The 72,089-nt window shown below is 47.8% G+C and overlaps 2 protein-coding genes across 5 annotated transcripts in view; one reads left to right on the forward strand and one right to left on the reverse strand.

Annotated features, from left to right (window-relative positions):
• Nucleotides 1-15,981: 15,981 nt before the first annotated feature.
• Nucleotides 15,982-16,587, reverse strand: LOC122381034 (mucin-22-like). The gene has a single exon (XM_043364723.1). It carries the CDS (start codon nucleotides 16,585-16,587, stop codon nucleotides 15,982-15,984), a length of 606 nt encoding a protein of 201 aa, XP_043220658.1.
• Nucleotides 16,588-49,565: 32,978 nt separating this feature from the next.
• The window catches only part of LOC122381045 (DNA-directed RNA polymerase II subunit RPB7), a 23,269-nt gene continuing 745 nt past the window's right edge, over nucleotides 49,566-72,089 (forward strand). The window contains exons 1-4 of one of the 4 annotated variants that reach the window (XM_043364749.1): nucleotides 49,566-49,641; nucleotides 49,844-50,031; nucleotides 67,913-68,022; nucleotides 70,452-70,625. In XM_043364749.1, coding sequence (XP_043220684.1) covers nucleotides 67,924-68,022; nucleotides 70,452-70,625 — 273 coding nt within the window. In that variant the 5' untranslated portion in view covers nucleotides 49,566-49,641; nucleotides 49,844-50,031; nucleotides 67,913-67,923. Of the gene's footprint in view, nucleotides 50,032-53,833; nucleotides 53,853-53,918; nucleotides 54,004-67,912; nucleotides 68,023-70,451; nucleotides 70,626-72,089 lie in introns of those variants that run through there. The other 3 variants (XM_043364750.1, XM_043364751.1, XM_043364748.1) reach the window with 3 other exon arrangements.

Raw genomic sequence — 72,089 nt, forward strand, 5'->3', positions numbered from 1 at the left:
TTTCGGATAAGTTTAAGGCTTTAAAGGTAACAATACCAGAGAATCACTGGTACGTATACGTGTGAGCAGGTTATGTGACACAAACAAATTCGGTACGTATACGTGTGAGAAGGTCATGTGACACAAATAAATTCGGTATTTTGACACAAAAAGTTTGAGCTACCTGTTTTCTCGGCGTAGGATAACCCGTAAATGTAGTACCGATTTGGTACTCCAAAAATACCCGGATTTTGTGGCTAGTAATACCCTAGAATCACTGGTATTTGTACGTAATAATAGTTCATGCGAAACAATGAAGGGTATTGATACTCGTTTTCTGGAGGTAGGATAACCCGTAAAACTAGTACCGATTTGGTACTCGTGAAAAACCCGGATTTTTTAGGTAAAGATAGCTAAGAATAGCTGGTATGTATACAATAAAGCAGGTCATGTGATACAATCAGTTTAGGTAGTCTAACACTGACTGAGTAGATATAAACGTTTTCTCGGCGTTAAAGGACCCGTAAATATAGTACCGATTTGGTACTCGTGAAATACCCATATTTTTAGGGTAAATATTTCTCTGAGTGTGGGTGGGGGGGGGCGTTTCGGCCCCCCTAAGATCTCGGAAAGTTACCGGCCGATTTTCAAAATTCAAACAGTGTTGGATAGCCCTACCACGGAACTACCTTGTGACCAAATTTCATTGACCTCAGTCCAGCCGATAACGTCACAGGTCAGGTCAAAGGTCGAACTTTCACCGTTTGCAGGCATTTCAAGAAATGTGTTGTAAACTCGAGTAAACGGCATGTTATTGAAAATCAGCGATAGTGGAATGGTCCGTAGAACACATATTTTGCTATTTGAGATCATTTTTATCAGGTCAGGTCACAGAGGTCAGGTCACAGAGCCCAGAGGTCAGGTCACTGAAGATCACAATACGAAAGTGTCGTATAATGTATGTTTTATGGTCCATTTTACATGACAAATGAGATTATGAGGGTCAGGAAACCCAGCTGCCGGACATTGGTCACGTGACCACATTTTCCGTTTGACCTTGAGTTGGCACCAGATTTTGTCGACAGACGTGGCGCAGCTTATTTTACTGCATTATTTTAGATGCTAAATATTTAGACTGTGGTGGTAAATGATGCCGTGCAAATAATATTGAATCATCGGTGACATAGTCACCACTGATACTTGAATAGCATCAATAAAATGCAATTAATCTATTATTACTCTTCCATTGATTTTATTGTGTTTGCAGGCATAGGTAGAAACTGAAGAGCTGAGCCTGCAGCTTACAGTTGTTCTTTACAGTAGCGGCGGAACACCAGGGGGGGGGGGGGGCACTGCCGACTTTCGGTCCGATTCTTTCCATGCAACGCCCATAGGGCTTATGTTAAAATGCCAAAATTAAAGGGGGCACGGTGCCCCGGTGCCCTCCCCGTTCCGCCGCCTATGGTTCTATAACCCAATGCATAAATCAATGCTACTGAGGGCTGCAAATTTGTTTCACTTATCTTTAATAACTGATGCCCTACCTTCATCTACCATTATCTGTAAGAATCTTGCATCAATCATCACCAGACTTTTTAGCTTTTTTTACATACAGGGTCTTTCATAATGAATGTTACTTTTGAAAGAGCTATTTCTCAGGACATATATGTTCCTCATGTAATATGTAGGTACCATCACATGGAACAGAAACACATTAGCGTTTTTGCACACACAACTTTCATTTTAATGCTCCTCAGGAATTTTCCACTGTATCGCCCTTAATTAAGGCACAGGTTTCGGCCCTCTGACGAAGGTGTCGCACCCCGCGCCTCACAACGTCTGGGTCCAGGCTTCCAGCAAACCTCTCCACTGTGGTTCGCAGTGGATGGTTGCAGGAGGGTTTTGTCTCAGATCTGCCAATGCGACTTCCCAAAACCAGTAGTACAGCGGGGAGAGGTCAGGACTCCGTGGTGGCCATAGTCGCCCGGTGAGGCGGCTGATAACGCGCTCTTCGAAATTTTCGATCAGCCACTGCACTGGCGCAACAGCTGCCGTGGTGCGCACTGTGGCACCATCCTGCTGGAACCACAGGCCGTCTCTTTGAACCTTGTCTCTGACCTGAGGCAGAAGCATTCCTTGAGCAGCCTGAGGTAAGCCACTCCGCTCAGTGTTGACGCAGGGGAGAGCCAATGGATGAAGACTTGTCCGTCGACCGTAATCCGTAATGCGTTTTAGTGGTGTCGACATACTCTGCTTTTCCGTGAAGGAAAATTGGCGTTGTGAATTTTTTATTTTTTTTTTGGGACAAAACCCTAATCAATTTGCAACAATACGCATATAAAACTCACGCGAAAGTGATAAATTAAGAGCTCCTAACTAAATGTTCAAAAGTAACATTCATTATGAAAGACCCTGTACCTACGCTTCAGCCACGAGAGTGGGCGGGTACGACTCCCTCGCCCTAATTGAGCTAGCCTCGCGGGAAAAACAAGCATGTATGCCGTTACGGGACCGGGGACGCAGCGATTGATACACGGTTAAAAAGTATGAGGTCAACTGGTGGCCTCTGAGGGTCAGGTCAAGTGCCCCGAGGGCCAAAATACGATTTCGGGTTTTGAGAAATAACATTGCCAAAAAACGGCGCAGAGTCGCGATTTTAGTACCATCATGTTTGTCATGCTCCGCTGCGTCAAAATGGCTCACTTTTGTTTGGGTGGGGTCAACATAAGGTGTTCACATCGGGTCAAAGCCAGGTCAAAGGCACTCAGGTCACGAACTTGGTCGGAGGAGTTTATATCGTATATCATTCGATTCGGTAGGTCTTCCCGAGTCTATTGGCGACTTTTCCCACTTGCCAGTTCAATTTTATCAGGAGTTATTGACGAAAAAACTTGTGACCTTTGTGACGTCATAAATGACGTCACGCTAGGTTAAAGATGCAAAAGTGAAGCATTTGACATTGCAAGAATTGCATGAAATTGCGATTCCATGTGCTTGAGCTAGGTTTAGATCATTCTCGGCGTCAAAATTACAGTTTCCATATTTTCCCCATTGACTTGTAATGGTGACGTCACGCGATCGGCATGACCTCATGTGACCTCTAGGAGAAATCCGAGATATACAAGTTTTGAGACTCCTAGAGGATACTAGGTCCTGTAAGTATCATCTCGCTGTGACAGCTCCTCTGGCACCGAGGGCATTGCGAACTTTCGGTATTTTGGGACTGTTGCAGAGGTTCACGTGTGACGTCATAAGTCAGTGATCTGACCTGAGACGGAAATGCAATTGGTTTCCAAAGATGCGTATGGAAGCAAAGATAAGGCGTGCCAAATAGCAGCCCTCTAGCTGTAAGGTGTTTTGAGCTATCGCCAAAAGTCGTGAGTGGAGCGCTACTGACTCCTCCGGTGGTACTTTGCGAATTTTGCCGATAAAAATACGTTTCTTATGCCGACTTATAGCCAAAAGACTACTGAATCTCAAACCAGTCGTATCCTTGCACTAAATGGCTTGGTTTAGACACGATAGGTCTGAAAAGAAAAGGTCCCATGTATTCTCTATGGGCGCCGCGAGGCCGTTGGCACGGAAGTGCCCTCGCCACAACCGCACGTGCAGATTTGGTCACGTGACCAAGCGCATTTGCCGCCACTGTATTTATATACACTGTGAGGAAACCTTTGGGGCTTATGTCCTGGTAACGGTCAGGTCAAGGTCAGGTCAAATTAGGTCAGATTTCAAAGTTGATATTTTGGCATAAAAGGGTATCGATTCGATGCAGCTCGTCACGGGGAGTCTAATGGTGGTCTTTGTTTTGCGCTACGAGGTCTAGAATTGTTAAAAATTGAGTTTGAAAATTTGACGTCATCAATTTTGAACAGTGTTTTCGCTATAACTTGGCCAAAAATAAAGGTTTCAATCTCAAATTTGGTACTGGATACTAGGCGAGAGGGACTATCATATATATTCCGGTTTTTGAAAATTCGAAAAACTTTTGGGATTTTTTTGCTATTATATAAAAACTACTTTTTTGATTTTTGGGGTTCAGAATAAACAAATTTCAAACATTCGAGATAGCAATTTTATAGCCTTGCACATTATACACTTTTTACGTCTGAACATTTTTCTGTATCTTCAAAGTTATAGGCCTGACAGCTCTTCCCACGGTTCGTCGGAAGGTCATCTCAGGCTCAAAAGAAACGACATATACCATTCGAAAGCTGACGGTGAGCTGAATCCAAAAATGTATTTTTTATCAAAATCGATCGATGGCCTTTTTTGAAAATTGCGTTTTTGTAAAAACTTAATAATCTTTTATTCAACGGGCTGTCCCGGACATTCTTGAAAACATAAACATGTATTTTTGAGTTCCAGTGAAAGCTGAACGCCAAAAGAACAATATGTAGCGAAGCAACATTTCCAAACATTAATATGCGTCTCCCACAGCCGACAATAAGGCGCAATCACACAGTTCAGTGTCACGATAGACCAAAGTCAGCCACACAGAAGCGTGAAATGACCCTTATCGACTCGCAGACCCGGCGCTCTCGGCCCGCCTGACCGGCCACGGAAAGAACGTTCGGCTCTCGTTCTACTAAACAAATGTCATATTTGTCAGTTTAACTGTCCACATCGCTATTAAAGTTATTCAGGATACCTGTGAAGAAAATTCATTGTTCTCATCTTCACATCATGCATTAATTTGCATTTGTTCATGTCTACTTTGCTCAGTTGAGCTTGGTATCATGCCCATATAAGGAAAATTGGCCGCGCTGAAATGTCAGAGGTTGCACCGGCCTCAACTCGGGTGGAGTGGGGGTGGCGCCCGGCGGGGCAGGGTAACCTTTGACCGGTCGCACGACCGAGCAGCTGTCACCAGTACAGCCTCTGACAGTGAAACCCCGCTCACTTCCCCTGCGCGGGCACTGATCGCAGCTGGATGGAACAAAACATGTATAAGAAAAATGTAAATTAAAGCATGTTGTAAATCAAGCAGAACAATGAATTTTCTTCACAGGTATCCTGAATAACTTTAATAGCGATGTGGACAGTTAAAGTGACAAATATGACATTTGTTAAGTAGAACGAGAGCCGAACGTTCTTTCCGTGGCCGGTCAGGCGGGCCGAGAGCGCCGGGTCTGCGAGTCGATAAGGGTCATTTAACGCTTCTGTGTGGCTGACTTTGGTCCATCGTGACACTGAGCTGTGTGATTGCGCCTTATTGTCGGCTGTGGGAGACGCATATGCATGTTCGGAAATATTGCTTCGCTAAATATTGTTCTTTTGGCGTTCAGCTTTCACTGGAACTCAAAAATACGTGTTTATGTTTTCAAGAATGTCCGGGACAGCCCGTTGAATAAAAGATTATTAAGTTTTTTTTTTTTTACAAAAACGCAATTTTCAAAAAAGGCAATCGATCGATTTTGCTAAAAAATACATTTTTGGATTCAGCTCACCGTCAGCTTTCGAATCGTATATACCGTTTCTTTTGAGCCTGAGATGACCTTCCGACGAACCGTGTTCCCGTGAAACCTGGGCCGTTTCGCCCCCCTCCCCCCCCCCCCCCTACGGCGCACGGGATAAGGATCTGGACAGCTGTACTTCCGTGTGTCTGCTGATATGGTCCAGCCGCCGCCGGCCAGCCGCCCCAGTCTGGCCGTGGCCCACCGCGCCGGGGCTGGCTCGCACGCGTGCGTTCATGTCCTTGTCGGCCGCTTCCGCCGCCGGGGGCAGGACGGACGACCCTCCGTTAGTGGCGTTCGTAGGCGGGCCCGCCCGGCGCGGCGCGAGGACCACCCTCCGCCCGACGCCGCCGGACCGACCCGGCCGCACATGGCCACATGCTGTCCACTCCGACAGCGGTCTATAATACAATGGGAGTGCTGTCCGTCCATTGTGCAGGCAGTGGGGATTTTTACAATCTGGCGCTACTTTACTCGAGGGCAGTGCTTTTCGAGTAGCGCTGCGGCCTGAAGGTTGGGACTGAGTTATTTAAAAAAAACGCCCGTTCGCCTCCAAAACACCGCAAAAAAACTGCGCCTAATGCACGCCCGAAACACCAACGCAAACGTCGCAAAAAGAAACGAAAAACGACCGCCCTCTCAAATGCAAACACCGCAAAAAAAAACGCGAAAAATGCAGGGGAAAATGCCGCTTTTACGCGAGTTATTCGCGAAAAAACAGAGGGGTCCGTTAGACCCCCCCCCCCTATACGGACGAGGGTTAAGATTGGTACCAGCGGACGATGATCAGTCAGTACCTCCAAGTCCACACCCGGGAGTCCTCCAATGAACAGTCGGCACCTCTGCAGGGCCCAGCAGACGGCTAGTGCCTATAGCTCAATAGTGGCATAACGTGCTTCCGTGGCACTGATGAAGCGTGATCCAGCCTGGATCACATAACATCTGCCGTCCGGGTCAGCCTGTCGGTAATCCATGACAAAACCCAGTCCCTTCTTGCGGCTGGTGTCTGTCGCCAGTATTGTCGGTCTGGTAGGATCGAAGAAGCCTAGCGTTGGTACCGATGTCAGGCTTTCTTTCCCTTTCCGGAATGCTTGTAGATGGTGGTCTTCCCATCTGAAGACGTTCTTCGGACTTAGAAGAGGGCGAAGCGGTTCCATCAACTCAGCTACGTTGTCGACGAACGAGGCCAGCTGATTGACGAGTCCGAAGAAACTTCGCAGGTCAGATGCGCGGCGTCGGGAACTCAGACAGTGCGTGAGCTGTGGATTTGGCCTGTACCCCTCACTTGAGACGAAAAAACCTGCAAACTTCCCAGAGCGCTGAGCTAGCTGAAGTTTCTGCAGGTTGAGGGAGATTCCTCGCTCTTCGCACCGTGACAGGAACTCTCGAACATATTGGAAGTGCTCTTGACGAAAAACTGCGCGAAAAACGTGAGAAATAAAATTAGGAACTCGTCGAAATACTCAGCCTCTCTGACACTTTCACTTTGCGTACGGATACTAAACTTATATTTGAACTCAGACTACGTGCCAAAAACCATCGAGATATAAAACGAACTGGAAGTCAACGGGGGCGGAACTACACTGCCAAAAGTTAAAACACCTTTTTACATAATCAAAAACGAATCAAGTACCTATATGGAAACGGCGAAAAGTCAATCTAGAAATTACAACAAATTAAAGGAAGGGCAAATATTAAATACGGTTGAAAACTGTAAAACAGAAGTGACGATAATAAATCATTTACTTAATAATATAAAAGAGGAAAACAACCGTTCTTGATAAAATAGTAAACATGGCGCATATCGGCGATCGGCGGTGCAAAGGCAGGCTGGCCGGAGGACACGCCGCAGCTAAATTACCGGCGCTAGCGCGCCACACTGCTCCCTCTCTTAGACGCGGAGCGCGTCACATTTCATCACAATTCACAAAGAGGGCCTGCGCGGTGGTCACCAGTGACCCGGCCGCCGGGAGCGGCGCGACGGCGAGCGGATCGACGTCCGGTGGCGGCGGTCGCCAGCGACCCGGCGGTCGGGTGCAGCACGGCGGCGAGCGACTCGACGGCGAGCGGCTCGGCGTCCGGTGGCGGCGCGGTGACCAGCAGCTCGTCGGTCCGGGTCGGTGCGGGCAGCACCGAGTCCAGGTAGTGTCTTTCGCAGGTGTGAAGAGCTGGTACAGGCGGCAGTCATCTTGGGTTGGCACGTTGGAGGCGAGCTGCCGGTGTCTACACCTTTTTACGGCCAAATATAGAAATAGTGCACACTAGAGATGTCAATCGTATACCAACTTTTCCGTATACCGATACCAAACCGATACCAACTTGGTATTTGGTATTTCAATCGTAATGTGTTTGGTATTTTATTGGTATGATGAACCCTCATTAAAGGGACTATCCCACCTTCTAAAATGTTGTTAAAACCAGTTAAATTGTGCCCGACTTTATAGATTGGATGACCAGGAACACGGTTCTTGCATTTATTTTTCATTAAACATCTTAGGCTTCCCATATTCCAAACACAAACTTTCAAATATGTGACGTCACAGCCCAAAATTACCTCCTTCCCCAGGCCACATTACTGTCATAAAGCTGATTCTTTTTACTCTGTAGGCACCACAACAAAGTTCAGACCAAGTTTTAAGCGATTTTTCAACGAACAAACCCATTTAAATCAGAATGACTAAACGAGGTGACGTCACACTAACGGTCGCTCCATGTTGAAGATAGGGCCTTGCACAAGGCCCATTTTCAAATGAAGGGAACGAATTTCTTCAACACCAAGAGGCCGCGGGGGTTGCAACCTAGATAGATAGTGGTTTCTGAACCTCGCCGCAAACTTGGCTATCTCAACTCAAACCCCATGTTAAAGGTGGGATAGTCCCATTAAAGGTAGTGTGCCACCCAGGGGCGGTCGCAGACTTGGAGTTTGGGGAGGCCAACTTGTCAAAGGGGCCCCTGCGCTGACCCGGGGGGCCCGGTGCTAGCTTAAAGGGGCCCACGGACGTAGTGCACGGGTGCAGAAATCCAGGCCATGGCCGGTGAAGCGGAGGGGGGGGGGGGTAGTGAGCGGCACCCGAGAGGAGGCTCATTGCGAAATGCGAGCTTTGAGGGTGTACCATGTCGAAAAGGTACCGATAAGTGCATTTTGAAACATTGATATTGTCAATAATTCACGCAACTGTGAATGGACTACCGCAAAAGTAAAGGCGGCGCGGCTAACTTTGCCATTTTCTAAGATCATCGTGCTAAAACTTTTGACAGTGGGTCATCGGTATCTGTTCACTGTTCAATCAAATGTGTTCCGTTTCATCTTTTTTTGTTTTTACTTGAGCACAAATGTAAGTTTTGAAGGCCATTAGGTACAGTAGCCAATACTTCGGAAGATGGATAGTGGGCCAAATATCCTAAATTTGTCGTGCTGCATGGAAAGTAGTGTTGCTGAGAAAAGGGGGTTTTGTTCCAGATTACTGTGGATGCAGAATACATGGTCTGCACCCACTGCAGAATTATTGTTGGTGCAACTGCGCCCACTGCACCCATGGTTCCTACACTTATGGGCCCATCGATAGCGCTTCGGCGATACCTATCGCCTAGAGGCTGCAATGGGGCCCTTAGAGTACGGTGTCAGACCCCCCAGAGGCCGGCATTGGACCCAAGGGTCAGCGAAGGGCCTCAAAGGCCCCAGGTAGGGCCCCAGAGGCTGATGTGGGCCTTCAGAGGCAAGTGCGTGACGCCCAAAGGTAAGGCTTGAGCCCCCCCCAGAGAACATAATAGGGCCATCAAAGGCCGGTGTGGGACCTTTAGAGGCTGGTTTGGGCCCATAGGGGCCAGTTTAGGGCCATCAGAGACCAGTACAGGGCCTGCAAAGGGCAGTTTGAGACCATCAGAGACCGAATTGGGCACTCAAAGGCTAATGTGGGTCTTTACAGGCCAGCATGGAGCCCTCAGAGGTTACCGTGGGGCTCTAAAAGACCGACATGGGCCGGCGTTGGACCCCAGAGGCCAGTAGAGGGCCGTCAAAGGCCAAGATGGGCCCTCAGAGACCGATGCGGGCCCTTAGAGGCCGGCATCGGGTCTTCAGAATCCAGTGTGGGGGGCCCTCAGAGGCTAATGTGAGCCCTTACAGGCCAGCATGGGCCCTCAAAGGTCAGAATAGGACCCTAAAAGACCGGCATGGGCCGGTGTTGGACCCCAGAGGCCAGCGGAGGGTCCTCAAAGGCCAAGATGGGCCCTCAGACGCCGATGCGGGCCCTGAGCGGCCGGCATCGGGTCTTCAGAAGCCCGTGCGGGCCCTCAGAGACTAAGGTGGGTCCTTACAGGCCAGCACGGGCCCTCAGAGGTCAGCGTGGGGCCCTAAAAGACCGGCATGGGCCGGCGTTGGACCCCAGAGGCCAACAGAAGGCCCTCAAAGTCCAAGATTGGCCCTCATAAGCCGATGCTGACCCTTAGAGGCCGGCATCGGGTCTTATGAATCCAGGGGGCCTCAAAGGCTAATGTGAGCCCTTACAGGCCAGCATGGGGCCCTCAAAGGTCAGAATGGGACCCTAAAAGACTGGCATTGGCCGGTGTTGGACCCCAGAGGCCAGCAGAGGGCCCTCAAAAGCCAAGATGGGCCCTCAGAGGATGATGCGGGCCCTTAGATGCCGGCATCGGGTCTTCAGAATACAGTGCGGGGCCCACAAAGGCTAATGTGTGTCCTTACAGACCAGCATGGGGCCCTCAGAGGTCAGTGTGGGGCCCTAAAAGACCGGCATGGGCCGGCGTTGAACCCCAGAGGCCAGCGGAGGGCCCTCAAAGGCCAAGATGGGCCCTCAGACGCTGATGCGGGCCCTGAGCGGCCGGCATTGGGTCTTAAGAATCCAGTGCGGGGGCCCTCAGAGGCTAATGTGGGTCCTTACAGGCCAGCATGGGGCCCTCAGAGGTCAGTGTGGGGCCCTAAAAGGCCGGCATGGGCCGGCGTTTGACACCAGAGACCAGCGGCGGAGGGCCCTCAAAGGCCAAGATGGGCCCCCAGAGGCCGATGCAGGCTCTTAGAGGCCGGCATCGGGTCTTCAGAATCCAGTGCGGGGCCCTCAGAGGCTAATGTGGGTCCTTACAGGCCAGCCAGCATGGGGCCCTCAGAGGTCAGTGTGGGGCCCTAAAAGGCCGGCATGGGCCGGCGTTGGACACCAGAGACCAGCGGAGGGCCCTCAAAGGCCAAGATGGGCCCCCAGAGGCCGATGCGGGCTATTAGAGGCCGGCATCGGGTCTTCAGAATCCAGTGCGGGGCCCTCAGAGACACTTAAAGTCTAGTCTTGGGACTCGAGAGACAGAAATGAGGCCACCAGAGGCCGGTGTGAGGCTCTCAGACGCCGGTTGGGCCCTTGAGGCCGGTTTAGGGGCCCTCAAAGGCCAGTGGAGGGCCCTCAGAGGTCAATGTGGGTCCTCAGCGGTCAATGTGGACGCTTGACCGCCACTGAAGGGCCCTCAGAGGTCAGTGTAGGACCCTCAAAGACTGGTATGGGAGCTGTTAATAGCTGGCGTGGGTTTCTCGAGCCTCGTGACAATCGAATACGGGCCAGGGCCCCATACGGCCATGGGGGCCCATCGGTTGTTTGGGGGGGGGCCAAATGATATGATGGCCCCCCCTGATTTGGCTTTGGGGGGGGGGGGCATGGCCCTGATGGCCCCCCCTGCGACCGCCACTGGTGCCACCTTCCAATGATTTCCCATTTTATTTTTCCTAGGATAAGAAGCTTCTGTTTTTACCTAATATCGCAAAAAAATCAAAAATGGGCCTAAAATACTGCTTTTTTCGTCTAAAAGTTTGTCGGTTTTCGATATGTATAACAACTGTAGTGGGCTGACCTGCAAACAGGCGTCGGCAACAATCGCGAATGCGGCGCACATGTGACAATAAGCAAAGGTCATTATAGAGTTACGACGTACGGGAATGAGTTATCAGCTGTCTAATCGTAGACAACACAATGTCGAATTTAAACTGTAATCCTGTATTGGTATTGTTTCTTTAATTTTACTGTCGAACATTAATTTATGGTTTGAAATATGATTTTATGTAAAATAATTGATATGAAACAGCCGTCTCTTAAGTTATGACCCCATTTCACCACACGCAAGTGGCAGAAATGACAATGATCAGCTGACACATTTTTCTTGGCCGAAGTCAGAGCGCGCGGCCCGACGCACCACGCGTATTTGGAAATTCCGACCTCGACGAGCATCAGAAGCCACCTAACAGGCGTGTTCGAAACCGCAGGAGATGATGATGAACGGGTTTATCGAAACTTGATTGGATGAGCCTATCGGTAATAGCGATTTTAGTATTTGTATTTGTATATTTAAAATCGCCAACAGACAATAAGTCCACTTAAAAGGCGAAGTCAAAGAGACAGTAAAACAGCACACACCCACACACACAACACACACACACCTACATACACACACACACACTGAAGATAAAAACACGTAGGGTTATAAACACAGGAGATGTAAATGAATAAATAATAGCCTAAAAAGCCTAGTAAACAAGAAACACTAAAAGCACAGCGGATGCGATCACGCCGCTTTCAGCCCTTTCACATAGTTTAAAACGTGTCCTCTAAAAGTGTAGAAACTATCGCTAAAAACATCAGCGGGACTTCTAGTTAAAAACACGTTCATGGCCCTCGGTAGTCGGCGCAGAAAACCATCCCCGACGGTCCGTACGCGCCAGGGAAGCTCGGCGAAGAGCCGCTGTGAGCGGGTTGATCGCGGCGGCACATGGAGCGGAAATCTACCAAGGAGGTTAGAAGAACGGATTTTACCGGCCAGGATATTCCTCAGGAAGAGCAGGTCGTGTTGGTTTCTACGGACAGACAGTGATGTAATACCAAAATGATGCAGAAGAGAAGGATAGGACAGAGAGGAACATGGCGAGGATGTGTGGCTATTCAACCACAACAAGAATTTGTGCTGCACACGATCAACCCGCTCTGTGTGGGATTTGGCCGCTCCCGCCCAGACCACGCAACCGTATTCCAAAATTGAACGAACATTGGCATAGTAAGTAACGAGTAACGTATGTTTGTTAAATTTCGATCTCTTAGTCCCGGCCTGAAAGGTTCTGATCATCAGGCCTAGGGCCCTGTTTGCCTGGCATACAATCCGGGACACGTGCGCCGAAAATGACAGTTTGCTGTCAATTGTGACGCCAAGATCTTTGATCTCGTCTACGCTCTCCAGAACAGCGCTGCCAATACGGTAGGTGGTCCGAACGGGAGCGCGCCGCAGAGTCACACTGAATGCTTTACATTTGGCTGGGTTTAGAGACAGACCCCATGTGGCCGACCAGGAGCTCAGCCGGTCAATGTCCGTCTGCAGAGTGGCAGCATCCTGGCGCGTCGTGATTTTCCTGAAGATTTTGGCATCGTCTGCGTAGAGTAAACATTCTGAGTCTAGATCGGAAGGGAGGTCATTGATAAAAATAGAAAATAGGATCGGAGCAATCAATGACCCCTCTGGAGTTCCCGAAATGACACTAGTCCATTCCGACGTTTTGCCGTTCAGTGTGACTCTTTGGCGCCTATCGGAGAGGTACGAGACAAACCACATGAGAGCCGAGCCGTGAACGTGGAACGAATTTTTTAGTTTGTGGATCAAGTAACCATGATTTACACTTTGAAAGGCCGCTGTGAAGTCGGTGTATATCGTGTCTGTCTGGTACCCCTCCGATATGGCCTCCCACGCCGAGGTCAGAAAGACGGCCAAGTTGCTGGTACATGATCTACCCGGCACAAAGCCGTGCTGCTCGTTGCAGAGTGCCGGTGCCACGTGCCGGTAAAGCTGGTCATAAACCACTTTTTCTAAAATCTTTGCGAAGAGAGGCAGCAAGCTAACACTTCTGTAGTTTTCGGCCGACTTTTTGTCTCCTAGTGTGTTCATTTATTGTTCATAGTGGTGTGAAATGTGGTTGGGGTACGACCGACAACCCGTCGGGGCGAATTTCACACTGGGGTACTCAAATTTGAAGAATTTAAGACGTTTCCATGAGTTTTGAAGGTATGGATAAGTTCTCAAAATCCGGTTCTCCTTATCCGGGTCATTAACTCCACATGGTCCAGGAAAGCTGGCACACTACCTTTAATGTATAAGAGGCTAAGAAATCGGTAAAAAGTTGGTATTTCCCTCATTTTCCCAACTTGGTTTGGTTTCGGTATTTCCCCATGGTTTTGGTTGGTTTTTGGTTTGGTATCGGTATTCCGATTTTCCGTAATTGACATAACTAGTGCACACAGTTCAGAAATAGTGCAACCATTTCGACAGTTCGGCATAGTGCACCGCTTCTTGGGCCGAGTACCTACATGAAATTCAGTAATAGTGTACTCAGTACTGTACACGGCTCCGAAACAGTGCAAGCAATTTAAAAGAGAATGCATTCATTTTCAGTAGTTGCGATTTCAGTTTCGACAGAGTGTATTGCTTCGTCATATGCATTGGTATTCGGCGTACCGCAAAGCAATTTAGTTAACCTTCAAGTGAATTCGGTGCCCCATCTAGGAAATATTTTTGACAACGCTCTTGCTGTTCATCAAGTGTAGCGTGGTGCCGTTCAAACAAGCTGCTAATGAAATTTTACTGAATTATTGAAATTCTACTGCTAATAAGATTAATGAGATTTTAATGAATGTAATGAAAAGGCCCAATTTAGTCGGCAGTGCACACATTTCAAAAACAGTGCAGGTGATTTCGACGGTACGGCATAGTGCATTCATATATTGAATCGCGGCACGATATTCGCCATATTGCAGCCATTTCGTCATAGTGCAGGTTAAAGTGACCCAGGTTCAGGCATATTAGACATATCGCACATTATTCGTCAGATCGTTTCAATTTCGGGGTCCCGCATGTAATTTAGGCACTGTTCAGTAAGACGGCATTGCAGGGCCTCGTCTAAGGAATTTTCACTGGGGGGGGGGGGCAGAGCCTGAAGGAGCCAAACCTAGGGTACCCCCAAATCCTGTTTTCTCACCGGATTTAGACCACTTATTTTTCATCACAGCCCTGACACCATGATGTTTTTTTTAACTAAAGAAAAAATAATAATAGGCTATCCGACCCATGCTTTTATATTAGTTTGTAGCCTCTTCACATTGCCCCATCAGACAGTTTTAATCACACTTATCGGTGTTGAGCGTTTTTTGAGCGGCAGTGCCTTGTCTAAGGAATTTACATGCCGAGCCTTATGTCGGGGGCCCACACGCATAGACTGAGCGCTTGACTCTGAGCTCTGCCGAGTTCTGAGGGCTAATACCAGCTTCTGGACCCATGCCGGCCTCTATGGCAGCCCACACTGGCTTTATATGATCCATACCGGGCTTTAAGGATCAAGCTGAGTGGAGACAGTATTTTCCCACTAGGGCCCCCTCAGACTATGTAGTGTAATGCCTACGTATCAACTTGGAGACTGATGGCTTCTCAGGTGGATTCTCCGTAAGTCGTAATCGCCGTGGATCTCCGACACAACCTTAAGGTTGTCAGAGGCTATAAACTAAACAAAAATTGAAGATTTCCCCGTGTAGTAGTATAATTTGAGGCCCGTTGGGACCCTACATGCTGGCATTTGGCTGGCATTTGCCCACCGGGACTCCACGCCGACTTCTTTAGATAATCCAGCTGTCAGTTCCCGTCCCCACAGACAGACCACCAATCTGCGCCTACGGGTACGACCACCACAGGATCCTGCTTCATTACGATTAGGAGCTACTCTAGCCGCACACCGTCCAGCCAGAAGTTGGACGCCGCATAGTGAGGACGACGATAGGCAAAAACAAGAGATTGACGCCCCGTGGACAGAAACAACAGATTGATACGTAAAGGATAATTTTTGTCGGTAGAGCGTTGGACTCCGCGTGGTGGGGGCACGCGTCCCGGTTATATCAGTCCGGGTTCGAAGCGCGACAGAGTCGTTTGATGTTTATGAGCCTCCTGGCGAGTATGGTTGCGGTTGGTGGCAGGCCGTAACCAGTCAAAGTCAGTGGGGGGGGGGGGGGGGACTGGCCGTGCGCGGCTATATGCATAGGTACGTAAAACTTTGGGCCCTAAATTCTGCCATAGATCAGGAATTGCGCGATCGGAGGGTAGAGGGCAGGGCCAACGCAAGAAGCTCTGCTTGGCGGAGGCTCTGTCTTTGTGAATCCTTCCATTCAAAAGGTTCGGACTAAATTTATAAAAAAAGAATATCCGAGACACGGAGTTTGGCGCCTGAAAAGACGACATGTAACGTACTGCTGAGCGAAAAAAATGGTTAAGGTCAGGTTAACAAAATAAACACTTGATAACAGGCCTAAGTAATCGGGTAGGTATCAATGTGCTCAAATCGCATCCATCCAAATCGCACGTCAACTCTGTGGCGACAGCTGTCCCGCACGTCAACTCTGTAGCGACAGCTGTCCCGCACGTCAACCCTGTGGCGACAGCTGTCCCGCACGTCAACTCTGTGGCGACAGCTGTCCCGCACGTCAACTCTTGTGGCGACAGCTGTCCCGCACCTCAACTCTGTGGCGACGGCTGTTCAGGCCGTCGACTCTGCTGCTGCTGCAACAGTTGTTCGGGCCGCAGCTATTGTGGTGGCAGCTGTGCAGACCTCCGGTTCTGTGGTGGCAGCTGTGCAGATTTCCGGCTCTGTGCCGGCAGCTGTGTAGACCTCCGGGTTTGTGCCGGCAGCTGTGTAGACCTCCGGCTCTGTGCCGGCAGCTGTGTAGACCTCCGGCTCTGTGGTGACAGCTGTGTAGATCTCCGGCTCTGTGCCGGCAGCTGTGTAGACCTCCGGCTCTGTGGTGGCAGCTGTGTAGACCTCCGGCTCTGTGGTGACAGCTGTGTAGACCTCCGGCTCTGTGCCGGCAGCTGTGTAGACCTCCGGCTCTGTGGTGACAGCTGTGTAGACCTCCGGCTCTGTGCCGGCAGCTGTGTAGATCTCCGGCTCTGTGCCGGCAGCTGTGTAGACCTCCGGCTCTGTGGTGACAGCTGTGTAGACCTCCGGCTCTGTGCCGGCAGCTGTGTAGACCTCCGGCTCTGTGGTGACAGCTGTGTAGACCTCCGGCTCTGTGTCGGCAGCTGTGTAGACCTCCGGCTCTGTGGATCTCCGGCTCTGCGGAGGCGGCGCCTGCTGTGCAGGCATGTCTACGCTGCTGGATCGGGCGGAGGGCGTGTGGGTGCCGTCGCCTGTCTCCGACCCGCCTCCGGCGTATTGATTGGCCGTGATAAGACTGGCAGCCGGCTGCACAGGTGAGAAAAGAAGTGGATACTGATGTAACGAATGGTAATGACTGTCATTGACGCCCGCTAATGGCGCTCACGCCGACAAGAACCAGAATGGAGCATGGTGACCGGGAACATAGTTCTCTGATGAAACCAGTGTTCTCACCGTTTTTGTTCGATCGCTTACAAAGGATACGCACTGCATGGTATGTGGGGCCGAGAATTCTGACGAAACATCAGATAGCGGCCATCAACTGCCGCGCCGCTAATGAGACGGCGCCGCGCCGTCGCCGGCCGGCCGGGTGTCATCCAGTCGGCCAACGACTTTCTGACGAAACTCAGTGGTTTTCTCGTGCAAGTGTTCCCCAGTTTGAGGCCATCACGAAGTTGTAGTGTGCGTGGAGCAGAGTATAGGGGAGAGTGGGGCACATTCGTGCATGCGGCACATTCGTTTTCAGCAATTTATGGGAACACGAGTGACTGCACGAGCTCAAGGTAAATTATGGAAATATGTCATATATGGAAATATGGAAATGGGCGGCAAATATGGAAATCATTGCCGCCCTTCGTTCACCGTAAAAGACAACACTGTACCTGCTGTCATGCTTGATAAAAACGCAAATTTGTAATATTCGTGAGCTTTCCAAACTTTTCTCATATCATCCATTTTCGTGATCCTGACTCGGAAATGTGATTCAGCTCTTCAAAATTGGGGGCGAAGAAGCTCACTCTATTCACGGAACTGCTGCAAACTTGTTTGTTGAAAAAGTGTCATTTTTTCAACAAGAAATGTTGAAATATATTACAAATAACGTTGTGGGGCAGGTTCGTGTACGCACTGCCTGGGGTCACATTCGTGTATAGTTTTTGCGATTTATGACTTTATATGTAGTAGGTTTCACTAATGTCGCTCGCCTGACTCAGTCTCGGCTGCTTGCGACGTCGTGACAAGTAATTCACGCGACCTTGGCGAGGTCACGGAGGCCGGCAGTTGGCACATTCTTGTTGGCCAGCCCATTCTTTCTACATATGTTGCGCAATGCATTCTTGTCAAATGGAATCAAGTGAAATGACCCCCTGCCAATTTCATTTGGTAAATTTCTGGTAATGCCCGGTAATTTCTCGAATTTTGCAGGGTGCACGGAAGTGCCCCATCCCTTGCACGTAACTGCCCCATAGGTGGGGCAGTTTCGTGCAAACGTTCAGAGTTATTATTTTTTTTTCTAATAGAAGCAATAATTTTAGAGGATAGCTTTTAACGAGGAAAAATATCTGCAACTGTTCCTTTTCATACTACAATCAACAATTTTGCCGTTGCACTAACCAAAGAACAGGTATATGGATTTATCCATTTGTTTGCATGAATGTTCCCCACTCTCCCCTATAGAACGCCGGGCACCCCAACGACGCGGAAAGCGTCCATTTTACCTGGTTGACTTGCACGGTAGGTTCTACATTTTTGTGTATGAAAAATATTAGGTATATTGTATTTTGACGAGCCCAGCCAATTAAAAAAAAATATTTTTTTATTGTATGTACCAGAAAACACATACTAGCCTCAGCTTAAAAGCTAGTCCAAGGTTAGTTTAAAAGTGTAGGCATAGTTGATATCAACCCTCGCCCTGGCTGGGCATTTTTCATAACACGGCCTGGCAGGGGGGGTCGATGCGAACCCCCCCCCCCCTCGCGATTTGCCTCCTTTGGCACCTTTGCAAGATTGTGCCTAGGGCCCAATCTTACCAAATGCCGTGAATGCGCATTCACGGCATTTGGTAACATTCAGAACTATTCCGCATTCACTTATTCATTCGTTCAGGCAACATTCATAATCATTCACGCTATAAAAATCATTGGACAAGATTAGCTGGATGTAAATAAAAAGGATATCTTTGATATCAGTGCCGTAAACTCCGGCCAGTGCTGCCAAATCCTATTCACGGCATTGGTAAGAATTGGCCTTAGAAACACCAACTTTGGTAGTTAGGTGATCCCCTGGAGTTCTCGCCCCTGGGGCAATCCACGATAGATCGACCAAAAAAACTTAAAATTTACACCCGCATATTATATTTTTTGCTTTAGATTGGTCTAATGGGTTGTGATGGGCGGGGAACCCAGCTGTGGCAAGGATTTTTTATTTATTTATTTTTATTTTATTTTATTTATTTTTATTTATTTATTCTATCACCAACAGGGCAACCCCCACTTACAGGTGAAGTCACAAAAAAAACACACACGCACACACACACACTTACACACACACCTCATGCAGACAATAACAACCACGCCCGATAAACGATTGTATGAGCTCGATATGCTATGCCTTGCCTATATATCTAAAATGTCAAATATGACAAGGATTAAAACGTAAAAAATGAACGGGAAGAGATGATAGGAAAAGATATACTGCAAAAAAGGAATAAAGTAAAATAGTGTTGTAAAAGACACTGCGCTAAATAGATGTTATGTACTTCACAACATGCTTTTTAAAAGCGCCAGGAGCATCAGCAAAGAAATCTGCTTCTGGTGAGCTACGTAAAAAGGAGTTCGCCACGTGTGACAATCTCACAAACAAACCTCGCTTCATAGTGTTCACACGTGGACAGGGTTCATAAAAAAGTCTGCTGGTGCGGACCGATCGGGTGGGTGCATGCATGCCGAAACTGCTGAGTAAGAGCCCGGAGTCATGACGTGAACCAAAAAGGTTTCGCATGAACATCAAATCGTGCTGGACTCTTCGGGAAGATAGGCGTGGCAGTCGGAAGTGGCTTAAGAGATCGGCATATGACAGCGATGAGATGTGTCGAGAGGACGTATGCGCACAAAGCCACATCAGAAACTTGTGCTGCACTCGATCGATCCGCACCGTGTGGGTTTCAGCCGCACCCGCCCATATCACGCTGCCGTATTCTAAAATCGAGCGGACGTTGGAGAAGTACGCACAGAGTAGTGCGTTGGTGTCAAAATTTGTTTTTCGGCCGGTTTGAAATGATCGAATGAGCAATCCTAGGCCACGGTTCGCCTTTTTAACAATTTCGTTGACATGTGAGGCGAATGTGAGCTTCGTGTCTTAGTGTGATGCCGAGGTCTCTGATTTCTCCAACGTGCTCGAGCTCAGTGGCATTGATGAAATAATGGGTTTGGACGGGTGCACGCCTGAGAGTGATCGTGAATGACTTGCATTTTCTTGGGTTTAGGGCGAGTCCCCACCTGACAGACCAGGCAGCGAGTCGGTCGAGGTCGGCCTGCAGCAGTGGTCCGTCAGATGGCGAGACAATTTTGCGGAAAATTTTAACGTCGTCGGCGTACATAAGGCAGCCGGCGTTAATTTCTTGCGGTAAATCGTTAATGAATAGTGAAAACAAAAGTGGTGCCAAAAGGGATCCTTCGGGAACTCCAGACAGAACTGACGTCCAATTTGACGTTTTGCCATTCACAATGACCCTCTGACGTCTTCCGGACAGATACGAGACGAACCAATTTAAAGCCATTCCTTCAAGTTTGTAGGACTGATTTAGTTTATGAAGAAGAAGCGAATGGTTCACGCTTTGAAAGGCGGCCGAATAATCTGTATATATAGCGTCCGTCTGATAACCGTCCGAAATGGCCTCCCACGCAGCCTTGAGGTACACAGCAAGGTTTGTGATACATGATCTCCGCGGTACGAAGCCATGCTGCTCAGTGCATAGTACCGGGGCAACATGCCTAAATAACTGGTCGTAAATTATGCGCTCGAGTATCTTTCCGAAGAGGGGAAGCAGTGAAATCGATCGATAATTTGATGGGACTTTCTTGTCGCCTTTTTTAAAGATCGGTATGATGTTTGCCTGCTTCCACCTGTCAGGAAAGACACCCGAGCGAACAGAAATGATGCATATTTTTGTCAGCGGGACCACCAGCTCATCCGCACACTCAACAATAATGCGAGCGCTAACATTGTCCGGACCGCACGCTTTGCTAATGGGAACCGTTTTCAAAGCAGCTCGAACTGCAGAGTCTGTCACATCAAAGCAGGGCAGCGAATCGACATTGTAACAGGGGGCTTCAGGCAAGGCCGATATTCTAAGTGACGAAAATTTTTCAGTAAAGGCGTCATTCAAAAGCTCAAAAACCGTTTTTCTTCGAACAACGGTTTCCGAGATATAGCCTCGGGCAGTTCCTGGAGGTCACGCTGCAACCCTATGTTTGGCGGCTTATAACTCAGAAACTATTGGTTTTCTATGGTAAAATCTTTATATGGTTCAACTCGCAATCAACCAACAAACGTTTTGGCTATCTGGGGTTTTCGATATTTGAAAATTTTGATCACGTGACATCTTGATCTTTTTTTCGAAGAGTGACCTTGATATTTTCCCACCTGAAAGTCGCAATTTTGTTTGATGACGATTAAAGCCTTATCAATTGTCATTCATATGCGATAATAAAAAAGTGGCTTTCGGCCTGCGTTGACCTCAGGTCAGGTCATTTTATGACCTTCCCATTATTACGAGCGGGAGCGACAGCGAGATCTCGAGAACAAAGCAAGATAGCGACAAGCGGTAAACGGCATAGGGTATAAATGGATAAGGTCTACAATTTTTACTCAGGTCATTTTCAGGTCAGGTCAAAGATGACGTCACAGGGGTAAAAAGAAAGTATAAATGGCGGCACTGCATATATATGAAGTTTTTCTCGAATAACTTTCGAAGTATCCCAGCTAGGAACAAACTAATAGCACCATCGTGATCCTCTCGTCGATCCGCATCGAAACATGTGTATGTTGACCTCGAAAAAAAGGTCAAGGTCAAAAGTTGACCTTAGGTCACGTGACCTTAAAGGGACTATCCCACCTTTAACATGGGGTTTGAGTTGAGATAGCCAAGTTTGCGGCGAGGTTCAGAAACCACTATCTATCTAGGTTGCAACCCCCGCGGCCTCTTGGTGTTGAAGAAATTCGTTCCCTTCATTTGAAAATGGGCCTTGCGCAAGGCCCTATCTTCAACATGGAGCGACCGTTAGTGTGACGTCACCTCGTTTAGTCATTCTGATTTAAAGGGACCCTCCCACCTTCAAAAAAGTTAATGAATTGGCATGAAAGTGATGTCCCTTGGTTCAGAAAGAGCGAAAACGAATATCTACCAAATTTCACCGAAAAATATTCACTGGTTTTCAAGATATTAGGCTTTTACTTTTGTTTGGATCTCCCCTGTTACTAGCGACTTTATTTGGAAGCAATAATTTGGCAGCCTTAAAGTGCGGCAGACGTTGCGCGCAAAGCAGCGTATACCACCACGTGTTAACGATGGTTTTAGTCTAAGATTTAAAAATCGTTAGATCTCCGCTTACGTCACAAATTCTAAGGGGGCATTCCAATGCATTAGCCCCTTAGAATCCGAAAACTGCAAGTTTGAAATTCCATATCTTCGAATTAACCCGCGCCCCGTTGGGCTCTGCCGAGCAACGCGCCCCGTTGGGGGGGGGCCATTTTGGCCCCCCCCCCCTAAGATCTCGAGAACCACGCAACGTAGCGAGAAGCGGCAAACGGTGTTGGATAGCCCTATCAGGGAACTACCTTGTGACCCAATTTTATTGACCTAGGCCAAACCGATGACGTCACAGGTCAGGTCAAAGGTCCAATTTTCACCGTTTACAGGCATTTCAAGAAATGCGTTGTAAAATCGAGTAAAATGCATTTCATTGAAAATCATCGATGGGGAAATGTTCTTCAAACACATATTTTGCTAGTTGAGGTCACTGATACCAGGTCAGGTCACTGAGGTCAGGTCACTGGGGGTCACAATATGAAATTGTCGTGTGATACATGTTTTATGGTCCATTTTACATGACAAATGTGATTATGTGGGTCAGGCAGCCTTTGGGGCCAGCTTAGGTCACGTTTTGGTCAAGGTCAGGTCAAGGTCAGGTCAAGGTCAGGTCAAAAAAGGTCAAATTTCAAAGTTGATATTTTTGCATAAAATGGGTATCGAATCGATGCAGCTCGTCACGGGGAGTTCAATGGTGGTCTTTGTTTTGCCGTACGAGGTCTAGAATCGCTAAAAATTGAGTTCAAAAATTTGACGTCATCATTTTTGAACAGTTTTTTCGCTATAACTTGGCCAAAAAAACGAGATATCGATCTGAAATTTGGTATGTATATAGAAGAGCGCAGGGACTATCACATATATTCCGGTTTTTTCGAAATTCGGAAAAATTTTGGATTTTTTTTTAGTTTTTCTAAAAAAAATCAATTTTTGAAATTTTTTGGGTCAAAAACCCAAAATTTTGAAAATCCGAGATAGCAGTTTTGTAGCGCCGCTTTTTGTCTATTAGACCATATAAAGAACTTTGAAATTGCTTGATAACTGTAGATTTGGTGAGCGTTTCAAGATTGCATGTTTTTTGCTCATTTTTGCTCGAACATGACCTCAGTTTGACCTCAATAACTCCTGACCTAAGGTGACCTAAGACTTGAAATTTGGTGTGAAGGTGTCAAATTGATGCCCGGAAAGGTACTGAAAATTTGGCGGCGCTGCGCGCCGCCGTTTTCTTGCTATTCAGGAAAAACCACAGGGGGGCCAAAATGGCCCCCCCCCCCCCCAACGGGGCGAGGGTTAAAGCATTTTTCGATGTTGTGAGTGCCCAAACCGGTATTTGCAGGCCATGGCCACCAATTTGGCTATCTCAACTCAAAACTAATGTTAAGGTGGGAGTGTCCCTTTAAATGGGTTTGTTCGTTGAAAAATCGCTTAAAACTTGGTCTGAACTTTGTTGTGGTGCCTACAGAGTAAAAAGAATCAGCTTTATGACAGTAATGTGGCCTGGGGAAGGAGGTAATTTTGGGCTGTGACGTCACATATTTGAAAGTTTGTGTTTGGATTGGAATATGGGAAGCCTAAGATGTTTAATGAAAAATAAAGCCCAGAACCGTGTTCCTGGTCATCCAATCTATAAAGTCGGGCATAATTTAACTGGTTTTAACAACATTTTAGAAGGTGGGATAGTTTCTTTAAGGTCATCATATAGGTATATCATTCGATGGGCCTTGACGAGCTGAACACAATGAGCCTATCCGCGCGGCTGTATCTCAAACCTGTAAGGAGATATTAGCAAAAAAACATTTGGTGACCTTTAATGACGTCACATGACCCAAGAGCAACGTCACAGTTGACCAAGAGCAAAAAAAGGTCTCAAGGTAGTCAAAGTCAGTCGCATATGGAGTCACTCATGGTATATTAGGCAATTCCGACGCGTTTTAGTGTAAAAATAACGGAGCTGATTTTTCCCCATTTGACTTATAATGGGGTGGTCAAGAAATTGACCTGACCTCAGGTCATCGGTATCGAAATTCAAAACGAACTGGCGCTAGGCGAAAGCAAACGGATTGGTGCCTATTCTACGTCTCTTTCTTTATTAGATCAAAAGGTACAGCCAAAAACGGAAAATTATTGTGTGTTCAACGCGTGACCTCGGATGACCTTTTCAGCAGGTCACTGATACAAAGCTGCACCAGTGCCATCAATAATAGCCTAACTCAACACTGATTCAAAGGTATTTGAACCTGTCAGATGCGTTTCGGTGGTAGCCGATATTTCTGCCACTGACTTATAAAGGACAGGTCAAAAAATGACCTGATCTCAGGTCAATGCAGGCCGAAAGCCACTTTTTTATTGTCGCATATGAATGACAATTGATAAGGCTTTAATCGTCATCAGACAAAATTGCGACTTTCAGTTGGGAAAATATCAAGGTCACTCTTCGAAAAAAAGATCAAGATGTCACTTGATCAAAATTTTCAAAAATCGAAAATCCGAAATAGCCAAAACGTTTGCTGGTTGATTGCGAGTTGAACCATATAAAGTTTTTACCATAGAAAACCAATAGTTTCTGAGTTATAAGCCGCCAAACATAAGGTTGCAGCGTGACCTCCAGGAATTGCCTGAGGCTATATCTCGGAAACCGTTGTTCGAAGAAAAAAATCCTTGGCACAGCTGGCTTCCCCGCCCATAACAACCCATAAGACCAATTTTAAGCAACAAATAAAATATGAGGGTGTACGGCTTTGGTCGATCTATCGTGGAATGCCCCCCTGTGAAATTTTGGTTGCTCTGGGTCAATATTTAGGGGGGTTTTGGGGGTATAAATGTAAAAAATTCGCTAAAAACAGGTCAAAAGTTTTTCGCTTATAACTTTTGATGTAATAAGATAAAGCAAAACGAAAAGCATCAGTGAACTCAGCACGTCAAGGCGCGTCTAATTATGTACTTTTTACCTTGCTTAGGTGTACTTAAAGTTTTTCTTAATTTTAAGCAAACTTTAATTAATTAATTAAGTTAAAGTTAACCAAATTCCATCATATCGCATGTTCTTCGATTCGGCTGATCACCAGAAACACAACGACGCCATTTTTTAAGCTCTAGCGTCATTATGTGCCAAGTTATTGGCAAAAACGTCATTTGACCTCAGTTGACCTCATTCGACCTGACCCCAGGAGTGTAATCACTCCCCAAAAAATGGGCTGGAAATAACTCCCTCCGGGAGCGGCATTAAATGCCAAGGGAAGGGCGCAACTTATGTTTCGGGAGCCAAAGGTGAGTACTTGAGGGCATTTACAGTGTCGCTGTTGTGTGTCAAATTCTTACGCTTTGTGAAATACGAACAATAATCAGCAGTCAACTGACATCATGTTAGGGGCAGACGCAGAGAACACGCCACAGCTCAGGCATGGATGAAGGAGAACCGCTCTGGTGTTCGAGATATTGGTACTATGCGGTAGATATGCATGCGTAAGATGGGTGGTCAGCCCGCTTCTAGCAGTTTGACTTTGCTACTACGCACCGGATTGATAAATGATAGGCACACTCTTCAATAGTTCACTTCATTCAGGTGAGTTCAATTGCAATGGGATCTGACCATGGGCGTCGAAAGCGGGGGGGGGGCCTCAGCGGTCTCTAAGGGGCCTTACCGGCCTCAGGGCCCTTACCGGCCAGAGCGTCCTAACCAGCCTGAGGGGCCTTACCGGTCCATTAGGGGCCAGCTCTAGGGGCCCCAGGCCACACCCGTCTGTGACGGTCCCACACCAATTTCTTTGAGGGTCCCGTAATGGCGACTGATAGCCCTCACCGGCGCCACTGAGGGCCTAAACAGACCCCGAAGGTCTCCCACACGGGCACGAGGGGCCCTGTGGCGCCAATTGGCCGTTGAGGGGTTACTGACCATATTTCTGGTCATATTTCGACTCAGAAGTGCCCCACAGGGCTCGTAAGGACATCCCATGGGCCCCTGAGAAGCCACACTAAGTTCTCCATAAAGGCCTTACTCCAGCTTCTGAGTGTCCCTTGCTGGCTTCTGAGGGCCCTTACCGGCCTATTACGGGCCACCTCTAGTGGCCTCGAACCCGCCTGTGATAGCCCCACACAAATTTCCGAGGGCCCCATAACGGCGACTCTGAGGGCCCTCACCGGCGCCTATGAGGTTCCAAACCGGCGTATCTGAGGGTCCCACTCCCCCCCCCCCAACTCTGACGGCCTACACCAGTGTCTCTAAAGGCCCTGTATCGGCGGTCCTGAGGGCCCCACACCAGTGGCTCTGACGGCCTCACACTGGTGACTCGGAGGGTACCAGCAGCGTCTGAGAAAACCATGCCGGTGTTTAAGGACCCCACAGGGCTCCTCAACGCACCACCGACTTCTGAAATCCCCTTGTCGGCTTATAAAGGGTCCACAACAGCAGCTCGCGCCTCTGATGGCCCTGTGTCTCTGAGGGACTCCACATTGGCGCCTGTGAAGGGCTTCACCGGCGACTGTGCGGGTCCTACACCGGCGCTTCTGAGTGCCCCCACACTGCCCCACCTCTGAGGGCCCCATACCAGTGCTTCTAAGGGCCCCACGCTGGCACTCCTGAGGGCCCCACACCGCGCCTCTTTAGGACCTTTATCAGCGGCTCTGAGGACCCAACATCGGCGCCTCTGAGGGCCCCACACCAGCGCATCTGACGGCCACCCATCGGTGACTTTTGAGTGCCCTACATCGGCGACTCTGAGGGCCCCACCGGTGTCTGAAAGTATTGTGCCGGTCTCTAAGGACCCCACAGAGCTTCTGAAGGTATCGCCGGCCTATGAGAGCCCTTTGCTGGCCTGAGGGCCCCTTGCTGGTCTCTGAGAGCCCCCTACCGGCTTGTAAGGGGTTCAGTTTATTATAGTGCATGTATTGATAATTGATATTCCTCTATTGATATTGATCTCTATTGATCTATTGATAATCCTCAAGGGGTTCAGATCAGCAGCTCTAGCCTCTATGGGCTCCACATTCGTCTGTGACGGCCCCACACCAGTGTCTCTGAGGGCCCACAACGGCGCCTGTGAGGAACCTCACTGGCGTCTCTCAGGGCGTTAATCAATTTTACACCTACCCTGAAAATTTCATGACCCTGACCCTAATGACCTTTGACCTGTGACCTACTTTTCGAAACCATGTTTGGCCGGAATCGCGATTCGGCTGATGTCGGCTCGCATTAGCCGCGCGTTTGCAGTCTTTTCGTGGTTTCAAGCTTTCAAACATGGGATATGAATTATGATGTTGCTCCCATGCATTAGGGTGGGTGTCAAGGTCACCGGAAGGTCAGGTCAGGTCATTGACCTTTGATGACCTCGGTTCACTTTTTCGAGTTTTACATGTTTCTAGGCTAGTTTTTGGAGCTGAATTCGAATTTAGCAACCATTTGAACATTTACGAAGTAGTTTTGGTGCCTTCATAACATGTTACGAAGCTGTCAGAGGCGGTTGCCACCTACTACGAATACCCGGCAAAACCCTTACTGGTTGACCTGACCTGACCTGACTCGACCTGGCCTAAATGCATTAACCCTCGCCGGCCGAGGGGGGGGGCGGGTGCCGCCCCCCCATAGGGTTTTTTCGCGATAGCTCCGAACACGCTGGCGATAGAGAGCTGAAACTTGGCATACCTGACCTTTGATCCAAGCCGGATCTTTTGACACCAACCGCATTTTTGGGTCAGGTCAGGTCACTGACCTATGACGTCATAAGTGAACCTCTGCACGGTCTTCAGATGTCGCAACTTCGCAACGCCCTCACTGCCAGAGGAGATGTCACAGGGAAATGAAACTTGCAGGATCTAGTATCCATTATGATTCCCACAACTTGTATATCTCGGATTTTTCCTAAAGGTCATATGAGGTCAGGTCATTTTCGTGACCTCACCATTATAAGTCAATGGGGAAAAATTCAAACTGCTATTCTGGCGCCGGGAACGATCTCCAACTATCTCAAGCACACAGAATCGTGATTTGATGCAGTCCTTGCAAGGTTAGATGCGTCACTTTTGCAATGTTGACCTTGCGTGACGTCATTTATGACGTCATCAAGGTCATATTAGTTTTTCGTCAATAACTCTTGATCAAATTGAGCTAGCGAGTCGGGAAAGCCACCAATGGACTCAGAAAGACCTGCCGAATCGAATGATATGCGACATGACCTCTTTCGACCAACTTCGTGACCTGGGGGTGCTGACCTGACCTTGACCTGAGGTCAACACCCCAAGTTGACCTGACCCGGACAAAAAGTATATCATTCGACGCGCCTGAGCGAGACGAACACGACGCTGCCAAAATCGGCGCTCTGTGGCCGTTTTTTGCGAAGTTATTCACCAAAAACTGAACCGTACCTTGGGGCACTTGACCTGACCTCAGAGGTCACCGGTTGACCTAGGACCTTAAAATCGGGTACCAATCTCTGCGTCTCGTAACGGCGCACACGCTCGTTTTTTCCGCGACGCGCTAGCTCCACCAGGGGCGAAACGGCGAGGGGGGTCGTACCCGCCCCCCCCCCCCACTCGGCCGGCGCGTATGTAGAAAACCAATAGGTCCGGCGAGGGTTAAGACATCATCTATGATCATAACTAACATGATATTCGTAATCAGCACCCTAAAAACCCCATAGTTACCACGTTTTACGACGTTCTAACTGGTCCCGATTTTCCCGACTTTTGGGTCATTGACCTGACCTGGAAGGTCAACCGATGACCTAGGACCTTAAAATTGGGTATCATCGGCTTCCTCTCGTCACGGGCAACACGCTCGTTTTTTTCCGCGAAGCTCTAGGTCGATCAAGGGCGAAACGGCAAGGGGGGACCAACGGACCCCCGCCCCCTTATACGTTCGTGGCTGGAAAAAACACCAATACGGGCGAGGGTTAAGTCCTAATTATCACCTCGCTAAGCTTCAATCCCATACCGGCCTTCGGAAGGCACCACGCCAGTGCACTCACTGCCCCACACGGGCAACTGTAAAGGCTTCACACTGACCTCTCTTGAGTCTCACACTGGTGCCTTCCTCTGAGGGTCCCATACCGGCTCATTGCCCACGGCCCGGCCATTCACCGGTGATGCTGACGGAGTCCTCACCGGTGACTCTGAGGGTCCTACACTGAAGACTCTGGAAGCCCCCACCAGCTTCTAAGAGCACCACGCGACGCCGGCCTCTGAGGGCATCACGCCAAAACCTCAACGGATCACACACCCGCCTGTGAGAGCACCACGCCGACGCCTCTGAGAACGTCAAAGGGCTTGACCAGTGCATCTCTGAGGGCGTAACACTGGCATTTTAAGGCACCACGCTGGTCTTTGGGTGCCCAGCGCACAGGCCTTCTGAAAGCAGTACGCAACATTTAAGCAGCCACGCTTAACTCTCAGAGCCCCACACCGGCCTCTGATCGCCCCTAAGCTTTCGAGCCTGCCTAAAGAGGACCCATTCCAGGCGTGAGCCTGCAGGACGAGATCAAGCCAAAGGCCTCACCCACTCAAGGGCCCCACAGTAGACCGAGGACTCTTTCAAGTGCTCAGCTTTACTCTTGAGTCTTGCTGCGCGCTCAGGGCACTACTCGTTGGCTCGGGATGTTTACATCAAGCAATCACACAGGGCCATTTCGCGTCTTCGATGTTTTTTTTTTGCGATCAGACTCAGAGCGTCTCACCTGACGCTCTCACGGGCTGAATTCGCATAGGCGAATCCCTTAGACTTATCGAGCCCAAAATGTAACACTTTGTGGTGGGCAGCATACAGAGCCCGCCAAAACGTGCGCACGTCCTTCATTTGCGCACGTTAAGAGTAGCAACCAAACTGTGATACCATACCTAGCCATGGAGTTATGAATCCCCCGGCCCGCACGATGTTCACCTATCGGAGACGTTTCAGCACAATTCGCCAAGTCAATGCGTAGTTATTATATGTAAACAGCAGCAATTTAAGCACCCCTGACTGAGCTATCGCAAATATTCGCCAGGGTTAGGGGCGAAAAACGCCCCCCCGGACCAGCGAGGGCTAGCATTCCGGAGAGCGGTGGCACAGCGCCTGGCGACAGCAGCACAGACGGCGATGGAGCGTTATAGGGAGGGGCGAATCATTAACCCGGCAGGCGGTGGGCCTACCAGCCACCTTCCGCGCGGTGGGGGGGGGGGCATTTTTTGCCCCCCCCCGTATCTCCGAAACTACTGGACGGATCCGGATAATTCAAACGGCGTTCGATAGCCCTGTCAAATTTGTCGATGGAAACCTAATTTCATTGACCTCGGGGTCACCGATGACGTCACAGGTCAGGTCAAAGATAAAATGTTTCACCGTTCACGGGGCTTCTAGGGAAAGCGCTATAACACCGAGTAAAACGCATTTTGTCGAAAATCAGCGATAAGGCGTCAGTTGTCTAGTACATATGTTGCTATTAGAGGTCACTGGTCATACCAGGTCAGGTCACAGGTCAGGTAACCAAAGGTCACCAAGGGTCACCACATGAGCCCAACTTTACTAAGGTTATGTGATGCATGTTTTATGGCCAGTTTTTCATTTCCAACTCAATGGTGTTGGTTATAAGACCATCAGGTACGGTTTAGGTCACTTTCTGTTGGAGGTCAGGTCAAGGTCAGGTCAAAAAGGTCAAATTTCAAAGTTGATATTTTTGCATAAAATGGGTATCGGTTCGATGCAGCTCGTCAAGGGGAGTCTAATGGTGGTCTTTGTTTTGCGCTACGAGGTCTAGAATTGCTAAAAATTGAGTTTGAAAATGTGACGTCATCAATTTTGAACAGTTTTTTCGCTATAACTTGGCCAAAAAAAGAGGTATCGATCTCAAATTTGGTATGTAGATAGAAAGCGGTAGGGACTATCAAATATATTCCGGTTTTTTCGAAATTCAAAAAACTTTTTGGATTGTTTGGCTATTATATTCAAAAAGTATTTTTTTATTTTTGGGGGTCAAAATCCAAAGAATTCGAAAAACCGAAATAGCAGTTTTGTAGCCCTTTTGATTCCAAACCTTTTATATCGAAAGCATTTTTCTGTATCTCTAAAGCTGTAGGCCTGACAGCTCTTCCCGCGAAACCTTTTTTTGGGTCGAAAATGGCAAAAATGACGTCACTCTGACGTCATTAGCAGCCAGCCTATCATAGCCTTTGGAAAAAATTTTGGTCACCATGTGCGCTAGCTGCTCCCGGGAGGATACTGAAAGTTTGGTGACGATCGGCGCAGCGGTTCTCGAGATATATCGAAAAAACTAAAGGAGGGCAAAAAAATGCCCCCCACCGCCTGGAAGGTTAAACGTTTTGACGCATTCTGGGAAGGGGAGGCGCGTAAGGGCAGAAAGGCGTCTGGGGAGGGGCGGGACATAGCGGCGGCAAGGTGCCTTGGGAGGGTGGCGCCGACTGCGATAGAGCATTGTGGGGGAGTGGTGGCTTGTTGAGGGCGGCGGGGTGTTGTGGCGAGGGGTGGCACATAGTGGGCGCCAAGATACTCTGGGGAGGGCGGCAAGGCGTTTTGGAGGGCGGCACAGACGGTGGTAAAGCGTTGTGGGGAGGGGCGGCACATTGGGGGCGGCGGGGTTTGTGGTGAGGGGCGGCACATAGAGGGCGCCAAGGCACTTCGGGGGGGACACATATGGCGATAGAGCATTGGGGGGGGGGGGCTTACTGAGGGCGGCGGGAAGTTGTGGCGAGGGCAGCACATAGAGAGCGCCGAGGTACTCTGGGGAGGGCGGCACAGACGGCGATAGAGCTATATGCGGAGGGGCGGCACGTTGAGTGCGGCGGGGTTCTGTGAGGGGCGGCACATAGAGAGCTCCGAGGAACTTGAGGGGAAGTCGGTGCGGAGGGGCGGAAGGACATCTGGGAGGGGCGGCATGTAGAGGGCACCTAGTTATTTTAGTGAGGAGCGGCACGTTGAGGTCAGGCGTATAGTGGACCGAGCAGTGCCGTTTCTTTTTTCTTGGTTTTGAAGTCCGCGAATTGCAGACTTCCTCTACCGGGGGCGGCATTTCAGCATCCCAAAAATGGGCTGGAATTTCCAGCGTTCCAGCGCGGTGGTTACGCCCATGCCTGACCCATGGATAAGTACACCAAACAAAGAAGCACCAAGTGACCTGCTGTTAAGTACTGTGGTTAAAAGCACAAAAGTGATAGAACGAAGCGGATATCTCCAGTATTTTCCGAATTTAGTATTTTCCCATAGGCTTAACATTACGACGTAATGACCTCTAGGCTCTAACTGACCTCAGGTCAGTGACATCAAAAACCCGAAATATATGTTATACAACTCGGTGAACTTAGTACATCCTGAAAGTTTGAAGGAAATCAGTCCAAAACTGTGAGTTGGACAGGTGCAAAAAGAAAAGTGAAATTTGACCATGACCTTGTACCGGTTTTTCTGACCTGGTGACCTGACCCAAAGTGACCCGGGCCTGAAATTTTCAGGTCATGTGTAAAAATGCTGCCCCATAAACTGTGCCAAATTTGGCGGCGCTGCTACGCTATCTTCGAAAAACCTTAGAGGGGTCGCATCGACCCCCCTGCCAGTGCGAGGAATCATGGATGGAATGGAGGCTGGAATGAATCATCAGAGACAGAAATGACGTAGCTGTTACATTCCTAAAACGAAACGGCGCTCGATAGCCCTGTTAAACTTGTCAAGGAAAAATCCAATTTCATTGACCTCGGGGTCAACGATGACGTCACAGGTCAGATCAAAGATAAAATGTTTCACCGTTCACGGGTCTTCTAGGAAATGTGCTATAACATCGAGTAAAACGAATTTTGTCGAAAATCAGCGATAGGGCGTCAGTTGCCTAGTACAGATCTTGCTTGCTATTAGAGGTTCCTGATAATACCAGGTCAGGTCACAGGTCAGTTCACAAAGGGTCAGCACATGAACCAAACTTTACTAGGGTTGTGTGATGTATGTTTTATAGCCAATTTTGCATGTCCAACTCAATGGTTGTTGGTTATAAGACCATCAGGTACGATTTAGGTCACTTTCTGATGGAGTTCAGATCAATGTCAGGTCAAAAAGGTCAAATTTCAAAAATGATAGTCTTGTATCAAATATTTGATGCAGCTTGTCACGGCGAGTCTAATGGCGGTCTTTGTTTTGCGCTACATGCTCTAAAATTGCTAAAAAAGAGTTGAGGCCATAAAAAATTGATGCCATCAATTTTGGAGTTTTTTTGCTATAGCTTGGCCAAAAAAGGAGGTAGGGGAGAGTGGGGTGGGTTGTATCAGTTTTTACTCCGAGACCCATAAACTCGTAACTATCCGTGATAAACTCATTATTTCCATACTGTCCCCTTCCTTGATTCTTCTGCTTTTTTGTGCAAAGTAACTTTTCCGCTACCTCTACCAGTTTTTCTTCTACGGTCTGCCGAATAGAACAATGTTTTTGATACAACTTGCCCCATGGCTTGGGTGAGTTGTATCACATGGTGGGGTAATTTGTATCACTATTTCACGTTTCAGGGAGTGTGCTTGCTACTGGTTTTGAACATAACAGCAACATTAAATGGGGTTAATACAATGTATAGGTATGCTCAAAGGCTTCACTTTATTAGACCAAACTTAGGTCAATGCAATCCGAACGAAACATCAACAGACTAGACGCAAAAGTGGCCCGTTAAGAGCAAAGAAGCCAACACATTGTGCCGAAATGGAACGAGCATTGACTAGCTACCTACAAACGCGAGCCAGGGCTTAGCTTTCGCGATCAAAAGCAACATACCCATACATACATACATACATACATACATACATGTTACAACATACCCCACCCGGCTCTGATACAACGTGTACAGTCGTGTACAGGTTGATGGTCCCCTACTCTTTATCCACCGGGTTCCTATGGCTCAGCATTGGCAGCAGCCGTCTGGTACCGGTAGGCTGTGCCGCATGACCCGAGAGTGAAGCGGCACAGCCTACCCACACTGTATGACACCGGCTCGGGTCGCCTGGTAGAGCGATTTGACCAGACGCTGCGTTACACCGGCTGGGGGAGGGGGGGGGGGGTAAAGGTCAGGCCTGTCTATTTAGCTCGGCTCGGTGGATGAGGCGGGCTGGAGTGTGGTGTGGGGCGGGGGTGATGTGGGGAGGGAGTGAGCGGACCTGGGGCTGGGTGTGTGTGATCACTTGTCGCATAGAACCGATCGTAATCCACCCTCCAAAAATTCGCTTTAGAGATATTCACAAAACCCAGGGGGGTTCAAACACCCATCTCCCAAGTGGGGTGCGGAAGGACAGTCCATACGGTCTCCTCATGAATTGCAGCAGAGAAAGAAAACAGACCTGTCACCAAATAATCTTTCTGAAAAGTGGACTAATCGCATAGCCTCGGACACAGGAAAAAACATCCAGCACGCGAAGCGTATCGAACCGGGCCTCTCACTACCGGTCAGTTTGACAGTCTAGCACTCCTACGCTGAGCCACACCGGATGGTGGCCACGGCCGGGGCAAAGTCTGGCCGGGCGGGCGGCGGGGCCGGGAGGTCGGCAGCAAAGTCAATGAATGTTGTTGTGGTCTCGGGTGCCGGTCGCTCTAGCTTGGTGGAATGATGATGGATCATTGGCAAAACTTTCCACGTGGAGTCCGGGTCCGAGCCTCATCGGGGCTCCGGCTACTTTTCCGAGTTAGGATCTGGTTTGATTTTAGTGGTTGCGAGCCATTTATACGGTTTTATATCTACATGTCGATTGTCGATTGATTGATTGATTGATTCATTCGTTCATTTATTACATGTCGACATTTAGCATACGAATTGACATCCAGGATCAATCCGATCAATCTACCATTTTCATAAGCGTATTGCCTAAATATCATGCATATATGTGGCACAAGACCTATGGTTGCCTCGATACCGTGCCAAATCACGTTTTGCACAATGCACAAGTAAATTATATTCGCTGGGTCTTCCGTGCATTGTGCTTAGCAAAAACAGGAATGCAATTGTTAAGCGACGCAAAATGTGCAATGCAGCAAGTGACCACACAACCCGCCCAGCCCCCATGGTCCACCAACACGCCCCACACCACTCCCCAGCCCACGCCAACCACCGAGACGAGCCCCTCCCCCCGCGCTGGTCTGACGTGACAGCTGGTCTACAAAGCGCTCCACCCGGCGACCCGAGCCGATGTCAAACGGCGTGGGTAGACTGTGCCGCTTCACTCTCGGGTCATGCGGCACAGCCTACCGGTACCAGGCGGCTGCTGCCAATGCTGAGCCATAGGAACCCGGTGGATAAAGAGTAGGGGACCATCAACCTGTACACGACTGTACCTAGCCGCCATCTTGGAAAAACATCCTCGTGCTAAAAAAACAGCGGACAGCTGGAGAAATCCGTTTTCACTCACGCAGCCTTAGAACCTACCCTCACCACCGCTACGGAGATCTTTCAAATTCGTGCACATCTAAATGCCCAAAACACACATTTTCTTGCAACTTATTTTTTTAGAATGACATTAAAAAAAAAACATAAAATCGGCTCTCACCTCGAGACGCGTCCACTCAGCCACAAGACAGAACAGGGAAAGATGGCGCCCGGAAAACCTCGTCGGCTGGTCGTGTCGCGAGCGCCATCCATTGGATAAGTTTGGCACAATTCGCCCTGATACAACTTGGACATGATACAACTCTCCCCGCTCTCCCCTATTGATCTAAACTTTGGCATATGAATAGAAGTTGATTGAGATTATTACATATAAACCTATTCCGTTTTTTCGAAAATAGATTTTTTGGATTGTTTGGCTATTATATAAAAAATGGGGGTCAAATTCCAAAATTTTCACAATTTTGAGATAGCAGTAGGGGAGAGTGGGGTGGGTTGTATCAGTTTTTACTCCGAGACCCATAACCTCGTAACTATCCGTGATAAACTCATTATTTCCATACTTTCCCTTTCCTTGATTCTTCTGCTTTTTTTGTGCAAAGTAACTTTTCCGCTACCTCTACCAGTTTTTCTTCTACGGTCTCCCGAATGGAACAATGTTTTTGATACAACTTGCCCCATGGCTTGGGTGAGTTGTATCACATGGTGGGGTGATTTGTATCACTATTTCACGTTTCAGGGAGTGTGCTTGCTACTGGTTTTGAACATAACAACAACATTAAATGGGGTTAAAACAATGTATAGGTATGCTCAAAGGCTTCACTTTATTAGACCAAGCTTAGGTCAATGCAATCCGAACGAAACATCAACAGACTAGACGCAAAAGTGGCCCGTTAAGAGCAAAGAAGCCAGTGACGTACCCAAGGGGGGGGGGGGCCACGGGGGCCAAGGCCCCCCCCTGAGCGCCGAAGGCGCTCAGGGGGCCCCTCAGGCCCCAGGATATTTTTTTAAACACTGGATAAAACGTCTTTTACTCGGAAGAAAAATTGATATTTAAGTTTCATTTATGCGCCCTGGGTACCCGAGGGGCCCCTGCAGTCATCCAAGGGCCCCCAGTTTCCTGGGCCCCTGGTCGGCGGTCGCCTAGGGGGCCTCTGGTAGCCGGGGGCCTGGTCTCATGGGGGCCCCTGATAGCCTGTGGCCCCTAGTCGCCTAGGGGGCCCTGGTCGCATGGGGGCCTCTGGTCGCATGAGGCCCCTGATCGACTGGGGGCCCCTAGTTGCCTAGGGAGCCCTGATAGCCCGGGGCCTGGTCGTATGGGCCCCTGATAGTCTGTGGCCCCTAGTCGCCTAGGGGGCCCTAGTCGCATGGGGGGCCTCTGGTTGCATGATATTGAGGCCCCTGATCGCCTGGGGGTACCTAGTCGCCCAGGGGGCCCCTGGTAGCCGGGGGGCCTGGTCGCATGGAGCCCCTGGTTGCCTGGGGCCCCCGGTCGCCCCTAGTCGCCTGGGGGACCCTGGTCGCCTTGGGCCCCTGGTAGCCTGGGATCCCCTGGTCGCCTGGGGGGCGGGGGCCCCTGATCGCCTGAGGGCCGCTGGTCACCTAGAGGGCCCCTGGTCGCCTGGGGGCCCCTGGTAGCCGGGGGCCTGGTCGCATGGGGCCCCCTGGTCGCATGGGGGCCCCCTGGTCGCATGGGGGCCCCCTGGTCGCCTGGGGGCCCCTGATCGCTTTGGGGACCTGATCGCATTGGCCTTTGGTCGCCTGGAGGGCCCTGGTCGCCTGGGGCAGTGGGGCCCCTAGTCATCTGGAGGACCTGGTCGCCTGGGAACCCCTGGTCGACTGGGAGCCCCTGGTCGTCTGAAAGTACGCTTATCACCTGATTGATCCCAAATCATCTGAGTGGCTACTGGCTACTGGATATAAGTAGTGACTGGAGTAGGCACTCATCTGAAGGAGCCAATATCTTTCACGGTGCCGGAGATATCACAGAAAAACAAAAAGGCTAAACTGAATACCCCCCAACCTTGGCCCCAAAGGCGTCATTGGCTAACACAGGGATGTGGGTCGATTTGCAATCGCATTTCCTCCTAAGTCCTATTCCTCCAATTAATACAGAGTGTCCCAGAATTACCCAAACATTTATTTTCTGGCTAAAAGTACAATTGCGCTCGATTCCTAGTGAAACATAGGGGAGAGTGGGGAAAGACGCCCAGGGTTTTACTATGTCATATATTATTCGAAAATGACGGTCGGAAAGCAAAAACTTGAAGTTTCAACGGAAGCCGACGTCATTTTTCTCCAAAAATATCACATTTTCGTGCCTGAAATATGATAACTTTTTTTGCTATTAAGTATTTTCCTGAAGAAGTGAAAGGGGGCATCTTACCCCACAGGGTGGGAAAGACGCCCCCTGGCGTTGGGGAAGATGCCCCCCTGCACTAAAAGTGACATAGGTAAATGGGCACGTGAATCGCCTGAACGAATCAGTAGTCCCTTCGGGCCTGCAGTAGACACCAAACGTCATCGTAAGGGCCCTCAAAAGTAGTCGTAAGGGGCTTCAGAGGTCATCGTTAGAGTCATCATAGTCCAGCGCGGCCAAAGAAGCCTCCGTGGTGGCGTTCGGAGACCACTGTGGGGCCCTTATAGGTCTTCATGATGCTTGAGGGCCCTCGAGCCCATCGTGGAGACCTCAGATGCCAGCGCGCCCCCTGGAGCCAACGTGGGAGCCCTCAAAGGATGTCGTGAGGGGCCCTGGAGCCAATAATGGGGCCCACAGAGGCCGTCGTGAGGGCTCTCAGAGTCAGATGCCGCCCAAAAAGTCGTTGTGTGGGCCGAGAGACCGGCATGGGGAGCACCCGACCGTACTGGACTCTCAATAGTCCCAGATCGGCTTTTGTCTCTCATCACAAGTATGTAATAAATGATTTGACGGGCTGCTTGAAGGACAGCCTACGGATTTAGGGGGGCGTCTTACCCCATCAGAACAGGGGGCATCTTACCCCAAGGTATTGAATTAACATTAAATCAGTACAATTTGTTAGCCATAAAACTACACCCTGAAATAAACTGTTCGGGACACAGTCCACGCATGTTAATGTATCACGACTATAGCAAGGGACGCAAACATTATCTACCTTCTTTGATATTTACAATGTTTTGACATCAAAATATTTTTGAAAGCAGCAAATAAAAAACATGCAATCACCAGCCAGCCGTTGCCCAACTGAGCTTCGCAAATTTTTGCGCAGTTAACAAGACAGGCTTCCGCTTTACGCTAAGAACATTAATTTCCAGGTTCGATTCTTTGTTTCGCCGCTAGAGGGGGTGGGGCGTCTTTCCCACCCTGGGCATCTTACCCCACTCTCCCCTATAATAGCCGCGTTTACATATGGCTAGTTGCCAGATAGTGGAATTCCGATAACGAGACATTTATTCCCCACTATTATATTATATACCTACATATCCGGAATTGGAGGATGTTCAGTAATTGAGGCGCTCGCTCATAAAATGCCGTGCGTTTCATGCACACTCCTCAAGCAGAAATATTTTTACTTTCCAATTTTCCACATTTTCTCAAGGCTTAGACCGTTACAGAGACCGTTTTAATTGACTTTGATGAAGTTGAACGCGAGAAATCACAACCAAATGCTACATTAGGTTGTAAAGAACTGAATTGCGTTTTCCCACACACGTGGCGTTTTCTCACCTACGTCTGCAGGAGAGACCGGACCCACTATGCCCCCCCCCCCCCACCATCGAAAGGTTCTTCATGACTCCCGGGGGCCCCCGGGGAACCTGGGGGGCCCTATACACTGTGGGGGGCCCCTTCGAAAGAAGGTGGCCCCCTCCTGGGCGAAATCCTGGGTACCTACGTGCCTGAAAGAAGCCAACACATTGTGCCGAAATGGAACGAGCATTGACTAGCTACCTACAAACGCGAGCCAGGGCTTAGCTTTCGCGATCAAAAGCAACATACCCATACATACATACATACATACATGTTACAACATACCCCACCCGGCTCTGATACAACATGTACCTAGCCGCCATCTTGGAAAAAACATCCTCGTGCTAAAAAAAAAAAACAGCGGACAGCTGGAGAAATCCGTTTTCACTCACGCAGCCTTAGAACCTACCCTCACCACCGCTACGGAGATCTTTCAAATTCGTGCACATCTTAATGCCCAGAACACACATTTTCTTGCAACTTATTTTTTTAGATTGACATTTAAAAAAAAAAAAAAAACATAAAATCGGCTCTCACCTCGAGACGCGTCCACTCAGCCATAAGACAGAACAGGGAAAGATGGCGCCCGGAAAACCTCGTCGGCTGGTCGTGTCGCGAGCGCCATCCATTGGATAAGTTTGGCACAATTCGCCCTCATACAACTTGGACATGATACAACTCTCCCCGCTCTCCCTATAGTAGCCTGGTAATTCTACACATTTTATCCCTCGCCCTGGCAGGGGGGTTGATGCAACCTCCCTTAGGTTTTTCAAAGATGGCGTAAAAACGGCGGCGCACAGCGCCGCCAAATTTAGCACAGCCTATGGGGCAGCCCTTTTACATATGACCTGAAAATTTCAGGTCCGGATGATCTTGGGTCAGGTTACCAGGTCAGAAAAACCGGTACAAGGTCATGGTCAAATTTCAATTTTTTATGCACCTGTCCAACTCACAGTTTTGGACTGATTTCCTTCAAAATTTCAGGATGTGCTATATTCACCCAGTTGTATAAAATGTAGTTCGGGTTTTTTATGTCACTGACTTGAGGTCAGTTAGAGGTCATTACGTCGTAATGTTAAGCCCATGGGAAAATATTCAATTCGGACGATACTGGATATATCCGCTTCGTTCTATCACTTTTGTGCTTTGAAACCACAGTACATAACAGCATGTCACTTGGTGCTTCTTTATTTGGTGTACATACTTATCCATGGGTCAGGTCAAATGAGGTCAACTGAGGTCAAATGACGTTTTTGCCAATAACTTGGCACACAATGACGCTAAAGCTTAAAAATGGTGTCATTGTGTTCCTGGTCATCAGCCAAATCAAATGATATGCGATGTGATGCAATTTGGTTAACTTGAACTTAATTAATTAATTAAAGTTTACTTAATAAATACGAAAAATTTTAAGTACCATATAGCAAGCAAAAAATATATCATTCGACGTGCCTTGCCGTGCTTAGTTCACTGGTGCTTTTCTTTTTGCTCTATCTTAATTAGATCAAAAGTTATAAGCGAAAAACTTTTGACCTGTTATTAGCGAAATTTTTACAATTATACCCCCCCCCCCAAATCCCCCTAAATATTGACCTAGAGCAACCAAATTTGCACAGGGGCGAGAGATCGGGCCACCTACCTACCAGATTTGGTGTTTCTAGGTGCCTTAAGAGCCAATCGCATGGGGGGGTCGCATCAACCCCCCCCCCTGTCAGGCCGTGTTATGAAAAATGTCCTGCCAGGGCGAGGGTTATGTCTGCAACATTTTTTTCTGGATCATCAAAGTTAAAAGCCTGACAGCTCTTCACTCCGACGTCATTAGCGGTCAACCTATCATAGCCTTTGGATTTTTTTAATCACAATGTGTATAAGTTATGCCAGGGAGGGTACTGAAAGTTTGGTGACGATCGGCGCAACGGTTCTGGAGGTATATCGAAAAAATGAAAGGGGGCAAAAAATGCCTCCCCACCGCATGGAAGGTTAACCCGCGCCCCGTAGGGCTACTGGCGGACCCTACCACCCGTAGGGGGGGGGGCGTTTCGGCCCCCCCTAAGATCTCGGAAATTTACCGGCCGATTTTCAAAATTTCGAAAGGCGTTCGATAGCCCCACCCAGGAACTACCTTGTGACCAAATTTTATTGACTTAGGTCAAACCGATGACGTCACAGGTCAGGTCAAAGGTCGGATTTTCACCGTTCACAGGCATTTCAAGAAATGTGTTGTAAAATCGAGTAAATTGGTAAGTTATTGAAAACCATCGATGGTAAATTGTTCGTCAAACACATACTTCGCTATCTGAGGTCACTGACACCAGGTCAGGTCACAGAGGTCAGGTCACTGGGGGTCACCTGGAGGTCACAATATGAAAGTGTCGTGTGATACATGTTTTATGGTCCATTTTACATGACAAATGCGATTATGTGGGGCAGGCAGCCTTTGGGGCCAGCTTAGGTCACGTTTTGGTGAAGGTCAGGTCAAGGTCAGGTCATATTAGGTCAAATTTCAAAGTTGATATTTTTGCATAAATGGGTATTGATTCGATGCAGCACGTCACGGGGAGTCCAATGGTGGTCTTTGTTTTGCCCTACGTGGTCTAGAATTGCCAAAAATTGAGTTTGAAAATTTGACGTCATCATTTTTGAACATTTTTTTTCGCTGTAACTTGGCCAAAAAACGAGATATGGATCTGAAATTTGGTATGTAGATAGAAGACGGTAGGTACTATCACATATATTCCGGTTTTTCGAAACTCAAAAAACTTTTTGGATTTTTTGGCTAATATATCCAAAAAATCGCATTTTTGATTTTTGGGGTCAAAACTCAAAAAGGTCAAAAATCCGAGATAGCAGTTTTGTAGCCCTGTCAATTCTACACCTTTTATGTCTTGATCATTTTTCTGTATCTTCAAAGCTGTAGGCATGACAGCTCTTCTCGCGAAGGTCTTTTTTCGGTCGAAAATGGCAGAACATGACGTCATTCTGACGTCATTTGTGGCCAACCTATCATAGCCTCTGGAATTTTTTTTTGTGCCAATGTGTAAAATTGATGCCCGGAGGGGTCCTGAAAGTTTGGTGGCGATACCTTTAGTCGTTTAGGAGATATCGACGAAAAAGGACAGAGGGGGGGGGGGCCGTTTTGCCCCCCCCCCCTCCTACGGGGCGCGGGTTTCGATGATAATATCTGTCTATGGGGAGTGGACCATTCAGTATAGGCAACCAGAAGAGGCTGGAACGAGTTCAGCGCCGGGCGACCCGAATGATCCCGTCCGTGAGACACTTGCCATACCCAGAAAGACTACATAGCCTCGGAATGCCTTCACTGTTCTATCGCCGCCACCGAGGAGAGATGATCACCGTGTATGTACCAGCTGCTGCACGGAGGCATGGCGCTGACACCGGAGGAGTTTCTGACACGGAACGAGTCCGACCGGGCAAGAGGACACAGGTGGAAGCTGGACAAACCACAAGCTAGAAAACTTATGCGCAGAAACTTGAACTCCTTTAATACCAGAATAGTCAACGACTGGAACGCCCTCCCAAACTCCTTGGTGTCAGCGAGGCGACGTCGGTAAACCATATACACTGTGGGTAAACCCCAATGCAACTGCTTCTAGATGAGACGAACACACTGGTGGTCGAATTTTTCAAATCGGACCATAAACAAAGATTCTACAGGGTACGCAGTATTTTGACCTCTCAAGGTCAAACGGTTTGACCTAGGAAAAAAGGTCACCATTTTCGAACTCATCGTGCCATGGGCTATCTGTATGCCAATTTTGAGCGAAATCATTACTCGAATTGAATCCGAATTTTAACGTTTAACCCGCGCCCTGCTGGGGGGGGGGATGTTTGAACACCCCCCTTGTGGTTTTTCGCGAATATCTCAAAAACGGCGGCGTGGAGCGCCGCCGTTTTTGGTACACCTTATCATACATCAATTCTACACATGTTGTGAAAATTTCAGACCAAGGTCATTCAAGGTCAGGTCACCAGGTCACTTGAAGTGACCTCACCTCATAAAAAGTTTCAATGTCTGTCATAGCTACACCGAGTGACCGATCACTTTGAAACTTTCAGCGATTGCTAAGAGCAATAGCATGTACAAAATGTATATCTCAGAATTTTGATATCGATGACCTAAGGTTAGGTCAATTTTGCGACCTCCCCATTATAAGTCAATGGGAGAAAATTGAAATGCGCCTCTTTTGGACGAAAGACATTATAAACACTCCCAAACACTGAATTACAAGTGTTTTAGACACACTGAACATGGAAATGGTGTCCGTGACCCCTGTTTATGCCCTGAGGTCATCTTAGGTCACGAATGGTAGGTATCTAACAGTTTTTATTTATTTATTTATTTATTTATTCATTTATTTATTTATTTATTTATTTATTTATTTATTAAACTTCACGAGGCAAATCCATGAAACATGGCTATTCCTAGCCTCAGGTCAATTACATGCAATGGTTGGCCAATGGATGTCACACATACCTACATGAACCTCATACGCGGACACATGCATCACTAGTCACAATTTGTTCACAGTCATCACAGTCGCTATTTGTTCTGTTCCAAAGTGAGCCACTTGAACACCTCTCTTTTAAAAGCAGTGGGTTGCATATCACGCATTGAAGATGGTAGTTTGTTGAATGCAGTCACAATAGAGTATAAAAACCTTCGCCTACCCGACTCAGATAAAATGCGCGGTGTCACAAGTTGATCAGAATGCCGAGTAATGCGCCGATGAATGTCGCGTCTGGTGGTAAGACTATGAGAGAGCGACTCGGGTTCCGACGTACATCGAATCTTGTTAAGAAGGGTCAGTCCGTGGTAAAGGTACATGTTCTCAGCTGAGAGCCACTCATATTGCCGTAACACATCATTGATGTGGTCATACTTCCTCCGTCCAGAGATGACACGCGCGGCGAAGTTTAATATCTTTTGAATGCGGCCTAACTGCGTTTAGTTGGTGGACCCATAGACAATGATACAATAGCGCACAATCGACAAGACTAGACCTTCCACCAGCCGGGCCAGGGTCGACTGCGGCAGACAGTGCCGGGAGTGGCTGAGACCACACAGGATGCCGGTGCACCGGCGCACCACGTCATCGATATGGGCAGAAAACGTCAGGTTCTGGTCAAACAGTACACCCAGGTTCCGCACAGTGGGGGAACCGGCGACAATGGCACCCATGAAGTTGATACGGACGGGTGGAAGCCGCTGAATGTTATGCCTAGAGCCGATGACTATGAGCTGCGTTTTGTCTGCGTTCACTTTCAAACCATTTTTGCCAAACCAGTGAGACAGCTTGGAGAGAACACTCTCCATGGTGAGCACTAGGGAGCCAATGTCGCCGGGTCCCCCCGCAACAAGAACCTGAGTGTCATCAGCGTATTGCACTATTTCAGCCTCGCCGTCGACGTAAAGAGACATGTCGTTTGCGTAAATTGAATATAAAAGCGGACCTAAGGCCGATCCCTGGTACGTGCCAACAGGGTTTGGAAGTGGTCGAGATAAGCACTGTGTTCCGTCTGACCTGTGTATGCGGACCTGTTGGTAATGGTCGCTCAGATAGCTCGTAAACCATCGCACGTCCACACCGTGCAAACGCAGCTTGTTAAGAAGGCGATCATGTGGGATAACATCAAAGCATTTTGACAAGTCAAGTAGTGATAAAAGAACAACATCGCCGCGATCCATCGCACTGAACACTTTGTCGGTAACAGTAAGAAGAGCGGTGTCTGTGGAGTGATTAGTTCTGAAACCGTGCTGACATGGTGCGAACAGGTGGCGCGAGGAGAAGTAGTAAAAAAGCTGCTCATACACAACACGTTCAGTGATCTTTGCGATGGTCGGTAAGATGGAGATAGGTCGGTAATTTGAAATGTCTGTTGATTTGGCTGACTTCTGAATAGGCTGCACGAACGTCAGATTTCATGAGCTGGGGACACAGTTAGAGACGAGGCTAGTATTGACAATGTGCGTTAAAACATGACAAAACGAGGACAGGCACAGCTTGACGAAGCGCACACACAGACCATCAGCACCACACGCCGTGCTACTGCGCATTCTGCCTACCACCCGCCGCAGGTCGTCTGGACATATGGGGAAACGCTAAAAGCCCCAGTACCAACACGCGGCAGGCGGGTCGGCAGCTCCGGGCCGACAGCTGTCACCTGGCGAGCGGTCCTCGGACCAACCTCCACAAAGTACCGATTTTTCGCAAATAACTTTTGATAGAGGCATGCTAGAGCGATGAAAACGCCTTAGATGTGTTTAGCTCGACGATACGGATCGACTGATATGCAACATGACCCTTTCCGGTCAGGACATGACCTTGACCTGAGGTCAAATTTTCAAGTTGACCTTTCAAGGTCAAGTTATAGTTCATTCGATGCGTCTTGACGAGAGGAACACGATGCCGGTAAAAGTAAGGTCGTACAAGGCTTGGGTCAAAAGTTATTGCAGAAAAACTGTTTCCGAAAAAATCGGCTATTTTTGCAGGTTTTGCCCCCTGCAGGCAAAACTGTTGAAGTTAGGTCAAATCTGAGAGAATTATTCAGAAAGGGCGTTAATAGGGCTATCGAATGCGCTTTTCCGCGGCGCTGTAGCTCTATTGGTTCCCGAGTTATGAGTTGGCTTCTTGGAAATTGTCGACATTCGACCTGGAAATCGGCGAAATTTTGCCTTCAATGACCTCTGGTGACGTGACCTTTGACCTGACCAAAAAATTGACCGAAGTGATTTCGTCATTATTTTTGACGCTCTTTCGAACGCCGCCTTCCGCGTATCGCTACGTGGCCCAGGAGCCGAGTTAGAAGGGGGGGGGGGTGTTCAAACAACCCCCCCCCCCCAGCAGGGCGTGGAAATCCAGGACCCCCTGCCGGGCGCGGGTTAAAGTGACCTTGACCCTGACCTATGACCTTGACCTCGGATTTTTTTGAATGTGCTACTGCTTCTCGATGAGACGAACACAGTGGTGGCCGAAATTTTCCGATAGCTCCAAAAATGAAGATTTTATAGGGTACGGGGACTAAAATTAACGTTTAAAGTGACCTTGACCTTGACCTATGACCTTGACCTCGGATTTTTTTTAATGTGCTACTGCTTCTCGATGAGACGAACACACTGGTGGTCGAATTTTTCAAATCGGACCATAAACAAAGATTCTACAGGGTACGCAGTATTTTGACCTGTCAAGGTCAAACGGTTTGACCTTGGAAAAAAAGGTCACCATTTTCGAACTCAGCGTGCCATGGGCTATCTGCATGCCAATTTTGAGCGAAATCATTACTCGAATTTGAATCCAAATTTTAACGTTTAAAGTGACCTTGACTTGACCTATGACCTTGACCTCAGATTTTTTTGAATGTGCTACTGCTTCTCGATGAGACGAACACAGTGGTGGCCGAAATTTTCCGCTAGCTCCAAAAATGAAGATTTTATAAGGTACGGGGACTAAAATTAACGTTTAAAGTGACCTTGACCTTGACCTATGACCTTTACCTCGGATTATTTTGAATGTGCTACTGCTTCTCGATGAGACGAACACAGTGGTGGCCGAAATTTTCCGATAGCTCCAAAAATGAAGATTTTATAGGGTACGGGGACCAAAATTAACGTTTAAAGTGACCTTGACCTTGACCTATGACCTTGACCTCTGATTTTTTTGAATGTGCTACTGCTTCTCGATGAGACGAACACAGTGGTGGCCGAAATTTTCCGATAGCTCCAAAAATGAGGATTTTACAGGGTACGGGGACTAAAATTAACGTTTAAAGTGACCTTGGCCTTGACCTATGACCTTGACCTCGGATTTTTTTGAATGTGCTACTGCTTCTCGATGAGACGAACACAGTGGTGGCCGAAATTTTCCGATAGCTCCAAAAATGAAGATTTTATAGGGTACGGCGATTTTTAAAGTGACCTTGACCTTGACCTATGACCTTGCCTTGGATTTTTTTGAATGTTCTACTGCTTCTCGATGAGACGAACACACTGGTGGTCGATTTTTTCAAATCGGACCATAAACAAAGATTCTACAGGGTACGCAGTATTTTGACCTCTCAAGGTCAAACGGTTTGACCTAGGAAAAAAAGGTCACCATTTTCGAACTCAGCGTGCCATGGGCTATCTGTATGCCAATTTTGAGCGAAATCATTACTCGAATTTGAATCCGAATACGAATACGACGCTAACTTTATGGACATACCTTTGACCAGACTTAAGAAATGACTGCTTTTGTCTTGATTTTCGAAGCTCTTTCGAATGCCGCTTTCCGCGTGTCGCTACGTGGCCCAGGAGCCGAGTTAGAAGGAGAGGGGTGTTCAGACACCCACCGGCCCGGAGCGGTTGGAACCGAGGACCGGCCTGGCGCGGGTTAAGGAGAGAGGCTAACGCGTGACTATTTTTGCTGGATCAAAGCCGGTTGAAGGGAAACTGCAGGGTGGTCTTATGCAGGGTCCGGCAAAAGTGTTGTCCTCTACCTAGGACAACACTTATGCGGTTTCTAATCGTTTCTGCCCCTAAGAGATAAATATTTTGGCTGTACCTCTGCATTGCACGGTCATTGGCCGCGGAACATGAGGTCGCGACCGAACCTCGGATCATGGGTCACCGAGCTACTGCCAGTTATACACAGATTGCCCCCCCCCTCCCCCGAATGGCCGCGTCGCAAAATGAAGGCAAAATGAAGGTAATAAATTGCAATCTCGGGGAGCTGAACCAGATAGTCGACATGCTTCAGGCCAAAATAACACAGCGTGTTATTGCTGGTCAGTTGGGACATCTGCCTGCACAGTCCCGCACTGGTGGGATAAGCATACGGCTGCTGGCAGTGTTGCTGATTGTCCGAGATCGGGCATTCGCCCACCATTTGGCCCGGGGAAGAAATCGCATTGAAATGGCGGCCAGGAAGAGTGGCCAATTGGTGAATAATTTGGCAAAGCTGCTCCCATCTCCAGACAGGACCATGAGACGCTATAGAAGAGCTCACTGAGGCTCATTACCAACAATAGCCTCCAGCGGCTCAGTTCTGAGTCGACGCATGGCCTCGACGGTGGATGACAGGTCAACATGCATTTTCATGCAGGACGGCGCGCCAGCTCATTGCTCTACCAATGTCCAGGGCCAGGCGGTTGTCCGAATCGAACCTGCCGGAATTCTGAAGAAATTAACCGGCTACCATCCGGGCCCTAATCCTGCTCGAGGATCTTTGGGCTACCTTCCAGCAAAACATGGACAAATAGAAGCCAGCGAGCCAGCTTCGGCGCCCTGCAGTTACAGCCAAACGGACATAGTCGAGAATAAAGTCGTCTGTGCTGCTAAGCTGGTTGCCAGCACGCCAAATTGCGTTCGTGCGTAAATCCCTGTTCAGTGTTCATATTTACCCACCTAGGTATGACAAAAAAGGTTGATGTTCGGCCTTAGCGTCGATGAAAATGGTGAAAATAATTCTGAAAAAATTGGCCGGCTGTGGGAAAGAACACGGATGAAAGGGGGGGGGGGCAAAAGATATGTTACCCCCCCTTTCAGCGCCGCATGTCCGGACATGCCGCATGTCCTTCACGGACATCAGCGCCAAAGGGGGGGCATGGCCCCTTTGGCCCCCCCTGGATCCGCCCTTGTCCTCACGAGCTCGATGAGAGCGGGATCCTCAGGCCAAGTGTGAAGTGTTTAATAGCAGCATCCAAAGTACGCAACATCCAAAACCGCAGCGTCCAAAGTACGCAACGTCCAAAATACGTCCAAAATCGGGTTTATAGGGGGCATTCACAAAGTCCAAAACCGAAACATCCAAAAACGCAACGTCCAAAAACGTATCATCCAAAAAACGCAACATCCAAAGTACGTAATCTCCAAAATCACAACGTCCAAGACCACGACATCCAAGGCACGCAACATCCAAAACCAACCTAACCTAACCTAACCTAACCTACTGATTTTTGCCTATCCCTAACCCAACCTAACCTAACCTAACCTAACCTACTGATTTTTGCCTACCGGGGATAAGGAAACCCAACCTAACCTAACCTAACCTAACCTAACCTAACCTAACCTAACCTAACCTAACCTAACCTAACCTACTGATTTATGCCTACCGGGGATAAGAAAACCTAACCTAACCTAACCTAGCCTAACCTAACCTAACCTAACGGTTTTGGATGTTGCGTACTTTGGATGTTGCGTACTTTGGATGTTGCGTACTTTGGATGATGCGTCCTTGGATGTTGCGTTTTTGGATGATACGTTTTGGATGTTGCGGTTTTGGATGTTTCGGTTTTGGACGTTGTGAATGCTCCCTATATACCCGATTTTGGACGTATTTTGGACGTTGCGTACATTGGACGCTGCGGTTTTGGATGTTGCGTACTTTGGATGCTGCGGTTTTGGACGCTTTGATGGTCCCCCGTTTAATATTACCCACCATTTAGAATAACATATGCCAAATATTTATAACCTAAAATATTGCAGCCAAATAGGCTGCGCCACTGCATCTATCAACAGCGCAATGTCTGTCGACAAAAAGGGTCCGGCAGCTTGAGAATTTCGATCAACACCATCAAACCCTTGATAAAACCAAGGCCCTATCCATCAAACCATTATAATCGTTCTATAGCCGGTATAAAGGGCATTCCTATTGCCATTTATAGTCACCGTGGCTATAGCCTTGATCAAGGCCGTATGTTCTAACCAGTTCTAACTTATATGGCCTTAGTTTCTATGGCCTTGGTTTCTATGGCCTTGATTATAATAGAGTCCTGTGATCAACACGCAGTGTTTCTGCTGTTATTTGGTCGCTTTTGACATTGCCTTTCACACAGATTTGATTGAACCGTTTTTAGTCCTATAAGGCACTGTAATAGCAATTGTACCCAAAATTTATATAGCCTTGCCCAAGATTGTACCTCAGGACTAGAGGAAGTCAGGACCCAAGTCTATTGCACAGAAATCTGAGGACGGACACGTTCAGCGCCTTGGGTTCAGCGTTTTTTCTGCACATTGACATCAGGCAAGTTCCTCGGCATTAGTAGAGCAGACGTCACACCAAGGTTTTCCAACCAAGGAGAAGCGCTGTAGGTTTGTAGGTTGTAGGGTAGGTTTTTAGGTTGAAGGTTTGTAGGTTAGGTTAGGTCAGGTTAGGTTAGGTTTGTTTAGGTTTTGTTAGAAAGAAGTACCTACCTCCCAGTCTGCAAAAGGTGGCAGGGAGCTCGACGAGATTTTCGGGGCAGACAAAATTCTGCCCGGAATCAGGGTGCTGAGAGACGAGGTGCAGCCCAATTCTGGTTCCCAAATGGTATAATGGTCCCAGGGGCAGCCCATTTCCCATCTTTTTCTCATCTCTGCCCCAAGATTTCTCAATCCTGCCCCGATTTCTGCCCCTGATTGTGAGAGCTGCCCCGACAAGATCTCGTTGAAACCTGCCACGTTTTTTCAGCCTGCCTACCTTCAGGCATACCTAGCGCCTTTTCTTGGTTGGAAAACCTTCGTGTGACGTCTGCTCTACTAATACCAGTTCCTCTATGAAACACTCTTCCAGCTGATTTCGCCTTTAGGCACCCTTTAAAAACTGATGAAATTCATAAAACAGGAGCATGAAAAGAAAGAACATATCCTAAGGTTGAAAAGTGTGATCACACACAGATACTTATGATACTTTTTACACAAAACATCAGTAATGCTGATTTAGCTGAACCACAATGTTGAGTCTAAGTGTGCTGTGTGAGGGCTGTTCGGCTGTGCAGCCAAAATGAAATGTGCTGCAGCACGCAGGGGCGTCGCCACGGATTTTTGAGTGGGGGGGTCGGGTTTCCGGTCTTCGTCTTGATGGGTAGGGGTGTTTTTAGCCACACTCCCGTTTTTTTTTTCGTGTGCCCGGAGAAAAACCTCGGCGCACAGCGCCGCGAAAGCAGCAGTATATCTTATTGTACATAAATTTTGCATCGTGCATAAAAGTCAAGCAGAGTTCACCTGAGGTCAGGTCACAATGTCATGTCAAGTTCAGTTTTAATGCCTCTTAAAACTGCAATCTTGTCTTTCCTATAGATTATCTCCTGACTCCTATAAGTCTGAAATTTGGTGTAATGATTGGGATTAAAAGTGCCAACAGTTCATGAATCTGGGATTTTACATCTGAGAAGCGAAGTCAGGTCAAATAGGTGTGTGACCTCACCAATCATTATAAGATATGGGAAAAAGCACGATGCCCTCTGCTTTGAAAGAATATGCTAAAACGCTAGATACTTTTGTAGCCATGGCACCTTGTTCATTTTAGAGATAAGGTGCAGCTGATGACCAGTGGTGACTGAAATGGTCAGTCATTAGGTCATCAAAGGTCTCTAACACATTTTCGACAACAACTTTTGATGGAGACGTTGTAGAGCGATGACAGCACCTGGAGTGTGTTCAGCTCAGTAACACAGATCGATCCATATGCAGCAGGTTCTTTTCCGGTCAGGTCATGACCTTTACCTGATGTCAAGTTTTCTATTCAAGTTTTTAAGTTCAAATTGTAAGCCATGCGAGTGTTTCGACGAAACAAAAACGATGGTGATAACATGAATATCATACACATTCACTGAATCATAGGTTGTTACAGAACAAATGTTTCGGCAAAATCCGTCCGTTTAGCTGTTTGGACTCTATGGTACACAAGCCATAGACCCGAAGTCATATTTGAGGCGAAGTTGGCGAAAGAGCTTTAAAAAGCTGTCGAATACGCTTTCTGTGTTGCTGTAGCTCTTATTCGTATTTTGCGGGTCGGCGGTCGCTAAGGTAAAACGTTTACCAACGTAACGCATAAGGCATGCTTTCGGCCCCTGATCGAGGTAGAGTTTCGCGGAAGAGCGAAAATGCTGCCCGTGATGAGAGAAAGCCGATGATGCCCAATTTCAAGGTCTTGGCCGGGTCATCTTGGTCAACGCCCAAAAGTAGGAAAAATCTGGCCGCCTGCTAGAACTTAGTGAGCCGTAGCTGTTATCGGGGTCCCGAGTACGAGTTCGATGTTAGTCTTGAACAAAGATGATGACTCCATGCATTTTGGGTAGATCGGGTCGGGTCAGGTCAGGTCGACCAGCAGGCTTCCTGCCGGCCATCTAGAGTGGGTGACTGACAACCACCAACGATAGCTTCGTAACATGTTCATAACCATCATTTATCAAAACTACTTCAAACGGTTCAAACGGGCGCTAAACTCGAAATCAGCCCCAAAAACCACACTTGTAAGTGGAAGCAAATAAAACTCAAAAAAAGTTAACCAAGGTCATCCATATTCGAATCAGGGCCAATTTTTTTTTAGAATAGGTGTAAAATTCATTAACCCTCGCCCGTATTGGTGTTTTTCAGCCGCGAACGTATAAGGGGGGGGGGGGGCGGTCCGTTGGAAACCCCCTTGCCGTTTCGCCCCTGATCGAGCTAGAGCTTCGCGGAAAAAAACGAGCGTGTTGCCCGTGACGAGAGGAAGCCGATGATACCCAATTTTAAGGTCCTAGGTCCCAAAGGCGGGAAAATCGGGACCTGTTAGAACGTCGTAAAGTGTGGCTGCTATGGGGTTTTTCGGGGTGCTGATCACGAATATCATGTTAGTTTTGATCACAGATGATGTCTTCATGTATTTAGGCCAGGTTGGGTCAGGTCAGGTCAGGTCAACCAGTAAGGGTATTCGTAGTAGGTGGCAACCGCCTCTGACAGCTTCGTAACATGTTACGAAGGCACCAAAACTACTTCGTAAATATTCATATGGTTGCTAAATTCGAATTCAGCTCCCAAAACTGGCCTGGTAACATGTAAAACTCGAAAAAGTGAACCGAGGTCATCAAAGGTCAATGACCTGACCTGACCTTCAGGTGACCTTGACACCCACCCTTATGCATGGGGACAACATCATATCACATGTTTGAACGCTTGAAACCACGAAAAGACTGCAAACGCGCGGCTAATGCGAGCCGGCATACGCCGAATCGCGATTCCAGCCAAACATGGTCTCGAAAAGTAGGTCACAGGTCAAAGGTCATTTGGGTCAGGGTCATCAGTCATGAGATTTTCAGGGTAGGTGTGAAATTGATGAACGCGAGGGTACTGAAAGTTTCGCCGCGATCGGCCGCTTTTTACGCGAGTTATTCGCGAAAAACCATGGGGGGGTCCGTTCGACCCCCCCCCTATACGGGCGAGGGTTAACTCGAGGTCACTGGAAGTTTCGTTGCAATATACTCCTTTTTGCGCGTCTTATTAGGAAAGCACCAGAGGGATCCACCATCTGACCCCATTTCCCCTATGCAGGCAGGTCCGAGGGTAGCAGGGCTGAGGCTAGCCAGGTACCTCGTAGTTACTGATACGTCATCCGACGAATCGACTGCAACCATTATTTTGACAATCAGACGAACGTTTGGGTCAGTTTTGACGCGCTCGCTCATTTGAGGGATAGAAAGGGACTAAAATCATATTGTCATGCTGATGTTCTAGCCCACAGCTTATTGACCTATAAGCAATAGGGACTAGGGAGCTCTTGAAGCGATTCTGAATCTGACGTTGTATTTGTTGATGTTGCTGACGCCAACTTCCCTGACATGATAGCTAAAAAAAAGCATACTCAGCATCGCCAAAAGTGGGGGGGTCGACCCCCCCGGTTCTGACGAGTGGGGGGGTCGCGACCCCCCCGACCCCCCCGTCGGCGACGCCCCTGGCAGCACGCATGCGTAGTGAGGGCTATGTCACCCATTAGTCCCGCCCACACCACTGCGTCATCGCCTGTGTGATGCCACCCACTAAAGCATAGGTACTTCTCTTTCCTGCAGCTGGAAATTTGGTGCTACAGGAGACAAAAGTGGCACGGATGTAAGTTTATCATCCAATATTTCTTACCGCAAGTTTTATCGTTAGTTTAGCGGCATGCTGCAGGAGAGTGGGCGGAGCCAGGAGGCTGACGTCACCCAAGTATGAGGCACGCAGCACAGATTTATGCTGCAGGAACCCGAACAGCCCTCTGGTAAGGCTATGTTACAAGTCAAGTTAGGTCAGGGCAGATAAGGTTTTGTTATTTTTGCTTGAAGTGCATCTGATTTTTTTTTAGTATTATATGATTGTGCAAACTGCAAAATGCAAACATTGTCTGGGTTGATATATGGTTTTTGATGATTTGGTGTGGTTTTACTTCAATTTTGAGCCTAGGGTGCAAAAGGAAGATTTCACCGTCAGTTAGGCAGACTGCCTCTGAAATAAATAAAAAATGAAGGCATTAAAAATTGATTCTTCATGAGGATATTTGGCATGAATAATTGCAGACCCTCTCCTTTCTAAATCACCAATTATCTGAATATATGTGGGTGTTTGATGTTTCAAGAAAGAGTTAACCTGAAAATGTTAAAACTGTCAAATGAATGCAACAACATTGCTCTAATTAGAGCAATCTGACTAGTGACTGACAAAAGTAATGAAAGGCAATAAAGAAATTGATTCACTTTGAACAGATGTTCAAAATATTGATTCTGCACTCAGTTGGCTTATCAATTTTTTGATTCACAGGTAATGTAATTTAATTTAAAAATTGAAATCCTTTGAGTGCTTGTCTAAACCCCCCCCCCTATACCTTTGGTCACGTGACTGCCATGATAAACTTTGCGTTTTGCAATGATATGACTTAAACCGAAGTAATAAATGTTACAAGTTTATTATTTATGATGTTTTAGGCAGCAATCGTGTAAATATATCCTGGAATTATATATAAACTGCTGAAAAGAAGTCACGCGATGTTACCAGATTGTGCTCGGACAGCATCTTCTTGAACTTCGATTTTGAGTATTTTGTACCTTCATTGAGGCCTAATAACGGACGTTTTTAGTTATAAAATGAAGCACTGAATCTAATAAGGGCGAAATTTAATCATTTTTGCACTTTCAAGGCCGGGCTATCCTGGCATGAACTTCGGCCAGTTTTTGTGTAAAGCCTATGGTGAAAGGAAAACTTCACGCCCGGCTGACGTCACAGACCTCGGCTACCAAATCGTGCCCGCTGGGGGTCGCGCCATACCTACTTCATGAGCCCCGTCCCTTTTCGTGACGTAACAGCCCGGCTGACCGCGGCGACCGCACGGTTCATAAACAGGGCCCTGTTTTACGCCACAAAGTAGGTACACTTTGGCCGCTAGATGCATTCAAAGTTGTTTGGGATGTAAGGGGACCCCAATAGATTTTCTTAAAATCTGGTCCATATGTATAGTCGACTACAGAATGATGTTCCACTTTTCACAGGCAATTATTTGCCACAAACCTTTGCTTGAGTCTGGTCGCTAATACCCACCTACCCCCAAATCTGCGTTCCTCGTTGGATTTCGGCCACTGTAATTAAAAAACGAGAGAGAATAATTAATATTTAGTTGGGGAAAAAACGAAGAAGTTACGCGGTAGTAGGCATATTCTTCGACCATGAAACGCGTGCCCACATCCTTCTGCCTATGTATGTGACACATAAGTATGTATTAAATGGTACAATCGGCTCCAACTGCTCATCCTTGAGCTGCTCTGCTCGCAGCTCCTCGCACTCAGCGGTTTGATTCCCATCTCAATGACGGTACAAGCCGATCGAGTGTACGAGTCGAGCTCGATGACCATGGTCACTTTTTAGTTTTGCCCTTCTTTCATTGCCCTCCAAGACAAACCATCCACGTGCGGTATTTCGGGCTCCGGACGATACCGCACCTCGAACTCGGAATCGAGCACGAGCAGCCTCAATGCACCCCTCACAAGTCGTGAGGAGCATCATTTGGGTTCCGTTGTGGCCTGGAGCAGGTATCCGAGAGCGCTGTTGTCTGTGGTCAGTATGAAATGCCGACCGTCAAGATAGTAAAATAACTTCTCAAAGAGCAAAGACGACCACCAGGCTCTCTTACCAGTATAGGCTGTAGTGATGTCAGTTACGGAAAATCGGAATACCGATACCAAACCAAATACCAACCAAAACTGTGGAGAAATACCGAATTTTTTTTGTCAAGGTCATGTCAGGTCACGGAGTTATGACGTCATAAAGGGAACACCCTCCGGCCAGATTTACGCTAAATTGGAGATTGCTTCACATTGGTATTAATGCCGACTGACCTGACACACTGATGGACTGTTTTAGAATCACAACTGGCTGATTTGACATTGGCACAATGTCCGTTGACATTTTGAAGGTTACTAAAGGTCAAGGTAAGGTCAGTGACCTCGGTTGACCTGTAATGACTTCTTGCACTTGTATGCCTTTTCGGGGTATTTTGATGCCCTGAATTCGAATTTGCTATCCATTTCAGGCATCGTCGGTTGTTTCTTGTAGTTCATTTTGGGTCAGGCCCAGGGTCAGGTCAGTGACGTCACACGCCTGACGTGACCCAATGCCCAAAAGACCTTGCAGACTTCCGATGCTCCCAACACATCATTTTTAGAGTTATGACATCGAAATACACACCAAACGATAGAGAATTGATCAAGGATCACGATAGTGAAGGTTTCAAGTCGATATCTCCTACCGTTTTGCCGCAATCGGCGCGGAAATATGACAAGTTAGATTTTTCCGAAAATTTGACCTTTGACCGGTCATAAGTAGGTCAAATGTTGACCTAGGACCAAAAAATATACCACCAATCGCGAGATATCGTTGAGAGCAATCCGTTGGTCTTTTCCGCTAAGCTCTACGACGCTCCGTTTTCAAACGCCAGGGGGGGTCGCATCAACCCCCCCCCCCCCCTGCATGGGCGAAGGTGGCAAAACACCGTTTACGGGCGAGGGTTAAAATAAAGCCAAAAGAGCATATTTTTTCATTGCATTGTGCATTTTTCGAAATGACAACTGGATCTCGCTGTGCATGTCAATATATAAACAGTGGTTCAACTGGCCCCGCTTTCCCCTACAGAAGATTTGCAGTTTGTTTTTCTCATTTGGGCTGTTCTTTCTTCCTCACCGGGCTCAACATTATAAAATATATTAAAAATTAGCTTCGAATCTTCACATTAATTCAAAATCACGCAACATATTTGTGCGTAGTTTACACCACTGATATCAAGAGCTTGATAAAATATTTGGCGCTAATTACGTAGTTTTATGAAACCCAAATGGCATCAATTGGTCCGGAATCGAGCATTTGCCGTAAATGAAGCTCCGTAATTTCGATGGCGTGAATTACTCCGGTCTCCGGCTTTATGAAACCGAATTGGCATCAAATACGCCAAATCTGGCATAATTGACGGAACGCCGTAAGTAATTACTTTTATGAAACGAGGTCGTGGAAGCAACAATTTTCGAAAAAAATCGCGTTTTACACCTTAACCCTCGCCGGACCTATTGGTTTTCTACATACGCGCCGGCCGAGGGGGGGGGGGGGCTGGTACGACCCCCCTCGCCGTTTCGCCCCTGATGGAGCTAGCGCGTCGCGGAAAAACGAGCGTGTACGCCGTTACGAGACGCAGAGATTGGTACCCGATTTTAAGGTCCTAGGGCTAGGTCAGCCGGTGACCTCGGTCAGGTCAAGTGCCCCAAGGTACGGTTCAGTTTTTGGTGAATAACTTCGCAAAAAAAACGGCCGCAGAGCCGCGATTTTGGCAGTTTCGTGTTTGCCTCGCTCAGGCGCGTCGAATGATATACTTTTTGTTTGGGTCAGGTCAACTTAGGGTGTTGACCTCAGGTCAAGGTCAGGTCAGCACCCCCAGGTCACAAGTTGGTCGAAAGAGGTCATGTCGCATATCATTCGATTCGGCAGGTCTTCCTGAGTCCATGGGTGGCTTTCCCGACTCGCTAGCTCATTTTTATCGGGAGTTATTGACGAAAAACTAATATGACCTTGATGACGTCATAAATGACGTCACGCTATGTCAACATTGCAAAAGTGACGCATCTAACCTTGCAAGGAGTGCATCAAATCACGATTCTGTGTGCTTGAGATAGTTGGAGATCGTTCCCGGCGCCAGAATAGCAGTTTTCATTTTCCCCATTGACTTATAATGGTGAGGTCACGAAAATGACCTGACCTCATATGACCTTTAGGAAAAATCCGAGATATGCAAGTTGTGAGACCCATAATGGATACTAGATCCTGCAAATTTCATTTCCCTGTGACATCCCCTCTGGCAGTGAGGGCGTTGCGAAGTTGCGACATCGGAAGACCGTGCAGAGGTTCACTTATGACGTCATAGGTCAGTGACCTGACCTGACTCAAAAATGCGGTTGGTGTCAAAAGATCCGGCTTGAATCAAAGGTCAGGTATGCCAAGTTTCAGCTCTCCATCGCCAGCGTGTTCGGAGCTATCGCGAAAAAAACCCTATGGGGGGCGGCACCCGCCCCCCCCCCCTCAGCCGGCGAGGGTTATCACTAAAAATGCTATGACTTCTTTATTTTTTGACAGATTTTGATAAAACTTCAGGGGTCGAAAGTACTGACAGGCATCGGTCAGTACTTTAGGGTCGAACTTCATGAACTGGTCTATCATATATGTTCCGGCATTTTGGATATTTTAAAAAACATAGGCGGATTCAGGTAACCTAACTTGGGATGATGTTTTGAGTTTTTGTCATGGTATGTCATGTGTCTTATGACGTGATATGTCATATATCATGTAAAACATGCAACGTGAGCACAAAATACACGTTTTCGTTAAAGGGACCCTCCCACCTTAACATTAGATTTGAGTTGAGGTAGCCAAAATGTGGTCCCTGGCTCACAATTACCGGTTTCGGCACTTACAACATCGAGAAATGCCTTAAATCGGAAATATTGAATTTCAAAATTGCAGCATTTTTATTCAGAGGGGCTAATGCATAGGAATACCCCTCTGAATGTGTGACGTCAGTGCAGATATCTAACGATTTTTTAATGTTTGACTTAAACGTTTTGTAGCACAGGGGCGGATCCAGGAATTTTCGGGAGGGGGGCGGCAAGTTGAAATAGTGGCGACCTGGCAATCCGGGGGCGCCAAACCGTCGTCAAAATCGAGAGTTTAAAACCCACGCCGTGAGGGGGGGGGCGTTGTCACGTCCCCCCTAGGGTTTTGGCAAATATCTTTAAAACGGCTGCGCGCAGTCAGTATACATTATCAGTTATCATATATCTTTTCTGCACATGTTGTAAAAATGTGAGACCCGGGTGATGCAAGGTCAGGTCACCAGGTTATTCCACGTGACCTAACCTTAGAAAAAGTTCAAATGCTCACCATTGCTATACCGACTGAACGATCGCTTTGAAACTTTCAGCAGTTGATGAAAGCAACAATATTCATGAGATGTATATCTCGGAATTTTGATATGTGACCTAAGGTCAGGTCAGCTTTGCGACCTCTATTATATATAGGTAAGTCTATGGGAGAAAATTGAAAGGCATCTCTTTTGGACGAGCGCCATTCTAGACAATCTCAAGCATTGGGATACAGATAAAATTAACATACTTAAAGGAAAAGGGCCACCTTTAACATGGGGATTGAAACTGAGATAGCCATCTTGTAGCCCGTGTCCGAAAACCTATCTGTCTACCTCCTTACGGCCGATTTCGGCCTCCATTCGTAGTTATCGGCAATTTTAAAAGAAAATACGCCAGGAATGCGTCCTTATCCCAGGAATGCGTTCTTATCCGACAATACAGCCACCCGCGGCGAGGCTTTGGTTTTTTACCAATCAGCTCCAACCAGCTCAGCTTTAACCAATCAGCTTATCTGACACAATCCGACGAGTCTGTCTTCTGAACGCTGATTGGCTTGAGTGTGACGTCATCGCTATGCCATCATACAGTAGGTGCCGTAGAGAGTATCAGCATAGTACCAATATGTTAAATAGTTTTAAATACTTTTTAGCGAATTGTGCACTTCTGGCACCAGTTTTAAGAAGAAAATGAAAAATAATAATGTCAAAATGAAAAACAACGATATCTTCATATTTCACGAAGGTGGCCCTTTTCCTTTAATAAGAACATTGCACCTGTGACCACTCATTAGTTATGTTCCAGAGGTTTTCCCAGGTCATGAAAGGTTCACAGCTGTTTTTTGTAAATAACTTTTGATAGATACATGCTAGAGCGATAAAAACTCAGTTGTGTTCAGCTCGACGATACGGATCGACTGATATGCAATATGATCTTTCCCGGTCAGGTCATGACTTTGACATGAGGTCAAATTCTCAAAATTGCCTTTAAAAGTCATCATATTGTTCATTCGACGCGTCTCGAACATAAACGTGATGCTGGCAAAGGTAACGTCGTGACTCTCTTGAGTCAAAAGTTATTACAGGAAGACATTGTGAATTCGTAAAACGGCTATTTTTTAGAGTTTTTGCCCTCCGAAGACTAAACCGTTAACCTTGCGTCATATCTGAGGACAGGTTACGGAAACACCTTTGAAAGGGCTATCGAATGCGCTTTTCCGCTGCCCTATAGCTGTATTGGTTTCCGAGTTAGGTATGTGCCGGTGTTTCGAAAAAAAATGTTGAAATAGGCAACATTTTACTTTTGATGCAACCTATGGTGACCTGACCTTTCACCTGACCTAAAAAATGACGTTGTTTTCGTCTTGTTTTTGGACGATCTTTCGAATGCCGCTTACCGCGTGTCGCTACGCGGCCCAAGAGCCGAGTTAGACGAGGGGGGGGTGACCCCCCCAGCACGGCACGGAAAACTTAGACCACTAGCACGGCGCGGGTTAAATGTCGTAGATTGGCGCCGCTTCGTTAGCAAAAGAGATCAGCAAAAAGGTGGCCTCCATTTGCTGGTGCGTCCTTCTTCTCCCGGTGATGTCCCTCTTTTCTGGAAGCGTCTCACCTATGCTGGTATGCCTCACTTCTCCCGGGGGCGCCCAACCTCTGCTTGGATCGCCCAATCCGTCATGGGGAGGCTCACTTTGCTGAAGTCGCCTCATTTCTTCTAAGAACGACCAATTTGCTGTAGGCGGCCCATTTATCTGGGACGCCCATTTTTTGCAAGAAGTGCCCCCTCTTCTTCTTGATGCGTCCCGCTTCTACTGGGAGTGCACCTTTTCTGTTAGGGCACGCCTTTGCTGCTGGGGAGTCCCTTTTTCTACTGTGAATGGGGCGGCCCTTTCCTGTTCGGCGACCCCAAATTCTGCTGGGGGCGCCCCATTTCTGCCCAACTTTTGCTGGGGTGCCCCTCTCCTGCAGGGGCACTTATCTTTTGCTAGAGACGCCTCTTCTGGGGGCGCCCTTCCACTGCGGGGGACGTCTCTCTCCTGCCAGAGGCACCCCTTTTCTTCTTATGGGGCTCCTCTTTTTGCTTGGGCGCCCCTCTTCTGCTCGGAGCGGGGCACCACTCTCCTTTTACTGGGGCACAGCCCCTCTGCTGGGGTTGCCCTTCCGCTGCCTCAGGGGCGCCCTCTTGTGCAGAATATACTCCTTTTCTTCTTGTAATGAGGCGCCCCTCTTCTACCGGGGGCGCCCAACAGCTGCTGTCTGCTGGGGCGCCCATCTACTGCTGGGGCGTCTCTCTTCTGCCAGAAATTGTCAATTATCGGGGTTACATGAGCACAGTAAATACGTATTTAGCCGCTAATTCGAATTAGGAACGCATTACCGACTCATGTAGCCACCTGCTAGTACGAATCGGCGATCCGATCCGCGGTTACATGAGCAAAGCAAATACGTATCACGATCGGATTCACCGCTAATGCGAATCAGGAGCGTACTACCGACTCATGTATCCACCTGCTAATACGAATCGGCGGTCCGAACAAAATCCGCAGGGAAAGAGGCTTAGAAGCGAATAGGACCAAGATACGTATTACAGGAACTATTTCTTTCCAAAAAGAAACATTAAAATGCAAAATAATAGGTATTTTTTCATTTGCTTCTTTTGAAATAATAATTAAAAAATATGTCGGTATTTTGTCAAGTTTTCAAAAATGAATATAGTGAAAACCAAAAAGAAAATATCAAAGTAGGGGAAGCGGGGTAACACCGCCCCCCTAAGCTTTTCGCCATAATGAGAGAATATGTGTGAAGTCTCTTGGTAGTTATTGTCTTGGTTACAATATTTAAACATTTTCTCACGTGTTTTAGGTACTTATTTTGCATGCTCCTAAAAGGTTTTCATGTATCACGACTTTTAAAAATACCTTGCATATTTGCTGCCTACAAATTGTGTGGGTAACCCCGCCACCGGTGTTGATGTTAACCCAACCCATTCCTACGAAAGCTTTAAATTATTCAAAGATCGCGTGCGATGAGTTTCCTGTCCGTAAGTGGTAATTTTCGCAAATAATCGGTAATGGACACCTTAATAGGTATAGGTTCATCAGCTGTTTGCCAGTTTTATACAGCTGGCAAGTGCTTGGTCGGGATGCATGAAAAATATAAAGTAAAAAAATCAAATAAGCTGCTTTTTCCCGACTTAGGAACATCTACGAACATAAATAAAGCGTCTCTTTGGAGTTTCATCACTTATCACGCTACAAACAGGAAACACCGCAACCTCAATTGGGGTAACACCGCCACGGGGTGGCGGTGTTCCCCAATAAGTGATCACAAGCAAAAATCGCCAGCGGCAAGAATGTACTACACGGTTCAAGCAAACCTATCTTACTGGACAAAGCCGATCAGTTATTTTTCGATTTAATCAAGTAAATCAAAATGAGTCTCTACTTAAGGACATTCAAAAGTGCTCCCAACTCATCGAATTTTTATAAGAGAATGTGCATTTTTCTTTAAATGCCCACATTGGGCTTCGATTACACTGAAACACCGGAACACAAATCAGAAGACGCTTACCTTCGTGCGGTTAATAGGAAATAACGGATTTTTACACTTCACATTTCATACTTTCGCCGCCAGATGGGGTGGCGGTGTTTCCCACAGTGGCGGTGTTACCCCCGCTTCCCCTACTTTCAGTTGAAACATTTTTCTGACAGCACTACAGACGAATCAAGAGAGGCAAGTGCTCAATGAGTCAAAGCAAGACAACTTTATGTTTAACTTTTTTTTGTTAAGTTAATTGAGAATGTTTTGAGCAGATTAAATGCAAAAAGACATAAGATATTAAGTTTTTAATTCAGTCACCTCTATTGCTACGGAAGTGCGCCACATTTGTATGCTATTCCCGATTCCGTTTGTAGTGCGCATTACCTTCCGTCAGGCCGAGAGCCAAACTGGATCCGTTTGACGTCACTGATACGAATTTGCTCATGTAGTCGGTGCACTGAATGCGTTCTTGGGGAGCTGATGCGAATTAGCGTAGTGCGTATTTGGAACGGATCGCTCATGTAACGGAGGCACACGATTCGGGCCGTATTTCACAAGAACTATTCTTTGCTGACTGGAAGCGTCAAAATGCAAAATACTAAGCTTTTTTTTGGCTGCCTCGTAGAAAATAGCAAAAAAATGTTGGTATTTTGGTATAGTATTTGCATGTGAAATAAAATGAATGAAATATTTTGATAGATAATTTTTTTCTGACCACCCTGCTGTCGCTGCATGGCGAATCAGTGCCCACTGACTTAAAACAAGAAAACTTTGTTTTCATTTTTTGATTTCATGTTAATTTTAAATGTTTTTGAGCCTATCAAATGATATAAGTATTTAAAATTAGTTCAGTCGTCCCGGTAAATGCCGCAACTGCGCCATGACTGTACGCTAATCCTATTCCGTTTGTGATGCGAATTACCGGCCGTCGAGGAGTCAGCCCGGGTGAGCCAAACAAGATCCGTTTGACGTAGATAAAACGAATTAGTCTCATGTAACCGGTGCCGTAGATACGTTTGTGGGGAGCTGATGCGAATTAGCGTAGTGCGTATTTGGAACGGATCGCTCATGTAACCCCGGTAAATGGGGCGCCCCTATCCTGCTTGGCGAGCCCAACCTCTGCTGAAGGCTCTCCATCTCTGATCAACTTTTGTTGTGGCGCCTCTCTTCTGCTGGGGCGCCCCTCTTCTGCTGGGGGCGCCCCTCTCCTGCAGGGGGTTCTGCAGGGGGTTCTCTCTTCTGCTGGGGCGCCCCCTTTCGCTGGGGCGCCCGTCTCCTGCTGGAGGCTCCTTTCTCCTGCTGGGCCCCCTCCGCTGCCGGGGGCGCCCCTTTTCTGCCAGTGGCACCCATTTTTATTATGGGGCTTCTCTTTTTTTTTTGTTGGGGCGCCTATCTGCTGTTAGGGCGCCCCTTTTCTTCTTGGAATGGGGGCGCCTCTCTACTTTTGCTGGGGCGTCGCTCCTCTTCAGGGGGACACGTCTCCTGCCAGGAGTGCCCCTCTTGAACAGAAGGCATCTTTTTATTCTTGTAATAAGACGCCCCTCTTCTGCTGGGGCGCCCATCTGCTTCTGGGGCGACTCTGATCTGCTGGGAATGGGCAATTGGGCGTCGCTCTCCTGCTTGGTGAGCCCAACTTCTGCTGGAGGCGCCCTATTTCTGCTCAACCTTTGTTGTGTCGCCTCTGTTTTGCTCGGGGCGCCCTCTCTGCCGCGGGCTATGGGCGCCTTTTTTGGATGTCGGGGGGGGGGGGGGCGGCCGCCCCCGCCGCCCCCTGGATCCGCGCCTGTTGTAGCACGCGGTGGTATATCCCGCGAGTTGCTGGGGGGGGGGGGGCGTTAAACGCCCCCACTTTTTTCGCCGGGCCATAGCATAATAACGGCGCGCCGCAGGCGCGCCAAATTTTGGGTACCTGTAGGGAATTGATTGAAGTTTATTGTGACAAAGTTTCAAAAAAATCGGTTGGAAAATTTATGAGATATCGAGGTTTTAGTGACGTCATGATTTCTGAGTTTTCGGACAAAAACGGCATGTGTTCAAAAATCATATAAAATCACAGAATAGACATACAGACATGCCGTAAACGCCATTAGACTGCCAATACCATGGTCAATCAAATGGCTATCTTCGATTATTGATTATCGTTCCGCATTTTCCATAATCTTGAACTGAATCTTGGCAATTTTTTCGTGGCTACTTCACGACCATGATACATGAATTTCTTAAATTGAACTTTTTGAGCCAAACACGTACTCATATGATCAAATGAATGTCACCATCGTGTTTTACGCCCCAAATTACCTATAAAACATGTGTCACAGGCTGCGAATATCAGTTTTGATTTTCGGGGATATGTGCCTACCCGGTTGACCTGACCTTGACCCTGACCTATGCTTGACTGACCCCTACATGGAGCTGACACTCTTGTAGGCCTTATAAGATGGATTGTGCACCGTTTTGACAGAGTTTATGGCGAGAGGCGCCCATTGCGAAGTCCTGAAGTCCATGCTACTGAAAGCCCGATTTCAGGTGTTTGACCTGACCTTGACCCGACCTGTGACCTCAAAATTCAACTTTAAAGTACTCATCTGAGGCGTCTCGTCGCGCTCTTTCGTTTGCCGCCTCGTGCGTTTCGCTGCGCCTATTGGTTCTCGAGTTATCGGCTGGGGGCGTTTAACGCCCCCCCCCCCCCCCAGCAAACGGTGGGTGGCGAAATACCCCAGCAACTGCCGGGATATGCTGCTTTGCGCGCAACAAATGCCGCACTTTCAAATAAAGTCGCCAGGAACAGCGGAGATCCCAAAAAGTAAACAAAAGTAAAAGTATTGTATCGAGAGTACATGAACCTCCAGGCTCCACGAATCAAACTATTAAAACAGTTCTGTTTTAACAACTGTTTTAATAGTTTGATTCGTGGAGCCTGGAGGTTCATGTACTCTCGATACAATACTTGTCCATTTATAACTACAAAAGTAAAAGTCTAATATCTTGAAAACCGGTGAATATTTTTCGATGAAATTTGGTAGATATTCGTTTTTGCTCTTTCTAAACCGAGCGACATCACTTTCATGCCAATTCATTACCTAACTTTTTTGAAGGTGGGAGGGTCCCTTTAAGCATAGGCGGATTCAGGCATGCTAAGATGGTGGGCAGTACATTGAGATGTATTGTACACGGAGGTGCCCTTTCTCAGGTACCTGGGTCCGCCTATTCCAATATTTTCATTTAGAATGACGTCACATACTACATAGTCTTTAGGTGCATACATATGACGGGGGGCGCCACTGCTCACCATTACAAACCTAAGTAAGTCGCTGCTTAGCGGCAAATGTCGGAACAGTCAAAGCTGGGCCAAAACTACCCCCGAGAAACTCGTCCTGGAGACGCCTCTGCGCAAGCTAGAAACTCAAAAATTTGATACAATGTGCCCAATGAATGGCAAGGAAAAGTCACCAAATTTCAAGCCCCTAGCTAGAGTGGTTTTCCGTCGAGAGCAAAAAAAAAAAAACTACAGGTGGGGGCCGATTTGCCGCCCCCCCCCCCCCACACCAGTAATAGGGTTAAAGGGGCTGGCAGCCGTGGCTGCTAGTGTCCTATTACCCCATCCGCAAATGCCTTGGAGGCAAGGCTCCATGCCAACAGATCGACTTTCGTGCTTTCCAATAATGGCACTGACAAAGCTGCGCTTGAGGTCAGGAGCTGTCCCACAGGCATCGGTCAGTACTTTCAGTGCCTCTCAAACTGTTCAGCCCAGCCGCGACTGGGAGTTGGAACAGATGGAGACCCCCCCTTACTGCACCGATACCTTTGAGATAGTAGCGGTGCCTAAGAAATCGGTGCGTTAAAAAATCGGTGCATGCGACCTACGCAAAAATGCTGCCCCTTATCGTGCCAATCGTGAAACGTGAAACTTCACTTGCTCCAAACTCAGACGTGAAGACGTTGACAGTGTGCCTGTTCACTGTGATGATGAACATGTGGTGTGACTGTGACATCGTACCCCCTTTCTTTTTAAACACTTGACATTGCGTTAATGAAAAGCCGCATGTATGTGGATTTAAAGGTAGTGTGCCACCTTTGAAAGATTTCCCATTTTATTTTTCCTAGGATAAGAAGCTTCTGTTTTTACCTAATATCGCAAAAAAATCAAAAATGGGCCTGGAATAGTGCCTTTTTCGCCTAAAAGTTTATCGGTTTTTTGATATGTATAACAACTGTAGTGGGCTGACCTGCAAACAGGCGTCGGCAACAATCGCGAATGCGGCGCACATGTGACAACAAGCAAAGGTCATTATAGAGTTACGACGTACGGGAATGAGTTATCAGCTGTCTAATCGTAGACAACACAATGTCGAGCCTTAAACTGTAAGCCTGTATTGGTATTACTTCTTTTATTTGGCTGTCGAACATTATTTATGGTTTGAAATATGATTTTATGTAAAATAATTGATATGAAAAAGCCGTCTCTTAAGTTATGACCCCATTTCACCACACGCAAGTGGCAGAAATGACAATGATCAGCTGACGCATTTTTCTTGACCGAAGTCAGAGCGCGCGGCCCGACGCACCACCACCGCACCACAAAGTATGAGCAGAAGCCGCGCCCAAAGCCAGGGCCCCGGTAACGTGAGGTAGCCGAGTCGGGGCAGCGTGCGCTGACCCAAGCCGGGGCCGCAGCTTTGGGCGCGGTCTACCGCATCCCCGCGGGCAGCCCCGGGCTATCACAGACACCGGGAGGACGCGCGGCCCCGGCTTGGGTCAGCGCACGCTGCCCCGACTCGGCTACCTCACGTTACCGGGGCCCTGGCTTTGGGCGCGGTCTACCGCACCACCTAACAGGCGTGTTCGAAACCGCAGGAGATGATGATGAACGGGTTTATCGAAACTTGATTGGATGAGCATATCGGTAATAGCGATTTCAGTGTGTGCATTTATTGTTCATAGTGGTGTGAAATGTGGTTGGGGTACGACCGACAACCCGTCGGGGCGAATTTCGCACTGGGGTACTCAAAATTTGAAGAATTTAAGACGTTTCCATGAGTTTTGAAGGTATGGATAAGTTCTAAAAATCCGGTTCTCCTTATCTGGGCCATTAACTCCATACGGTCCAGGAAAGCTGGCACACTACCTTTAACGTGAATAAATGAACTTGTGCCAACCAAGTTAAAGAAAACGACATTACTGAGAGTAACTGCATTTGTTACAGGAGCTGCTGCAATGTTTTTTCACATATCGCTGGAGCATGAGATTCTTTTGCATCCTCGCTACTTCGGACCACAACTGCTGGAGACTGTCAAACAAAAACTATTTTCAGAGGTAAGGCGGTTTTTGAACGTGTCGATTGAGCTTTAATGCAAAATTGACCACAGGGGCGTCGCCTCGGATTTTTGAGTTGGGGGGGGGGGGGTCGGGTTTCCGGTCTTCGTCTTGATGAGTAGGGGTGTTTTAGCCACACTCCCGGTTTTTTCGTGTGTTGAGAAAAACCTCGGCGCGCAGCGCCACGAAAGCAGCGGTAGGGGAGAGTGGGGTAATTTGGCCGGTGGTGTAAATTGGCCGCCCCCACCTGTACGATGGATAATACAAGTGAGTGAAATAACTCTAGTCTCTATTCATTTGTCATGGGTAGACATAACTGGAGGACAAATGTCAAAACTTTGCCCCTCGTAGTTTTATTCAAAATTAATAAAACGTTAATTTCATTAGAAAATGGTAACTTTTACTTCTGTTTACAAAGTTGTATAACATGTAGTATTTGGGCTAAAAACGACTTCAGACATTATAGCGCCATTCTTGGGGGTGTTCAGCGGTTCCAAGGGCAATTTTATCTAATTCCGTAAAGCCGTGATGACTTTATAGACAAAAATTTTCAGAATGGTAATATGGGGTAATTTGGCCGGGACTAGCGGGGCAACTTGGCCGGTGCGCTCATGGTCACTATGCTGGGACGGCCGAGTTTTCATGGTCAATTGTACCATAAATGACATGATTCATGACAAACTTTGACTACTTTGATGCCTTACTTCCGATTGGTCAACTGTAAGAGCATGTGACGTCATCAAAGGTTACCAAACCTTTTTTGCTAATAAATCCTTACATAAAAATGGTACAGCCGCACAAATGGTCTCATTCTGTTCAGTTCGCCAAGGCGCATCGAATGATATGCATGATGACCTTGAAATCACGTGACCTTGAGGTCAAGCGACCTGATGCAACGTAACCTGAGGTCAACATTTGACCTTGACTTCTCAAGGTCAACACATATATCTTTCGATGCGGACTGACGAGAGAATTACGATGGTACTCGAAGTTTTGGCCTAGCTTGATTACTTCAAAAGTTATTCGTAAAAACTGTGATCGCATCTAGAGCCGCTAATTTGGCTATTTTGACCCCTGTGACCCCTGAGCCAACCTCCAAAAAGCGGCAAATGCGTCATAGGACACACGTCATTGCTGAATCTGAAGCTGACTCGCGATATAACAGAAAATCCCGACCGCAAACTAACACCGGCCAAATTGCCCCACACCCCCGGCCAAATAACCCTGCTAGTGGGGCAATTTGGCCGCCTTGCAGACCTTTGTAATACGTCACAATTTCAATGTAGTAATTACTCTATCATTTCAAATTCACTGTCCAGTAAAGTAAAATGAATGCGACACCTGCCAGCGTTGAGAAAATGCAGAAATGTGTCGTCATTTTTAAGTTATATTGTTTTCTTAAAAAACGGCCAAATTACCCCACTCTCCCCTATATCTTATTGTACATCACTTTTGCATCGTGCATAAAAATCAAGCACAGGTCACCTGAGTTCAGGTCACAATGCTATGTCAAGTTCAGTTTTAATGCATCTAAAAATTGCAATATTGTCATTCCTATAGAGTATCTCCTATAAGTCTGAAATTTGGTGTAATGAATGGGATTATAAGTGCCAACAGTTCATGAATCTGGGATTTTACATCTGAGAAGTGAAGTCAGGTCAAATATGTGACTTCACCAATCATGATAAGATATGGGAAAATGCACGAATGCCTTCTGCTTTGAACGAATATGCTAAAAACGCTAGATACTTTTGTAGCCATGGCACCTCTGCTCATTTTAGAGACAAGGTGCAGCTAATGACCAGTGGTGACTCGAATGGTCAGTCATCAGGTCATCAAAGGTCTCTAACACATTTTCGATAACAACTTTTGATGGAGACGCTTTAGAGCGATGACAGCACCTGGAGTGTGTTCAGCTCAGCAACATGGATCGATCCATATGCAGCAGGTTCTTTTCCGGTCAGGACATGAGACATGACCAGGACATGACATGACCGCGGGGTTCGCGACCCCTGCGACCCCCTCCCCCCGTCGGCGACGCCCTTGATTGACCAATGATAATTGCTAAGCCTGTCGGATGAGTTCCAGTAGCGGCGGAACACCTTCATTTTAAGGGGGGGGGGACACTGCCGACTTTTGGTCCCATTCTTTCCATGCAACGCCAGTAGGGCTAATGTTAAAATGGCAAAATCAAGGGGAGAGGGCACGGTGCCCCGGTGCCCCCTCCCCCCGTTCCGCCGCCTGTGATGAGTTCCAGAGTTTGTGTGCAAGTATTAGCACACCTTCGACAGGGTAATCCAATATCATGCTTGATATGCAAACGACATCAGGCAATTGTTGAAATCCAATAAATGGGAAGAGTCCGTGTCTGAGGTCGCCTCGCCCCTTTCCCCAAAGACCAGTGTGATCGCTGACGCGGCGCTCCGCAGGTGGAAGGCACGTGCACGGGCAAGTACGGCTTTGTCATCTCGGTGACGACGATCGACAACATCGGCGCCGGCCGCATCCAGCCGGGCCGCGGCTTCGTCGTCTACCCGGTCAAGTACAAGGCCATTGTGTTCAGACCGTTCAAAGGCGAGGTCCTCGATGCAGTCGTCACACAGGTAATGGAATGGGACGGCAGGCTTCTACGCTGCCGGACATTGCAGACATTGAAACCTATTTCCATTGATAAGCAACTCACTTAATTGCCAGCTGTGCCAATAGCTACACACTACACAGCTATTTTTTTCGATGGCCTGGTGTATTATTCAGGGCTGCGGAGTCTGTTATTTCGGTGACTCCGGCTCCGCTCTCACTCAGAGCAGTTAAAATCAACTCTGACTCTGGTCCGACTCCGGGCATCCCTCGTAAAGTCCGTGCGTGAGTCAATGGAGTTACAGATGTCTGTGTGTGTTGACTGGATTTGCCTATGTCGTTGTGTGTTAGACTGGATTTGGATTTACCCATGCCGGTGTGTGTTAGGCTGGATTTGATTTCAGTGCGTGCGTGCGTGCGTGTGTGTGTGAGACTCGGTTTACCGATGTCCGTCTGTGTGAGGGGCCGATTGTCCCATAAGTTCGTTCTCACCTGAATTTTTCTTTTAGAGGCTCTCGTATTTAAAGGTACGCTGAATTCATTTCGTAACTGAGCTGATGGGGTTGCCATGGCAACTGACAATATGCTCCACAGAACTTAAATTCTCTAGACAAAATATTTTTTGCTAGAGAGTCCACTTCTTATAGAGACGGCTAACGCCCGCAACATAGAGGTCTCCGATACGGGTACGCTTCGGTATTTAATTAGCACGTGGGCCATTAGGGACGATTGAAGGTGATTGAGGCCATCCAGTCTGTAGCCAATGTCCATCGCTAACTGGACGCACAGTCAGCAAGTGACGCCGATGATTTGTCGGCAGTCAATCACTGCAAGTTTGTCCTCTCCAGTCAGCCTTCAGGGGTGAGCCAAGTGGCCAAAACTGTGTGGCGCCAGAGTGGCCATCAAAAAGGTCAAAGGGTTAGAAAGTTGGTAAGCAGACTTTTCAGGATTGATAACCAGCTGCCTTAGAGTATCCTTTCGGGGTACATAACTCACGATCACTTGGGCTTAAGACTTAATGGAGGACTAAAAACAGTCGAAACAGTCAGTTTGAAGGAGAAAATTGCATACGTGAGGTCATAGTCCCATCTTCAAGCAAGACAGTGCATCAGTACACAGATCAAGCAAAGCTTATAAGTGGTGCAAGGAGACTGTGACAAGCGGTTGTGGCAAGATCACATGCCAGGCAACTCATCGGATCTAAATTTCATAAAAATTTGCTGGTTATACTTAAATTGAGGCTCGTCGAAGCGAAGCGCTGTTCCAGCCTCGAGAAGCTCACGGCGCATGTCAAGTCAGTCCGGGCTAACTTCAAGCCTGCTATGCAGCCAAACATGTCGGTTGGCATGCCGCAGCATGCATTCATGTGTTTGCTCATTAAATGGGGAGCACATTGAGGGGTCATAAACATATCAAAACGCAATATACTCTGTTTTACATGCAAATATAAGGTGAGAATGAACTTTGGGACACCCTGTACTGGCTGATGT

This window comes from Amphibalanus amphitrite, unplaced genomic scaffold (genome assembly GCF_019059575.1).
Source record: "Amphibalanus amphitrite isolate SeventyFive unplaced genomic scaffold, NRLGWU_Aamphi_draft 000112F_arrow, whole genome shotgun sequence".
NCBI lineage: Eukaryota > Metazoa > Arthropoda > Thecostraca > Balanomorpha > Balanidae > Amphibalanus > Amphibalanus amphitrite.

Coding starts and splice junctions, on each gene's coding strand:
- LOC122381034 (XM_043364723.1), bottom strand. CDS start 16,587: ATGCCTGCACAGCAGGCGCCGCCTCCGCAGAGCCGGAGATCCACAGAG.